The 72,089-nt window shown below is 43.3% G+C and overlaps 1 protein-coding gene across 2 annotated transcripts; it reads right to left on the reverse strand.

The window, feature by feature from the left end:
• Positions 1-331: 331 nt before the first annotated feature.
• On the reverse strand, positions 332-33,924 carry cpeb4b (cytoplasmic polyadenylation element binding protein 4b). Of its 2 annotated transcripts, XM_030437406.1 has the most exons (11): positions 33,445-33,924; positions 31,395-32,629; positions 20,582-20,672; positions 14,565-14,615; positions 10,718-10,741; positions 9,124-9,294; positions 8,885-8,974; positions 8,443-8,561; positions 8,158-8,272; positions 6,581-6,762; positions 332-5,019 (listed from the first exon to the last, which is right to left on the reverse strand). In XM_030437406.1, the coding sequence occupies exons 2-11, from the start codon at positions 32,580-32,582 to the stop codon at positions 4,792-4,794; spliced, it is 2,259 nt and encodes a 752-aa protein (XP_030293266.1). In that variant the 5' UTR covers positions 32,583-32,629; positions 33,445-33,924; the 3' UTR covers positions 332-4,791. The 2 variants fall into 2 exon arrangements, with proteins under 2 accessions (XP_030293266.1, XP_030293267.1); XM_030437407.1 differs by lacking the exon at positions 10,718-10,741.
• Between the last annotated feature and the right edge of the window lie 38,165 nt (positions 33,925-72,089).

Genomic DNA, 72,089 nt, shown 5'->3' on the forward strand with positions numbered 1-72,089 from the left:
GTTCACAGGTCTTGGGGAGTGCTACTGCACACGTGGCTAAGTTGTATTGTTGTCTACATTACACACAATGCAGTGTATCACTCAGTGGCATACCGATCACAAATATCAGGATTTATACCACTTTTTCCACATATGCAGTCAAACACTCCTGTAAACAAACGTTAATGTGTAGAATTGGCGGAGTTGCCCTTTAAGACCGAATACGCACATTCGTCCTCTCGACTTCAGAGAATGACAACAATGAACATGTGATGTTTAACCGATTGTCGCTGTGGTGACATCACGTGACCTCATCAAAGCTTCAGACATGAAGAAACACGCCGACCACACATTTTCATCACAGTTAAGATTTATTTCATTCAACATTTCACATTACAAATATTTAAAAATTATGCATACTGTTATAAATAGTTGGCTGCAAACAATTAAATAACATTAGATTTTTCTTTTTCGTTTCACCAGAACTTCTACAGACCAACTCCTAGAAATATGGACATATCCGTATTACATAACTTAATTAGAAAGGAAAATACAAAAATAGGAACTTATAAAGTGAAATGACAATAAAAATTAAGGTGATATCTTAAGTAAAAAAATGCTATTACTAAATACAACAACCTTCCCATACACAGTTAAAAACTATTGAAATCTTGCCATTAAGTAACATCATAAACAGACAACAATTTAAATATTTATTTTCCTTCAGAAAATGTGAACCATATATTGTGGAGCACAATATAGCAATTAGTAAAAACTAGACACTTTAACATATTAAAAGCTTCACCTCAAAAATATAACAAAAATCTGATCAAAATTATAAAAATCAATTATACATTCCAATTAAAAATATACCAATAAACAGCTAAATACATTGTTGACCTAATAATTACAATGCAATCAATCACAGTAGCTTAAAATAAATAAAATAAGCAAATGAGCACAAAACCTTTAATGTTTTAAAAATAACTTCAATTATTTATATTAGTACAAATAGTTTGATTTCTTTTCTTTTTTACAAACACCAGCATGAAAAGGATTACAATAACAGTAGAAAATGACTGTGAAAAACATATTAACATCTTCTTTAATTAAATGTCTGCAATTAAAAATGGCATTAAAGAATTACATTGCAAAGAGTCTTTATCTGGAAAAAGGTTCAAAAGAAGTATTGCACATAACAACTTGAAGTTAACTTGCAACATTTACCACATTCAAGTCTTTAAGCTCCCCTTCCTCCAGATAGGTCTATATAAGATCACCTCGACAGACAGCGGGGATGAGTTCTCAAGTCTTTTAAACAGTGTTCTAGAAGGATGCTCAAAGTCCTGCACTGCCCGAAAAAAATCGATTTTAAAGTTCGTTTCTGTCTTGTTTCTCGTCTTTTTATCTCTCCGTCGTGTGCATCCTGCAGAGGTCTGCGAATGGGGAAGCGAAGGAGATCGACACGTTGGGGAGGGGAGGAGCAGGGGGGAGGGGGGGTGAGGCGAGGTGAGGTGAGAGCGGGTTTGGGGTGTCCTTAACAACTGAATAGTTGAGAAACATTTGGTGCACACCACAACAATTAATTTTAATAGCTAATTCATGTACTTGTCATTTTCTCTTTTTTTTGTCATGCATGCTAAGGATTACAATAGGTGCTAGTTGGCAAGTTCAAGAATATATATATACTTTTTTTTTTTTCAAATATTAAAATATCTAAACACCAAACATCCATTCTTGTGATACAAGATTCAGCGTTAAGCGTGAACCAAATTTTGCATTCTCCTTATAATATGTTATACTCCATCTATGGAGAGGAAACCAAGACAGAAGTTACCATTTTCCAACTAGTATAGCCATGTTTAGAGACATTAACATCAATTTTAATTTACAGTCTTTTTTTCTTTTCTTTTTTTTTTAATTCTCGCCATGCTGTTATTGACCAGATTGACTGGAAACATCTAGTGTACGAAAAGCTAAGACCAAGAGAGCGTTTACACTTTGGTCTCTCCTCTGCAGATCTGAAGTCGCATCAACACAAGTGCGCACTTAGTTGTAAAGTTTCCTCAGCACTGAAATGTATAAAAAGCATAACTGAAAATAATATATATTGAAATCACTCAACTTTTTTTTTCGTAAAATGAACATTTCCATATATGCAGATCTCTCAGTAACAAAAGTACAAAAGCTACCTTTCACAATGTGAAAAATTGAGGTATTGCAAAAAGGAGTTTCCCCATTTGTGAAAAATGTGCCTAAAATGACTGTTGGAAAAAGAAAAAATATTTAGAAAAGTAGTGCATAATAAATGTTTATATGTGCATGACAAAATAATTTAGCTAGAAAACACTGTACCAAAAATCAGCAGGCCATGTATAAAATAATCTTTTTTTTTTCATCTCATTTAACAGCAAATTCTTCACAAAGTGTTTTAACTTCTAAAATGCTCACCCACCGCACCAAAACTAATGTCCAGGGTGCAAAACTGGTGCAACGACACCACGCCGATATGAGGATACGTGTCTCACTAGTGTGTATAATCAAGTTTCTGTACTAACTCCCTGACATATTTAAATGCTCGGCTAGTAGGTCGCCACTGAGTGACTTAAAAACGTCAAACAAATGTGAGGATTAGTTTTACTTTCGCTGTGTGAATGTGCACGTTATGTTAAATTGTCCCCAAACACGCAGACCTATTTGAGATTAAAAAGAAGTAGTGCCTTCCAGCGTGCACCTCCATTTTGAGCTATGGAGAGTGTGAGGCCTTGTGTGTATGTGTATGTGTGTGTTTGTGTGTCTGTCTGCAAGCCCTGTTGTTTTTTTTCCACTGGTGTTCTAATGGGTTTTGACTGCTCTGTCAGATATATATATATAAATATATTATGTTCAAGGCCAATCTTTGGTTCGCTGGGCTTGACAGTTAAGCAAAACTGGGTAGAAGAAGTGACCGATTAAAAAAAAACAACTTATATGAAAAAACGTCCTTGAAGAAATGAGAAAGAAACGAAGAATAAAAACCTAAAAACAAGAAATGAGCTGCAGTGTGACCCACTACTGCTCAGCCATCTTTGGTTCCCATAAGCCACTGCGTAGAACCGACTGTTATCAAGAGCAAACTGCATGTGGGTAACAAGTGTGCAGCAGTGGAGCACACTGCAGAGACTATCTTCATTTATGCTTCAAAAACACTGGATGCTGAGTTGGACTAGCTTGGCGGGAGAAAGGATCGAGGGTTCGCCGAAAGGGCAGATTCCCTCCACGACTCAAATGTGTGCCGACGATTTTTTCGGAAATCAGACTTTAATTGCTTCTTTCATTAGGCGTAGCTGACTCTCGGATGCAAAGTAGAACCTTTTCATTAAAGACTTGGGAGAATTGCACAAATGCGTTTTAAAATAGGAAACGAAAAAAAAAAAACTACCAAAGACAGGCGTTCCCCCGTAAGAACTGCAATATAAAAAGGTGGTTGCTCGACCATCCTTCTCTCGAGGGGCTACCTTAACCTCAGTCCTGAAAGATGTGGATCCAAGCGCCGCGGGTTTAGATCCCTTAACCTCTGTTAGCTGCTAGCTTAGCAGCAGAGGCTGCAGGCAGACATGAGGAGGGGGAGTGGGGCTGGACTTATCTCTTGACCAGTAAGCCTGTCTGTCTCTCCTGTAGCCTCCCGACGCCATACATTCCCCTAATACGCTGCATACTGTACCATGCTCTGCTCTGTCCCTAGCACAACCCTGGGTTTGATTACAAAAATAAGGAGGTGATGAAGCAAGTGAGTACAAAACTGTGCCAGTCACGTCACACTCTGCCTGTTGCATCACTTCCCTTTGATTAGACTTCTAAGGAAAGGAGAACACCAGCGGGTGACAATGTTTTCGTTCTTGCTTTCTTGCTTTTTTTTTCTTTTTCTTTAAACTGTATTCGGCACATTAGCAGCTGAGTTTGAGGTATTAGTTTTTGCATGTCAAAATGGAGATCAAAACCCAAATATGTGTGTTGCTATAATTTCGTTGTGGTTTTCAAGTAACGTCAATATTCGTATGATCTTGGAAAATCATAAAAAAGAAAAAAGGTTCAAACATTTTGATCTGGGAGGGAAAAGTATCCATGTGGTTCTGCAGTGGGCCCTCTCTGTTCTGTATAGTTAATCAAGATTCAGCTTTGGTTCACTACTAAGGGTCTCATATACTGGATCTGCACTCTTTAAATTGGAAATAAGTGCACTCTTCTTTAGCAACACCTTTTTCAATTCACATTTGCTCTGGAGCCTCTTGCGTCAATAGAAAACTTGAATCGCAGCTCTCAAAAAAAAAACAAACAGCCAATCGTAACTTGTTTGCTCTGGAGACTCGGTACAACACAAAAAGCAAAGAGCTCTGCTACAAAAGAAGTCCATCAAATGTCAAATGAAGTGTATTTGTTTTGGGGCGTCTCATATCAAAATTAAAATTAAATACATTGTTTGGAAAAAATACGCCAATTGAATAGCAGAGTACCATATCACACCTCAAACGTTCTAATATATGTATTTTTTGAGAACTCATAAAAATATTTCAAAAATCAAACGCATAAATAAAATTATGTTACACATCTTTTTCCTTGCTGGACATATTTGGATATAATTCCAGTTTTCTTTTCTATCTTCAAAATATAGATATATATTAACTTAGAAAAAAAAAATGAGAAAAAGGTTCAGTGAAATTAGAGCGAAAAGGAACCAGCAACAGAAAAGTGCATTTATTTGTACAATGATTTGCGACTCCTGCACTACCTGCCCTCCTGCTCCCCTGTTGCCTCTCCCTCTTCGTCCTCCGCTCAGTTCCAGCGGAAGGAGATGTGACGAGGTCGGTCGCCTCCCTCCTTCACCAGGGGTTTGTGAAACTCTCTTCCGGCACGCGAGTGGATGGCCGCCCAGCAGTACTCGCAGTAGTACTGCAGACAGGTGACGTTGGCGCAGAAGAACGGCGCGAACTTCCCGCCGCAGCGAGTTCCCTGGCACTCATCGCACAGCTGGTCATCCAGCACGTATGGCTTCACTTCCACCTGCAATCAGAGATGAGAGGCGTTCAGATGGTTCCTGTAAACTAAAGATTCTGAGTAAATCAGTCTTCTAGATGTTTTCCAGAGGCTCTCTGAAGTTAATCTGAAAACGTGGTATACAGCTTTAAAGTTAGGATCCTTAAAATTATCAGTCAAACCTTTTTTTTGATACAGTTCATGGTCTGCTAATCTGCCATCGCCAGTTTATACGATCTATAATCTCTTTTCTAATGGTAGTGGTATGGTAGATTTTCATAATGAAAAGAAATAACAGTTTTGACGTTATGTCAAAGACACGCATGTGTTGTGTAGCAGAGATATGGACTTCAGTTAGCAGGCTAACCAGCTCGCCCTGGCACATCCTTTCTCATTACACCACTTTGTACCTAAAGAGGCGATGGTCCAGTAGTGCAGCTCGGACCTTCAGGAGCCTCACCTGACTTTCACACCTGAACTCGCCTTGTTTTAGTTGTTCCCGAGCCAAAGTCCTGGTTGGGACTGCTAGCCGAGCTAACTTGTGAATTGCATTTACAGTTAACGGTTACTCTGGCGATATGAATTTGACAGGTGGCTAATTCTTACATATTGCACCTTTTAAAGATTTCATTTAGTGAAGACCGGATGACTCTTATCATGAAGCCGTCACAGGAAATGCTTCAACAGAACAAAACGTGGCATTTTTGCCGGCAGACTGGTTTGAAATATTGTAGAGTCGAGGAACGATAAACAGCCACTGCATCTGTCCGGCTCCAAATGTTGAAATCTGTGGATTTCAAGCTCCCTCTCCTGACCAAACTATACACCGTTCGCTTCCTTTTCCGACTGCTCAGTGATGAGGAACTGTGCTATTAGCGAGTGAATGTCACTGAGGCGCTCTCTCGAAAAGCTACACACCAATTATGCAAATGAGAAGGCAGCGTACTATTATTTCAGCATTTCATTTCATGATGTTAACTCGATATTTCTGCTCCCTCTCGTTCACTCACCTCTGCTGTGCAAATGTGAATAACATTCAGGTCAATTCAATTACAAGTCGCCTTAAGCTGTGATACTTTCATTCCTCTGCAGCTGGAAACAGTCAATGATAGCAAATCTAAACACTTAAACCTCTCTTGCTTCAACACTGTAATCAATAATCGGCCTCCACCTGCCTGTAACTGATAACTGATAGACGGTTTCTGTTCTTTTGCTTCCAACTGTTACTGTCTTTTTGATGCTCTCACTCGATGGTGGACACTTTAAGTCCGGTTTGAATTTGAGTAAAAGGTTCTTTGGTTTTGTTTTGTATCGTTTTTCTCCCATGTAGCTCACAGGAGCTTAAACTATTTTTCGCAACCAGGATTGAAGAAATTAATTTAGTAAAGAGTAGTAAACAAATTCTGTATAAAGTACGAAATGTTTTACTCAAGAGCTTCTGTCTTTTGGCACAACTCAGAAATGGGGCAAAGGTGAGGAAAGTTCGAGAGAAACAAGACAGGAAGTGAGACGTGGGGGTGACAAATCAAGAAAGAAGGGGGCCGAGAGGGGAGGACGAAAAACACAGCTCTCTTTTCTTTCCACTCACCCGTTTATCGATTTCTCCATGCTGCAGCTGTACAAAGCGAGCACTGATAGCAGCAATGTAGCTCTGCTGATTAGAGAAGGCGACCCGCCCCGCTCCCTTGGGGTACTTCAGCTCAGGGTCTGTGTCGATGCCAGCGTAGCAAACGCCGCCGTACAGGCGGTCCATGATCATGGCCAGCTCCACTGCAAGACAACCAGAACCATCTCAACAAGACATTCACCAAGACCAGTCTGATGCACAGAAGCAAAAGACATTAACACATACGCACTGTTTGTCACACAGGATTAAAGGTGCACTCTGTAGTTTTAGGGAAGAAATTCTAATCAGGACAGAAGGTTCTTTATTGACCATTTTTTTGCCCTGACCAAGCTAAATAAACAAACTCCCTTTGGTTTCATGACTGAATAAACAAACTGACCTTACAGGACGACACAATGTCATACCGTTTTACTTTGTTTACATGTGGCGGACCCTGCCACCATGCTACTTTCAAACTGTGTTCTCTGACCTTATTTTGCTCTGAGAACATTTTGTTTATTCAGTTACGGAAAACATAAATCATTCTCAGTTTGTATTGTTACCTAATTAATACTGAAAATGTTAAAATTCTGAGTTTTAATTTCGCCCCTAAACTACGTAGTGCCCCTTTAATAGATAAAGCCAGTGAACACAATCAGTGAGAGTTCATCATCATCTGACAGCTTACAGCCGGCGGCACAGGATGGATTTAAGTCCAGCAGTGTTTGGTGGGTCACATGTGAGAGAAGTGTCAGCTTCTAAAACGGCTGCAATAAATAGATTAAAGTTATTTAAAACCTGCATTGAGTTTTTCTTAATAGCAGTTAACAAATATGCTAATTTGAGGGAGATAGCCCTGCAGATTTGCAATGCAGCTCTACTAGTTAAAACATGAAAAAAGTCAAGTGGCAGTTTTTTTTCAATAGATTTTGCACATGTAAATTTAGACACAGTCTCATAAAACATTTAATACACTGCAGGGTCCTGTGACCTTGGTCATCACCACAACAACGGTGCGGTGCAGACAACATGAACACACAGCACACATAACATCGCTATCAGGATAAAAGGGAATTTAATATTCTGCACAGCACAGCGTGCCACAGAGACGACTTCCTGATGGGACCAGTGTAGGTCAAAGCCGATTTTCACTGGCACAGAGCTTCTTTTAGCTCTGCCCTCTAGCAAGTCTAATGTTTATTATGAACACAGGCTGATCACGTTGCAGTGTCTTACAGAAAGGAGAATTTTGTTAAAAGCTGGCACTTCAAAAATTGGGATGAAGCACGAGGAGCATGGTAAGTGAAGGGCGAGTAGTTAGAGTTGCTTTTTGTGATCAACAGTTAAAACATGCAAAAGAGTTACAGGCCGATTTACTGAAAAGATAAGAAAAACTAAAACATCTACACTGAGAAGTTGTTTAACAAATGAATTAATACTTAATAAATAAAATAACTGATTCAACCCAAATGCCTCGTATACTCTCTAAATATTAGTTCTGTCGTCGCAAACTCTCATCAAGTCTTCTATAAAAAGATTGACAAAAAAATGAGGGCTACCTGCACGGAGCGGACGAGGGACGCCTCCCACAAAGATGGTTTTCCTCGGGTCCAGAGGCTGAGATCCATCCATCACAAAATCACTGTCGTTCAGGTTCCACGGGCGGATCTGGACCTGTCACACACGAGAGCAACAGGTTTCAGCTCGAGAAATAAACTGCACTGGGCACAGTTTCAAACAAACTTTACTCATAAAGTCAAGTAAAAGTCATAACAAATAGTTTCACTGAGCTCAGAGGACACAGCCGGAGCAGATGGGTGCGTTTGTGTGTGTTTTCCACTGACCGGCTTGTCTTTGATGGTGGGGCTGGACACACAGAGGTACAGCTTGCCGTCCTCTTCAATGCAGGCATCGATCAAAGCCTGCACTGAGCTCTCATCCTGGAACAGCAGGAAGGCGTAGCCTATACAGAATACAGCAGGGTTATTCATGCTGCAGGGGGAGCAATGTATAGACAAAGAGTCACACTGGAATTTAGAGCAGTGATTACTGCGACTGTCAGTGTTATCACAACACACTTCCTGTTGATACCCTCCTGTGGTGAACGCAAACGGTCCAACACACAAAATGCTTCACATAACAGGCAAAAGACTGCACAGATGCACACGTAGTAACAGTGGAAGTATACTGATACAAAGCTAACACACAGTGCTGTAACAAAGACTCAGACTTCAGTCTTTTGTAGTCATATATTAAGATGAAGAAGATGCAGCCATCTTAACATACCTTTGGGGGGAAAATAAGATTTGCTCTCTGCTTTGTGAGGCCAGTCCACAAACAGATGTCCAAAACGCCGGAAACTGGCTGTAATCTCATCTGAAATAAAGCAGACGCAACACACTCACTGTCAGTCCACAGGTGTAATATCGGATGGCATCTTATGGTATACATTTCCCTCAAGTTACATCCATTTTCAGTCCCCAGAGACGAAATAATCATTTTAGATCTTAATGTGACTGCTTTACCTTCATCTATGTCCGGGGGCAGTCCTCCCACAAACACCTTGCGTGAGTAGCGCTCGACGCGCTCTCCGTTCTGGTGCGGGAAGCAGTGTGGCGAGCCGAGGCCGGCGAGACCCTGATCGCCACGCTCGTCGTCAGGGAAACCATCCTCCATAGGGAAGAGAGAGGAGTGGCCTGAGAGGGAGAAGAGCAGGAAAGGTTTAATTCCTGGAGAGAGAACTACAGGAAAGGTTGTCATGGTGACAACACTGAGGTAGTGATAACAACTAAACATTAGCAGCTTTATCTCATTCACCACTGACCACAATGAGTCATCCACCTGTCTTTGATTTTTCTTCACCTGACGTCACTTGCCACATCATCATGACATGTAATGCACCTTATTAGGAATGCATTCAAGCATATTCCTATCTGCTTTGACAATGTGTGGCTTTAATACCCTCTGGTTAGCTGAATGCTTTTGCAGACCCTTTAACATCACTGTGTAGTTTGGGAGAACTCAGAATTTTAATACTGAATAAACAAACTGTTCTCAGAGGGGAAAAAAAGCCCTCAGAAAACTGTTCAAAGCTAGACAGGTGGCAGGGTCCGCCAAAAATAAACAATTAAGACAGTATGAAAAGGTGTTGTCCTCCAAGGTCAGTTTGGTTATTCAGTTAATTCAGTGACAACAAATGTCTTTCTCCAAAACTACACAGAATAATCACATTATAATACTGCCGTCTGACAGAAAAAACAGCAGCAGGAGTGAAGCGTAACATGCAGAATACAAATGTTAAAAGGCGACTGTTGTCCAAAAATTACAATAATACTGTCTTTTTAAAATTAGGAGAAAAAATAAAGACACAATCACGAAGGTCAGGTGGTTTTTCATGAGCATGGAGAAATTGCACAAAAAAAAAACCCGGACTGGACGATAAACAAGAAATAAGAAATGGACAGGATGTCATGCGCGCACACAGCCAGCAACTGTGATGTCAATGGAGGCCTGAACATGCATGCAGGATGTCTCAAATAAGCACAGTAGTCCTCTCAGTAAGCAAGTCTAAATAGTGGATGTGCATGTTTGTGCAAGTGTGTGTGGTAGAGGTTAAGCCCTCCCTAACCTATCCCTGCTCCTATACAGCATGCCCTGAGCTGCTTTATACAGATTTATGCAAGGGAGTTAGCCTGAGCTTACAGTATGTGCTGTGTGCGAGGTAGTATGTGTGTTGTAGTGTGTCCGGCCAAGTGCCTGACCCCGCACTGAGGGTTTTGTAGCTGTGTGTGTTTGTGTGTGTGTTTTTGCAGCTATTGTTAGATGTGAGAATCTTGCATCTCGTGTGTGTAGGGAAAAAAAAAAAAAGGGAGCCGAGCATAACAAGAAAAACACACAATAAACGGATGAAAGGTGCAGAAGATCACGTCACAAGCTCACAGCGAGGCTCGACACTGAAGACAATCATGCAGACTGTAAACACAGGCAACAACCAAACGCCCCGTAACCAGTGAAGTCATCACAGAACGGCTTAACATCGCAAATAAGGCAAAAATATTGAGACCTGCGGGTGAACTTCAACTGGAAAAGGGACATAATATATCCACGATTATATTTTACCTCGTCTCCTGCTATAATTCCTGGCTGCATGTGGAATAAGGACAAATCAAAGAGAGGGTGATTATAAATGATGCATAATACACTGTACCGATTAATGTGCCCGGTGGTTCATGAAAATAGAGCGGTGATTCATAGTCTTCCTGCCTCTGTTTTATAAACCATCTCTGAATTATAATCAGCCGGTAAAAACTTCATCATAATACTTTATCAGTACAAGTTTACACTCAGGTCTGTGGATCCTGGCTTCTCCAGTTCAGCTTTAAAGAAGAGAGAGGAGATATTCTGCCCTTTAATTATGACCCAGAATCATATAAAAGCCTAAACAAAAACGGGAAAGATAAAATTGTCCAAGACGTGGACCCTGAGGCACGCCACGGTTAATCAGGAATAGTCTGAGATAGTAAGATAGTTGAGTACACACACCGCTTCAGTCAGTACACCAAGACACAAATCCACTCAGCATCAAAGACTTCATTACACTCAAGCAGCACTAACATATTCACAAGTGTTGAAAAGATTGATAAGTCACAGCGTTCATTCTGATATCAAGAGTAAGAAGTCATCACTGTCATGCACTCTCAATGTACCCAGACCAAACATGTTCAGACTCATGAGGCTTTTATCATCACCACTAAACTGTCAGAGTAAATGCAAAAGTTTACATAATTCTGTTATAACCACAGCAAATAATGTGTAATGTAATTAGTTTATTTTACCAGGTATTGATATCACTGTGATGTCTGTATGTTTGGATCAGGAAGATTGAATGCTAAACAATTTGGATAACGGACGACAAACTTATGACGACAGAATCGTTATATCTTAAAAACTACAAGATTTTACATAAGTGATTGTGAAGCACAGTTATGCTGAACATGAATCATTTTTCTCTGAGTATATATGAATTTAAGCACATTTAACCTTGAAAACGTAATAGTTAAATGAAGCATTCTGAAGACTTTGTACGAACCCTGAAGCCAGCAGACTGAGTGCAGTCTCACTGACTGAAGCGAGACTCAAATTCAACACTGTGATGTAAGCTTCTCTGTTTGCTCCTGTTGCTGATACCAGAGCAGAGTAGGCACCGCTGTGGCTAACTGCAGGGGGGTGAACTGTCTCACACAAAAAAGAAATGAAACTAGCAGAAGTGTTTCACGCTCTCCTACGGTCACGCTTTAGACCTTTCAAACAAAGCGCTTCTATGACAGCAAGTGGTTACCGTTGCAACCTCTACGGTTTCCACTATAAACACGATAGCAGCGCTGCGGTCAAGGAAGGCAGCCGCGGCACCAAGGAGAGAGGAAGGACGCCTTCCACTCTTACGAACATACGTAGGTAGACACGAGGCCATCTGCCTCTGCTGAACTCTTCCAGGTAGCCACTGTGTGCTCGCTATGTAAACGTGGCAACGGCAGGAGGCACACTGAGGTAAACAAAGCCTCTTTTCACTATTTGAAAGCAACGTAGTATCCTCTAAAATCAGATAGAGTTCAATCCAAGGGCGATTGAAAGAGTGATGTTTCACCGCTTTAACAATTCTGTCGAGAAGGTATGAAGCTGGTCTTACAAAGCTCTACATCACCTTCCAATTTTTGTGAATGTAAAATTACCCCGATGGACAGCGCACTCGTTTCTTTTTGTTTAATTCATTCCGCGGAAATCTAATTTCCTGCTCCGCCATAAAACATGTCTGTAACCCATCAAACAGGTTCATCAGCCCACAATGCAGTTCACGGTCACATGTGTACACAAGACGATGCTCTTTTCGCTCATTCCACTTAATACGCTCACTGGGAAATAATGTTTCTTTGCGCGGAGCCGTAGTGAAACAAATTAAAATGTGGACACTGGGGAGATTGAAGCAACGACCCCGTCTAAAACTGCAGGAACACGGAGAGGATGAAGAAGAGGCCAGAACACACAAGCAATAATCCTCAGCTCCCTCAGTGGACTTTCCAACCCAGATGGACATTAACTCTGGAGGGAGGGGGGGGGGGGGGGGTCAGAGAGAACTAGAAAGGGAGAGGGAGAGGGAGAGAGAGAGAGAGAACAGGAAAGCAGATTGAAAGAGAGCGGAGAGTGCTATAAAAAGAAATGTGTGTGAGAGAGAAAAATAGATTGGAAGAGATGGAGAAACAAGCTGATAAAAAAGCTGTGTGGGGGTGAGAGAAAATGAGAGTGAGCGATCAAGAGAATGAGGAATGCAAGAAACAGATAGAGAGAGAGAGAGAGAGAGAGGGAGGGGGGGAGAGAGAGAGAGAGATGGTGTGCAACCTCTGAATCCTGCCTATCCGCTGGCACCATCTGTCTCAGGGCTTGATGACAGCTCCTGACCATGTGATCTCACCATGTGACCTAGCGATCTTGTGAAGGAACTGCTGGCCCTCTCCTGTTTTACATGCTGGCCCCGGGATCAGAAGGCAAAGGCCACAACTACGCGATTATACGGGAATGAGGCAAAGTCGAGGTAGCACAATATTAAACCGCTGCTGTGGAAACTGCTGCATGTTTGAGAGATTAACCAGATTTTTATTTGGTCGTCTGACAGAGGAACTGTCATTTCTACCCAGGCTGTGTACCAGGAATATATGAGGAAACTCAAGTGGCTAGGAATTAAATTAACTATACATACATTCATAGTAGTTAGAATCACAAGCAACACGGGAAGAATATTATAGAGTCAAAAAAAAAATATACAAAAGTGGCTCATTTTTTGCATCAAAAAAACCCTTGAAACAGGGGATCATGGCCGCCTGACTAAGAACAATACCACATCATGGCAACTTCCCTGGTGTGAATTATTTGTTGCATGTCACCAACCGACTATTAACTGTCTGTATCTATCACATAAAAGGCAACATGCCTAAAAACAATCCAAGACAACCCTTACAGTCATATCAGGCTCATTTTTAGGTTCAATTTGGATTTTCATTTTGAGTTACTACTTAAATAGGTTTACAAGCGTTAGTGCTCCAAAAACAAATCAGCTTTGTTATATTGTCCAGTTCTGCATCACTGTATTCCCTCTGTGTTTGAAGCACAGTTTCAGCTCCTGTCTCTTTAATATATATATATATATATATAAATATAAAACACTGAAGGAAATGAAATAAAGGAAAAAGCATTAGAGTAATCCACCAAACATAAAGCCTTATACTCAGAGAGAACAATGACACTCATGATTCTAGTTGAGCTAAGTCACATGTAGCTATTTCCTCATTCTCATTCATCCATATCTGATTCTGTCTCTCTGCGTGTCCATTAATTTTCACTGGTGTCAGAAACCTCTCCATCCACTCATCCCCTCCTCATCCATCTATCCATTTACGGGACCGTTGTGAAAGGTCGTCAACAGAAATGCTTGTTTGGTTAAAACTGCTTTTAAGAGAACAAACGTGAAAATGTCAACGTTGGTTTCATGGTGACATTTACGAAGCAGAGGGGTGCTGTGGGGGACGCACAACGTTCGGGTTGGATTCAATCCCAGCCAGGCAAAGTCACCCGACACAAACAATCAAGGTGAACTCCCATCCAGCTTTCTGTGAACTGTACTAAATATATGTCCACTTAACTGGGGAAAAACTGACACAACACACCTGAGGGAGCATGTTTTTAGTACAGGGTGTTTTTTTGCTGGTTAACTTTTTAGTGAATTCAATTTAGATTCAAGGAAAACACAATTTTAAAAGGGAGTGTCCTCTTAAATAAAGATTGACATTTAATTCATCTATGTTTATAAGGATATCCAATCATTTTTAATTCAGTTTGCCAACATAATCATCAATCAGACTTGCACTGCACACAAGTTCCTTATGATTTGAAAACCTGAGCAGATTGCTGTACGTACCATTAAGAGGCAGAGGGTTGTCCCCTCCTGGATGAGGGAAGCCCAGACGACCTGCATAGGGAGACACAGAACACAAATATTTAACACAGTGTCACACGGAGGGAGAGTTTTAACAATATCTTATAATCCAGATGATGTGACTTTCTGTCCGGATATATCAAACCAATGTTTTATGCCAGGATTCATTATTCTAAACCGAAGCCTGTATGTTTCAGGAGGAATGAGAAGATGGAAATATAATGGGGCCTTCCGGACCATATCCCTCTCTCCACATGGCTTTGTGCATGAATGTGATGATTGTAAGAACATTTTCATTTTGAGGTTTCAGAACTATTTTTAGATTTAACAAAAATGGCAATCACAGAAATTACAGATTGAAAATGTGCAGAACGACAGAACTATCATCAGTTACGCTTTTCGTAGTTTGTCAAGAGGCTTCGACCGTGATGGTGTTCTTGAGCTCACATCAAGGTTTTGGTTTGAATAGTCTGATTTGTACAGAAGACTGTAATATTATTTTTTGTGGCTCCAGAGGAAGCTGCATGTGTTTTTCAAATACTGGTGCCCACGTTACCTACAATGCATCTTATCAATGAGTGGCATGAGTGGAAGCAATTTATCAGATCATATGCAGATTGAGCCACAAAATACTTTATACTACTTTTTTCCACACATGCAGTAGCACTCCCTGTGAACATGTGTAATATTGGTGGAGCTGCCCTTTACGTGCATTATCAGTGTTGCTTCCACGTCAGTCACATCAGAGGCTACATCTCTGGGACACTAACCATCTCTCTTCCTCCCATCGACCTCCATTTCCCAATGTGTGCCTCTTTCTCTGAGCCTCATATCGTACATTTTACACCGAGCCACTTGCGAGGCCTCATCTCGCCCGCACGCGTGCACACGCATACGCACACACCCACACAAATACATGTTATGATGCCAAACAAGCTTCAAAGTTATTCAAGGCCCGCTCGCTGCAGAGGGGATAATGAGATGAAAGAGCTGAAATAGTACAACCATTGTTGTACGGGTACGGACCGCCCTGTGATTGGTGCATTCCGATGCCTCGGTCACATGGAAATCTGGTGGCCCCTCCCCCACACCCTGCCTATTGAGCCCCACTGTGCTCAGTAGATGTGGTGCATAAAACAGAACTAGACCACAGAAACCAGGACGGACCACCCGTGGCTTCCTGAACTACTACACCACACTGTAATGAACGTTTCCGTACAATCAAGCCCGTTTATCGCAGGGCGGACATTATTGGCATCAAATTTCACTCCGATACTAAAACAATCTTAATTAATTAAAATAAAATCAGAGGTGCCAACAAAAAACAGGTCACACAGACGAGCTCATTTCCTCGAGGCTGCACTGCAGAATCAACAGTTTAACTCCCTCTGTAATTTAGCTTTGTAATACATGAGCCAGTAGGCGCACCACCCAAAATCAAAGTCCATCCGAGCACAACCCATCATATTGGATTTTAAAAGCCTTTAATAGTCTCTGAGGAGCAAGTGTGCAATCACGTAAGCACGCCACATCCCTGTGTGTCTGCGGGCTCATGGGTGCCCGCTCTGTGAACCTTACTGGCGAGCTGCTGGCTGCCTACATGTACATCACAGTAGCAGTTAAAGCACATGCATGCACAAGCACACACAGGGCAGTGCTGTGTGCGCGAGTGTGACTGTGTGTGTTGTGGCTGAACAGAGAGATCCTTTCTGTCAGTCAGGACAATGCTGGAAGCGATTCAAAGCCACTTCTACAGTAGACATTTTGCCTCGCCTGTTCTCTGGCTTCGTGGCTCGCACTTTGTTCAATATGTTCTGCCGCAATGAGGAATTTGCGCTCCGATTACGTGGCTCTAAATGTGCTTGTGCACGCAAGCTGTCCGTGTTTATTATATTTGTGTGTAGATGTGCATGTATGTGGGTGACAGGGAGCAGGAGGGAGCAGGAGACAGTTGGCCTGGAGAGGAGTCAGCGCTCGAGGAAAATCTGCTGTAATTAGGATCTTTCTTTTTAGTTTGCTGTGAGGGGAAAGGAAGGGACTCACTTTAGTCACTGCTACACTTGGCACGATGCTGTACAAGCCTAAAATATAATTATGAAAACAAGGAATAAATAGAATAATATTCAGCTGTAGGCCAAGGGATACAAGACAAAAAAAGATAAGGGACATGGTGTGATGCATCATGTGAAAACAGTAAAGAATGGGGTAGTGTAATGCGAAGGGAATGGCTGAGAAAAGAATGAGAAAAATGAGGTCAAATTAAAGACGTGAGAGGAAAGACAAACATGCTGTGAAATGGAACTGGACAAAGAGTAGAATGATTTGTGAATATGGGACATTAATTTGCTGTATCACATATAAACAGAGCCAGACATGTCAAGATAAACAGCTTTAACAGGAAGTTGGCCCCACCATACTTCTGCTAAACTTGTTCGATTTGAACATAATTTCAAAACCCTACATGGTTTGATTTCTAATGAAGCAGAAGCTCGTGGACTTCAGTTTAGAAGAAGAACTTGTTTTTGTTGCTGGTGCCAAGCTCCTGGATCTAACAGACGCAGGAATGTGTGCCAGCATGGCTGCTTCTAAGACACCAAAACGTGGCTAATGAGCTAACCTTTTAGACTTATTCTCTTAATATTGAGGGAAGATTTACTTTGGCTTGACAGCAGAACATTAGATCACAGCTGGATGTGGCTGAGCGCTGTGGGTGTGAGGCAGAAATAAATACGAGGTGATGGTGAAGTGTCTGCAGCGCAGAGTTTTTACTCACCTCGTTATTCTGGAAGTGAAAATGTGTGTTTCGTGTTGAACATGAAGGGATGTACTGTATGTATCCAATATGATTAAATCAAGAGAAAAGAGAAATGCAACGACTTTATTTGATTTTCATTGTTTGCATTGTGATGTGATAAATTACTAAGAAATGTGACTAAAGCTCGAGTCAATCAGGGTTAGTTTCAAACAGTGATCACTACCAGCACCACTCCTACAAGCTACTCCCCTCGTGGCCAATAGCCAATATTGGCAACAGTCCATTTTGTTAACTAAGCTCTCCCTATCTGTAATTACTGTCAGTTACAACCCCAAAACAGTTAAAAACACTGGCTACCTGCTGCATTCAATAACTGTCTGGGTTACCATTGGTCAGTGTTACCTAACCACGTTGAGCCAATAACGGACATTGGCTAGTCTCTATTAATCAATAACTAAAGTCAGTTAGAGTCCAGTTTCTAATGCATGATTCTGTTTTTTAGCCGATACAATGCTGCCATGCTGTCATATGTGCATTTTCAGGGACGATACACTGTGAACATATTTTAAGCATGTGTTAACCACAGATCTTAAATTCAAGCATCTAGCTGAGAACCCAATCAAAAATAAATTCTACTTCAGGAAGAGGGAACCGGAAAGGCTGAATTGCTGCCTTATTTACAGGCTTTCAGGCTGGAGACTAGACTGGAGACTATAGACGGCCTCATCTGAGCCAAAGGAGCCCGATTATAAATACATTTATTTCATCAGCAATCGGATGGAAAAAACGCAGCGTCTGATAGATGGTGAAATGAAGAAACTCCGATCTGACAGTCAGCCAGGCCAACAGTTGATCGATCTCTGGAGGACAGGTTAAATTCATCGATCAGTAGAACACGATATGTACCAAACAACATCAACATTATAACCTTCATGAAGGAAGGAATATTTGAAGGGCTGTTGTATTAGACTGCATTTGTTTTAGCGAGGTGAACCTGATAAATGGGCAACTGAGCTCATACACGTGAGCAAAAATGCACAACAGCATTTATCAAATCAGCTGAGAGGTTTAAAGAGCAGGAACACTGCTGTAATACTGTCAGTATCTCCCGAAATATATTCATTCTGATTGGACGTGTGATGTGAACAGATACACAACCGAAACCTCACAATAGTGACAACAGAAATTTGTATTTGTGTTGACACAAACAACCATGCATCATTGTACTGTAAAAAACACTGTCATCATCCTCTAGAATGGGAGGCTCCACAGCCGTGATTATTAGAGACGAACAATGGCCAACAACCTGACTTCAGATCAGTGGGAGTCCTTCCCTCTCTCTCAAATCCCCTCTTAAACACAGAGCCTAAGCTTCTATCAGACGCGTCTCCTGCTCAAAATGCAGAAGAAAGAGGTCATACTCACAGCACCGCACTGAGGCACATAAAAAAAAAAATAACTCTTTTGTTTCTAATTCAAAGTGGGAAGAAGAGAGAAGGAGGAGGAAGAGAGGTGTGAGCTGACTGCTACGCAGGCTAACCTTTCTTATTATTGTTCATCATAATACTGAAAGAAGACACAGAGTCTCGTTGTCTGACCTGAGGAGGAAGTGAAACTTCTCTGCTAACAATCGAGGCGTTAAATTGTGAATAAGTGTGAGTGTGAGTGTGTATCAGCTCTACCTTCAAGTGTAACGCTGCCTTTGGCTGTTTGGCCGACGAGATCCAGTCATGCTACACATTTATCTTTATCACGTGTGTTTGAGGTGAATTTATTCAAGCGTAGGGTCCATTTACATTTAGTTCTATTATGGTTCATATGTTGTCATAACACAGAGGGCTTTCGGAGGCTTGATTGTTATTTTGCAGATTTCAACATACATTTGCTGCGTCATATGGCCTAATTCTCACATCCTGATAAAGGTCTTTAATATCAAAATAGCCCCAATATACAGCACATTTTATATCAATTCGGTGGCTAAGTAGTTTATATAAAAAGGACCACAGGAAAAGGACTATTACATTTCGACTTGTACACAATAAAATAAAAGGTATTTCATTATTTCAAATTCTCAATTAGGAATGTGACAGAATGTAAAAATATCAATGCATAAACTATAAAAAGGTGCCACTGGAATAAACCTCCTGCAACATCTGGTTTGTTTCGAGCACTCGACTCTTGCGGCTCTCATCCGTACACTCTGTCAGTACTGTTTGACAGAATTCTTCCTCATACCATCTTCTGTCCCTCCTGCTTCAGTGTGTGTGTGACGATTATTGTTTTTATTCACTGCTGGCTCCTGGGAGATAACAAAGTTTATCTTATCTTATTTGAAAGAGGTTAGTGGGTTTGAGTCTTTTGTGGGGACCAGTCTGCGGAGTAATCTGCAAAGTTCTATTTTCTAAGTCCACCCTGGAGTAGTTCCCTCTTTAGGTTCCCTCTGCATTGTCTTGGCTTCAGTCCTTCTTTGTTTTGCGTCATGTTCACTCTCCTCCATATCTACTTGTCTTGCCTTCGTGCTAGTGTCAGGCAGAAGAACGTAAAGCTTTGTCCCAATGACAAAAGATATTGCTGTAAATAGTACACAATTAAATAAACGATGGAGTATTGTTGACAAAAATATAGAAATATATATATACATATATATATAAACAGTTTTAATACTTGATTTCTGCAGCATCGATACAATCTCTTCTCTCTGGCAACGCTTTGACTCACTCACATTGTTTTTATAAAGAAAAAAATGCTTCTTTTAAAAAAAAACTGTTCTATTAAATGTTCACTTCAGTCATTCTGCTGTTCTCCTCGATGCGCCAAGAAGATAATAGTCATAATGTCATTTTTGAGACTCGTTATAATTATCTTTTGATTAAGATATTCATTTGTATGCCCTCAATATTGTGTCAACTTTCTTTGTAGTATCAAAAAATGGTATTTAATTATTTTTTTTCAAGGGAATGTATCATAGTTAAAAATTACAGTTTCAATGCCAGAGCACACTTTGAAACAATATATATGGTCATATTGCACAGCCCTATTTTGAACTCACCTTAAATGAGCTGACACATGCTATGGAGAAGAAGTACTAAACAATAAGTGTTATTTTCCCCCCTTAGTGTGAATAATCATGTGTGTGAATATGTCATGTCTTTAAGCATGCGAGTGGTGACAAATACTTCCACCTGTGCATCACACCTGCGCTAAAAATACCCTGTGACAGAGTGTAAAATGATAACGGCATCACCTTTCAGGGTGTCCTGCTCAGCCCTCATGATGTCGATCAGGGAGCTCTCCAGCGTGTTCATGTTGAAGCTGTCGAATGACCTGGTGCGTTCCTAAAGAGAGGAGAAAGAAACGAGAGAAACACTCGTTAGTTCTCTTAGTTCACGGGAGCAACAGGAGCATTTAGATTTATTTACATCTTTCAATGTAGCATTGCCTCAATTAACCCAAGATGGCCAAAGAGCACACATACACACACACACACACACACACACACACAAGAGGAGGAGACAGCATTCAAGTTAATTTACACAAGAAAATATACTGCTTTGCAATTCTGGCTGCTACACACACTAAAGATAGCCTGAGCATTCGGGAGATGAATACAGCGGGAGCAGACAGATACTTTCTCTGTTATATATGAAGGATTTCCATTCATTCTTTTCTTTTCAGAGAAAAATACAAAAGACATGACAGGTCACTTCATTTGTATCAATAGGTGAAATACTTCTTTCTTCCATGCTTCGATAAAAAGGGATATGAATGCATTCTGGCCTCCTTCTTTAAGATTCTGACACTTCTGGCATTGGCCTAAATAGCAGCAGTGGCAAACAAAACAAATTAGAAGCGGGCCCTAGTTTCCCATAAGCATCACTGGAATCTCAAGTGATTCACTAATATATTCTCCAAGTAAATACTGAGATAAAAAGGAAGTTGGATCAACCTTATTAAAAAGATTTTATTTCGGGGCTGCTGTTTGTTTTTCAGTCTCCTGTTTTGGTTTTCCAGCCACCAAACAGCAGCTCACACAACCCTCTCAATGACACAGGTGTGAAATGTCAGAGTAACACAAGGATTTTTTTTATAAAGACAAACTCTTAATTAAATCTCATTTCTGTTGTCAGCACACATTTCTTTTCTCTTAGAACCTCGACTCCAAAAGAATTGGAATTCTGTGTAAAACATAAAAAACAAAATCAAGTAATGCAGTTCATGAGGTTAAGCATTAAAAACACTGTACTGATCATCTGACACAAAGATCATAACCTTCTGTTTTATTTATGTTTAAAACAACATCCCTACTTTTTCAGGGTCAGGGTGGAATCAGGGTGGTAACTTGAAGGGGCACTATCTATATCTATATATATATATATATATATATATATATATATATATATATATATATATATATATATATATATATATATATATATATATATATATATATATATATATATATATATATATATATATATATATATATATATATATATATATATATATATATATATATATATATATAACAGAAGACAGTCTGAAGTAAGACAGCGGCAGGGTCCACCAAACATAAACAAAGTAAAACAGTGTGAAACTGTTTCCTTTAAGGACAGTTTGTTCATTCAGTCATGACAAAGAAGAGTTTGTTTAGTTTGTTTAGGCATTTAAAAAAAAAGAAATCAGTCTATGAAAACTACATAGTGCTCCTTTAAACGACTAACTAACTAAGCTGTAAAATCTCAGCATAACAGAAGACAACAATAGGGCCGAGCCTTTTCTGGACAGACAGCTTTGTCGCCTAAAACAAGAGCATCCTTGGCATTCCAGCCATACTGGAAATATTTCTATGTACGTAAACACCCATAAATTGTGTACACAAAAAATAGGCGCACACCAAGAACACGTGCCCACGCGGACGCACAGACACACACACACACACACACACACACACACACACACACACACACGTATCATGCTGATAAGGCTTCCGTCTCGACTCCACCTCAACCAAACAAAATATGCAGCCGCTGACAACAACTTGTTGACAAACTGATCGACTCCTCTGGTTCCCCTCCATCCACAATAACAACAGGACGACGCTGCTGAAGACCACAATATGAAATCCATCTTGTTTACTTTTTAGAGTTGGCACTGAAGGTCTCATGTGCCCCAACATCACGGGATTGATCGTCTCATTCGTTCCTCTGTCTCTTCCCCATTTTTCCCAGTCAGGACTCCACATGCGTGCCACCTTAAAAGCAGAAATACCTTAAAAAAAGATTTCTATTCCTCTTTTATGCGTCAGAGATCTCGCACCACACAGAGCCGGTGACTCTTCTGGCTACAAGTTGTTGTCCAGTACGGTGAGCATCATGACTAAAACGCTCAGTCACGATTCCTTCTTTTTTTCCTTAACTGTCTGGTCACGACTGAAATAAAGTTTAGTTTTTTTTCCTGTGTGCATCATTTTTATTGTATCAACCGCTAGAGCCGTAACGAAAAAGACAAACAAAAATAAATATCAACTGCAGAAACCAATGCTTAATTATTTGCAGAGAAACTGTCAAAACAGAACTCTAAGCAGTCATTTTTAAAACACAAACAAGCAATTTAACACTAGTAAAAAAAAAAAAAAACACCTATCGAGAACGAGAGCTCGCTGAAGTATCAGAACATCTCTTCGGGCTCAGTTTCTACGATGAGTCTGAAAATCATGCACTTAAGAGTTGACCGAGCGTGGCTTGATGCTGACAGACCAATCAGAGAGGCTTTAGTTTGTGACATGGACCACAACCTCTTGAAGCTTACTAATCTTGTGAACAAGGGGGTGTTAAAAAGCTGCAACAGCTTCTAAACTTTATTTAGCAACTTAATTGGGTGCATGTGAAGAGCTGCCATGCTTACACAAGTTTAAAAACCAGAAGCAAGAACCGACGCCAGCAAAGCCAGCGGTGCGTTCATCCAGTCACGTGTGGCACGTCTGATTGATAAAGACTTGTTATTTGTCTATTGTGCAGACTTGAAGTCACATCCTTCTCAATCCTGTGACAATTGTGGGCTGATGTTGCCGGGTTAAAAATGTCACGTTAACATTAAACAATTGGAATAAAGTGCTGATGATGAATGTGTAGTTTTTATGTTGAATTCACCTCTCCTGAAAAGCCTGAAAAACCTCCTGACACAACAGCGTGTGAGCAGCTCTGGCCTCAACTTGACTGATAATGAGCCAGCCTTGCACAACAAGAATGAGCCAATGTGTCTGTCAACCTGTAAGTAACCTATTTGTACAGCCATTCAACACTTTGTCCTCCAAACAAATGTAGCCATGCCTTACCTTTCCAGTATTTATCCACTAACCAGGTCAAACTGCGGGCTAATGTCTGTGGAGAGCAGTCTGAAAGCAAAACCTCCTGAGGGGAGGAGAAGCTTATAGTATACTACATTACACCATGAACTCCACAGGGGTCAGATGCTAAAGGGTTCAGAAAAACAGACATGCCGCGTCAGTGAGGCACATGACCAAGGGTCGGTCGGACGGGAAACTGGCTTTTTTTATCTACTGTCTGGTGTCTGCAGTGGCTCCCAAAAATCCAATAGCTACTTTTACTATCTGATCAGCCAAAGAGCCTGGTTGGACGTCAGCCACACTGGCTGGTGGTAAAAGCCAAACTTCCCAGCTGTAGCCAAAATCTTACCAGCAATCCTGGCTGGTGCAGATTTCCCACACTGACTGAAGGAACATGCTAAAACAGACATGACATGTTAAGAAGAACACACCCAGTGCAGATCTCTCCCTCAAAACAAATATCAACACAGGGATGGAGGCCAGACTGTGTCGGCTATTTCTCATATCCGCCTCAGTATCTTATGTGGACTTAGGGTATTGCTTTAGGTCAATTAAACCAAACATTCAAAAACAGGAAAGCAGCACAAAGTGAAGGACTGGTTACTGTGGGACGTATACACCACTGGTGAGTATATCCTAGCATAGGCCAGCACACAAACAAATATAGGTAGCAGAAAAGCGCAGTATTTTTACTGTACGGTCGTCTTTTATTTTAGCAGCTGTGGTATTGCATGGTAATCCTATTACATTGTTTCAAGAGAACAGGAGTTCATTTCGTGGCTGAGATGGACAAGAGGCCTGGACGGGGCTCTGCAGTTGCTAAGCATTAGCCGGGAGCGGTGCAGGCGGTGATTAATCATCAGATTCGTGCGTCCTTCTCTCTCAACAACTGGCCAGCTGACCAGCAAAGAACTCATCCCTGACAGATTGTGGGGCGTGCACAGATAAACGCTGACACGCACACACACTGACACACACACAAAGCGTCGTGGTCGCTTGTCACCTCCAGAGACGGACGGATGGACGGATGGACACACAAATACACACACACACACAAGCTGCAGGCGAGGAACACACACTTGACAGTGCAGTCCACATCATGTGTATCTATGAAAGCTTGCCCACGCTAACCCAAGGCCAGAGGTATAAACATAGAAGACGCAGCACGACACTATTATTTGCAGGCAGGACTGAAGTGTAGCTCAGTGTAGAAACAGTAAAAATATAATCAGCACGATGCAGTCTGGTTAAAACTGAAAGGATTTAAAAGGTGTGACACACCCGTCTTCTATCACGACTGTCGATACCAGCATGATGGACTGATCTGTTCTACCGAGGCTTGAACTTCTGACTTCTGAATAAATAAATGTGTGCTGAACTGACTTACATGTACCAGGATGTTGCTGGTAGTGTGAAAGCATCATCAAATCTGAAATCATCAAAAAGGACTCAGTGGATCAGAGGCTGTGCACTCATCAAGTAAATCAGACGACAGAATCATCCCTGTTGCTGTTGTTGAAGGCACGGAACTCAATTTGGGCATATTAGATTAGATAAGCATGGCCTGTAGTTTCATTTAGTGTCGTTTCTTAGAAATGTTTCCCCTTTTGAGGGGAATGACCTTTAGCATAGTTTATCATGAGTTTATATAATTGTGAATATATCCTGGATTTTTTACTCCATGACAGGGAACTCATTTGACATTTGAAAATTGTCATCTTGGGCGTTTTATAGACCACCAACTAATCTATTAATCTACAAAATATATTACAGCGGAATCAATGATAAAATAATCCAATAAACCTGGCTTGTTTATTTCACACCAGCATTCCCAAAATTAAACCTTTGAGGGCTGCAACTGATTAACTGTTCAGTGAAAAGGCTGAAATAACAAAATGGACGAGATCGTTTGCAGCAGCGGGTTGAATCTAAAGCATCACACACCAGACCAGGCAAGAAAACCGCCTTCATATTTTGATGGCATGTGAGGATGTAAAGAATGATTAAATACAGCATGCTGTGGGTGATTAATTCAAACATTAATCTTCCATGTCACCTGCCCGTTAATGAAAATTGGAAGTTGAGGGAGGGCGAAAGAGAGGAGAACGTGACAGGGTGGTGAGAATGGTAAAGATATACACAGCAGGGGCGGGGTTTCTTTTTACAGGTTGTACATTATTTCGACATCAACCTCCGACTCATTGGTAGGATTGTTGCCGTTCTTTCCTGATTTTGTGTGCCTCTAATCACATCTCTGAGACATGAGGCAGAGAGAGGAAGCCCAGAGCAAAGAAGGGAAGGGGAAAATGGCAGATGAAAGAAGGGGGGGTGATGGAGAGTGGGAAGGCGAACTCGCCGTGAGGTAAGGCGAAATACAAAAAGAAGAAAGGAGGACAGGAAAGGGAAGCAGGTTGAGCTTTTGATGCTTGCGATTATGTTTCATCCTGGTCAAAGTATTTCAAAGACCAGCAATGACATTAAATACCCCCTACTGTCAAAAACAACCTATTACCCAGTGTTGGCTGAATGTTGTGCGTACGTGTGCATCTGGGGCGTAGCAGGAGCGACAGAGGCAGGGGTTCCGGACAGTATTTGCACTGCTTAGGGGATTAGACTGCACCAACTTCTTTATTGCATGCAATGAGCTAGACTAAATAGAATATGACACTTTCACATAGACTCTGCTTTGTCTTCTTCCTTTGTTAAGACACATGTGCAGAAGACACAGTCCAGGGACTAATTAGGGCTCGTGCACACATGGGTACGTGCACATACACACATGCAGGCGAGCTCTTTTTCTTCCTGTTTCAGAGCGTCTGTCAAGGGTGTGAGAAGGGCACAATGAGGCTGTATGAGCAACAGAGTTATGTGCTTGCCAGCACAGCTCAGGCCACTCATTAGTCTAAAAAAACCTTTCTCTCATTTAACACCAGTGTCACAAGGACCAGGGGTAATGGCTGAAACGTCAGGCTTTATGGGCTTAAGGGCTCAGAATGTTTGTTTGTAGACATTCATGCACATATCATGAATATAAGGCAGGAAAGCTACCTGAAAAGAGCAAGGCTTGCTCACTATGGAAGTCTCCTGCCGAACCAGGCACCATAACTCTATGAATCGTTGAGTTTTCCAGAGGTGAAATACGAGTATGACCACGGGTGCTCAACATTTGTTTCCATTGCAGGTGGTTTAATAACCTACCTTCATATAACAGCACTGTTACAGGCTCCAGCGTATCTAAGCTACACAAACAGTAAGGAGGGAGCTGCGACCAACGGTTACTCAAGTAGCTTACTGAGACAATATCCTGTCCAGGCTTACCAGCCTTCAGGTCCTGCAGGTTCACTGGCCAAATTTACCAATCCCAAGCTGCCCGGCACACCTGACACAGCAGCAGGCCTCTGACCTTGGATTTCACAGTCATGGAATTAAAGAACAAGGCAAAGATTTCCTCCCACAATCAAGAGAAGTACAGGTTAGGTTAACTGGCAATTCTAAATTAGCCAACAGTTGGTGTGACTGTAAGCATGAAATGGTGTCGGCCTCTCTGATTGACTGTCAACATGTTTATGGTGTTTGCCTCTCAGCTGGGATAGAGAGGCAAAGTCCCTCCCCTTCCAATGGGACCATCATAATTTCTTGATTCTATTTGAAGTGTTCCATGAGTTACACTTGATGTTAGTCAATTTAAAAGAAAATTTTAAATGTCAGGAAAGTTGCAGTTTGTCATAAAATTAGTTGAAGAATACGACTCTAGAAATACGTAGTAAGAAAGACTATACATCCAGCAGTCATGTATATGACTCGGTACATACAGTAAATACATCGTAGAGCCAGTCCTGTATACTAACAAGCTGACCAAACTGACTCCCCTTTCAGGTAACTGCAGCGGTGGACAGATTTGTTGGGATTTTCACCTTTTTTCATACATTTTCTGCAGCAGTGTGACGGCCATGTTGGTGTCGGTGACGATGTGTTTACTGAGCGGTGTCGCACAAAACTAAATACTTGCTATCTTTAAACCTACCTGGCTTTGTTGACTTTCATTTTTGACATCATATATGGAATTGTGTAATGCGTAATAAGTGCAATGGGCTCAAAAAATCATGTATCTCTCATCCTTAACCACCATTCATATCTTTGCTGAAATAAGGTCCCATGAAGGACACCGGAAGGGCAGCGACTGCATCCCTCTGCTGGGACCACCAACATCCCCCCCCCCCCCCCCACAATCCTCCATTTCAAGTTTGTGTAGCTAATCTGCAGAAGGATAGAAAGAAAGAAAAGGAGATGTATGGAAGGCTTTTCTGGCACCTAAGTACACATTTTTGCTTGCTAGCTTGCCGGTGTACTACGTAGCAGTTAGCAGCAGTGCGCCTGGCCTTAAGCCCATCCCCAATACTAAAGCTGCTTTAATACAGCAGTGGCCCTGCCTGCTGCAGCAACAGCCACAGTACTGGAACATTTCCTCCCTCTGTGTGCCATGGTGCTGTATACCACTTTGGATAGAATATCCATCAAATAGCACGCAACCTTGTTCTTAAATTGTATCTCAACATTTGCTCATGTACACATAAATGAACACAGTGGCCTCAGGTGCTCACAAGACCACGACATACATGAAAAAGAGCAGAAAAGTGTATTCCTATAAACACGTGCTACTTTATGGGAGTCAGCAACTCATCTATGTAGAATCACGTGTTACAATCGCATCTAATCCAAAAGGATACAAAGAAAGCAACAGTGTGACAAACTAACTCTGATTGTACACAGGCAGAACAATGGGAGGGCAAAAGCAAAAGCCACTGATCCTTCATCTGTTGTGTCAGTGTCAAAATGTAGACTATGTGAGGCAGCTGGAGTAAGCTCAGAGTGAAACACTGTGACAACAGTTCCTCATGGGGTATGTTTAGTTCAGAGTTACAGGAGCTACAGTATTGCACTTACCAAACCTGGAGGCGCCTTGTGTAAGTCAGCATGTGTCATCAGTCATCTGAACAGTGCACGATCTCAACAAGCACCTTTTTGAGTTTTTCTTTAAGCTATTGTGTTATATTGGTTTTGGCTACAGCAATTCTTCAGCAAAGTCAATAAAATGGGACTGAATGAAAAGACAATGGCAGATCTTAAAGACTGAACTACACCGAGTCGACCTCTGATGAGTAAACTTGACACTCGGTTGCCTGTGTAATAATTCAACAGCGGTTTCTACAGTGACAGCTCCGACGCTGCAACATGATCTATATGCTCGCACTAAAATGACACATTTTCCAATTCAATTACAGAGGGTGGAACAATACTGTCAGCTTGCGGTATAGAAAAACAAAGATATATGGTTCATAAGCAGGAAACTAACACCTAAGTTAGGCCAAAGCCTAGTTTCCAAGGCTTACAGACTAAATGCTTCCTGGAAGTTGCTTTATACGTGAAGCAATATTTAAAAAGCCACATTAATTCAGATGTCATTGGAACATGTGAAAATGGGCAAAACGATGCAGATCCATATTTAGCAGCTCGAAGTGAGGCAAAAAAAGGAATCTGCTTAAGCAAACATTTGCATTTATGCCAAGCCTCACTTCTCCCTACATGCAAAGATACAGAAGCAGAGAGGAGATGTGCAGGAGGAAAAGCAGACGTCTTAACAGAGATATTTGCTGTGACAACAAGCACTGCATGGTTAAAAAACCTACTGACAGTCGGGGAGCTCATCCAGCAGTTCAAAAAATATCAATTACAAGTCCAAAAAATATCAATTACACGTCAATAGATTAAGGGTCAACTGTCAACGTAGGCCACATCTTAATATTCTTTCCAAACTAGGCCTTTATAATCAAGTTATTGTTCTTTGTAAATGGTTTATACTTAGATAATAAGACACACACACACACACACACACACACAGTAAGGCCATTCTGCACCCATCCTCCATCTGCCCTTGCAGAATCAAGAGGGCAGGAGGACAATGCTACTTTGGCTGATCTGGCAGAGCAACATACTGCAGCTACAGTAATGCTAGCTTTAGCTTAAGTCTGCAACAGAAGGGCCTCTCTACTGCTCAAAATGGACGCAGACTCACAATTCAGATAAGAGAGTATATGCTAACAGAGCTAAGTGCTAGTTTGAATGATATATGCCGCTCGTAGGGGCTGATTTGACCACAATGCGACTCCATAATATATTAAGCTTGAGGCCCTAATCATTTAGAACAGGTCTGATATGAACCTGACCCCATGACTACCAACAGCAATTAGGCTCTTAGCTAATGATAAATAGCTGCTCAGAGCTAAGCTTTGCTACTTATTCAGCAAAAAATTCTCAAGACATGTCAGGACATGTCAGAACAACGTCCTTACTGTTTGGTACTGCCTGGCCTGTGGTGCAATGTGAGTCATTAATTGCACGTGGAGATATGGAAATACCTGAAAAGGTCAGGGCAAGCTTCACTTTCTAACTTTTAAATTGGGGTAATTAGCTCTTTTTGAGGAAGCGAATGCGTTAAGGAAAATGGAGATGATGACTTTGACTCGCCTCGTGGATGGCCATGAAGTAGCCCCCTCACTGGTGGTCTGTAAGGCCGATTAGTAATGCTGTTAGGCTATTGACAGACTGCTAAAACTACAAAGGGGAGCAATCACTCAGACAATTTAATACCATCTGCTGCTCCATTGAAGATGACATTGGGAACTGATGGTAACCAAGTACTTACTATATGACTGGCCAGGAGTTAATTTGACAGAGCAGAAGGTACACTGTCCTGTAAGATGGCTGAGGATATGCACAGCACTTAAAGAAACCTTTCATCAGTTCATCAGGACTAGCTGGGCCTCGAGCAACCTTTCCCTCTTCAACCGAACGACACTATCAATCAACAGCCAGATCAATAAAATGAATTTATCTCCATGCTCCCTTTAGCTCTCTCCATCAATCCTATCGGCTGTTTCCTACATGTGATAATGCAATTATCTGAGCTATCTTCATTGTGTGTGGACTCAAAATTAGACTACAAATAGGTTGGCATTTTGAAAACGAGTTGCTAGGCTATGGCAGCCGTGACCTGGGTGATTAATAAAGCCATAATCCTGAAAAATCATTAGGCATTAGGCTCAGGCCATCAATCTACAGTATTACCTCTGTTGGTCCTTTTGGTTTGTTTCTGGCTGGAATAAAAATAAATCACATGGCGATGTCTTCGTGATCACCAGTGAATCTAGATTTTGCTTTACGTCGCAGACTGTCAGTCTCAGTCGCTCCTTCCCGCAATCGCTTTCCCCATTTATAGCCTCCGTCTCCGATTACCATATCCTTCTCCCCATCTTTTCCTCTCCATCCATGATGCCTCCCCCACTCCTCCCTCCAGCACCCCCCAGCCCGTATGTGTAGCACACACCACTGCAGTGACAGAGCTACATTAGTCATCATCAGGAACATACAGCTGTGGAAGTACAGCACCCAACGACTGACTTCCAAGTTAATACGGTAATAAATGCATCATGTAAATCCATGCCCTGCCCCCCTGTCTAAAAATAGCGGGTATAAAACATACTGTAATAAAATTAACAGCTAACATAAAAGAACCACAGATGTTTAATCATTCAGGCAGCATATGTCCACACTAATGTGCATATTGAATAAACAGCACAATGTGTTAATAAAAGGAATAGTATTCCAGCATAAATGCTAAATCATACAGTGAGACTGTAACAGGCAAACTGACCTGAAAGGGGAAGATGTTATCGCTGCGGCCGACTCCATCATCCATCCAGGATTTGGGGTTGAAGCCTGCAGGACTGTTTCGGGGGTACTTCTGGGATGCCACGTGGTTGTTGGGGAAGGTTTTCTTCAGTGGAGAAATAGAGTTGATGGGGGTCATCCCGCCGTTCAGCCCTCGACGATAATCTCTGCCCTGAGACCCTCCCCAGCCACCGCCACCACTACCATAGCCTCCTCCGGGACTCCAGGAGGTAGAGGAGCCGGGGGAGGGAGAGGGGCTCTGGTAGCTGGCTGGACCCCAGGGGGACGGGGGCTTGTTCAGGCTATTAGACAAATGCGGCAACTGGCTGAAAGCCGGATTCCTGTGCGGAAAGGGCGGCGGAGGGTGTGGAGAGGCCGGTGAGCGTCGATGCTGCTGGTGTTGGTTGTGGGGGTGTTGGAAGTGGGGGTGTGGCGGGGGAGCGGGGTGGTGCTGGGACAAGGCCGCCGCTGGTCCAATCTGGGGAGAGAAGTTCCCACCAAAACCTGGACTGACGTGGTGTGAGAAGTTCTGGAACAGCAGGGGGCCATTGTTGGCAGACGCCGGGTTGAAGAAGCTGACGTCCTCATTGATGATGGTTGATGGCGCCGGCGGGATGGCAGCTGACCAGTTGTTGAAGCCAGTAAGCGATGACGAGGTTGTACTGGACTGGACCGGGCCAGTCCCACCAAGACCAGATGTCTCCTGGTAATCAAAGCCTGTCAGGACAGGAGACTCAAGACGAAGCTGCTTCTCTTTTCCGTTACTTCCTTCTGACACGCTGCTGTCTGTCTTGGCTTCCTCTGACCGGGCTTTTTCCAGTTCTGAAATGATCCCACCACTTCCACCCTCCTGGTGACTCCCAGGGGACAACTGCTGCTGCTTTTCTTGCGTTTCTTGCATTTCCTGTTGCTGCTGTGCTTTGGGCTTCTCTGGGCCCCCCAGGATTTCGTCTTGCACGCTGTTGTGGGTGGCAGAGGCAGGGAAGAGCCAGGGAGAGCCTCCCGTGGTGCCATTCCCTGCGGCTGTGGTGCTGTTTATGAAAGCAGCAGGGCTCTGCGACACATTTTGGTGGTGGTGTGGGGGCTGCAGATGCGGGTGGATTCGGACCGGGAATGCAGACTTGTTGCCAGTGTTGTTTTGAACTAGGACTCCAAACCCGTAATCCCCCATTTGTTTTCTCCCCCCACACACAAATGCTATCCCGTGATCGTTTGGTCCTATTGAGAGAAGAGCACACAGGATGGCATGCACTGAGTTAGCAGTCAGCCTCTCTCAGTCCACTATAGATCAGGGGATTTAGAAACAACTAGGTGATGGCCGGTGACATTTTTCTAATGACAGAATAGATCTTTCTTTTCTGCAGGGTCTGTTTGACTCTTACACATGTAATAATCACATGAAATTGTCCTGAATGAGCTCATTCTTCCACTGAGAAATATACCCTTATAAGTCTGGACAGTTGAGGAAAGCCAACCAGTTAACGTTACATCTTTAGCTAATTATAACCCCGTGACGTTGCCAGCTTGTAAGTCTACAGCTGAGCTGCTGGCAGCCACCAATATAGCTGGAAACACTGCTGTGTCGAGCCGACACATTCTCCATTGGGAGACAGTTTCCTAACGCAGACCAACTGACAGACAATAAATCACCCGTAGTGTAACCTTACAGAGAACACAGCAGTACGAAATACTAATGAATGTTGAATATATTAACAATAAACCAACATAACGTTCAGAAGAAAAACCCTCGACCTTCTTTGACAGCTGTCAGGAGCCTATAGAGAGTCCAACCTCCACATTTATCAGATATAAATCAAACACATATTCACTTTGATCGACCAGCATCACACATTATTGTTCATTATTACACTTGAGGAAACATTCGACAGACAAGCGGCTTCAACCAGCTAGAGATGTTAGCTGGCCGTTGCTCAACCATTGCTAACGTTAGCTAGCTAGCTAGCTATTAACCGTTGGCAGAAATGCTAGCTAGCTAGACAGCTTGAACACAGGCGAGTAAAAATTCTTTTCACCTTCTGATCACCACCTTCGACCTCGGCGATGTCTTTGTCGAGATACTTCCCTCGGGTTGAGAACAAGGTGGTGTCCTTGAAGAAAAACAGAGTACGTCAGGCAAAGCTTTTCAGCGGCGATGTGATAGCTGACTCGTACAGTGCAGTCGGTCAGCTTTTTTTTTTTCTCTCTCCCTTCTCCTGACGTGTCCTGCCTGCTCAATGACACAGCTCTCTATCCGCTGCCTCTAATCTGGACCGTGTAATCAAAGAGCTTTGTTAACGTGGCAGTGTGTGAAACAGACTCGGCCGCGGTTCTCTCAACAAGCCTTATTCGCTCGGTTTCATTGTTCGTTTGATTTCAGTATATTTTCCTCGCTCACTGTCTTTTCCTACAGAGCCAGCCGATTCCTGTGTGCTTCTTGGCTGCCCCTCTCTCCTGTAACCGACCGTGGCCGAATGACAGCGAGAGATCAGCCGAGACACACTTCCGCTTCTAGCACCGCCCCTCTGCGCCGTGGCCACGCCCCCTCGGAGCCACACCTCGGTTTGCGATTGGCCGTCTGACCGGCAGGCTTGCCGTATTTCTACAACAGTGAGCGGCCGTGCACCAATAATAGAGCCACGCTGCTGTGAAGCACGGCCCACTGAGGTCGGGAGAGAGATCCTCCCAGCACGGTCCTGTCCTTTCACGATGCAGCCGGTACCAGGTCGTGAGAAAACTGAGATACCCAACCCCCCTCCTCCACCTCCCCCTCCTCCTCCTCCTCCTCCTCCCTAGATAGGATGGGAATGCATCAGAAAAAGAGCATCCTCGGCCTGAGCTCTTTGATCACATGCTCCTCCATTGCAAAAGTGGAAGTGGAACAGGAAGAGATGGTATCGGTTCAATATCTTGTTCTTGGTATTCCTTTATTTGAGGTCAGCCCTATTTCTATATATAGGCTGCAGTCAGCTGTATGGATTCCCCGTGCTGTGAATTCTATTTTTATGCCTATAATGCTATTTATTGTTGAGGGGTGTTATTAATATTACATATATAAGCATTGAGGAAATAGTGACTGTGTTGTACTGGACAGCATCAGTCAGATATGTAATATAATATAGTCCAGTGTCCTTTAATGTTACTGATACCAATAATACACATATACATTAACACATTTCCACCACTGTCAACAACAAAACTATAGCCTACATATACATTAAGTATGTATTAGTGCTGGGCAGTAAGGCACAATATGTACTTCCATAGTTTTAAAAGTCCTCAAAAGCACCTTGTAAATTCTAGGATGAAGTGTCAAGTCACGATATTTATGACCAAATACCTCAAAGTCTCAGTGTCCCATCTGTACTTCGGCACAATCTTTACAATTTGCGTAAATATAAATATATAAAATATAAAACTGGCAGGCTGTAAAGGTGCTGGGAGGTGGACTCGATGCTATGCTAAGCTAACTGCCTGCTGGTTGTAGCTTCATATTCAACTGAGAGATACAAGAAAGCAATAGACACAGTTCCCGAAATGTGGAACTGTCCCTTTAAATAATCCTCCTCTTTTATTTAAAACCTATAAGCAATGCCACAGTTCTCTCCACGCACAGCGTTCTGTCTGACATAATAGTTCTAATCTTAATCTCCTCCAGTATATCACACTATGTTCAGCTTTTATATTTAACATCCTGCAGCTCTGTGCTATCAAATGTCTCGGACCGTCCACTCATCTTTCCTTTACCTGCCCACAACATCCCCCACGTCTCTTTATCTCCCCTCTGTCCTCCTCCGTGTCCTTCTCTCTGGTACGGCCATTATCACCTCGAGGTCATCAAGCAGCTTTGACTCTGTCAGTCTCACCGACCCTCGACTGGCAGCATTACACGCAGCCCGCAAATGGCTATCTAATAAATCTGTCACTTCAAGTCCAGCTGGGGGAGAGTGATAAATTAGTGACTGCGTGGTGTTCTGAATTATTAAGTGTGTACAGACAGGACGAACAGGCGATGGGGAGGTGGATGGCAGGTATTGGCAGGGTTAGGAAGTGACCGGCTTAAAGTAATCCGATTTAAAAAAAATAAAAAATAGATTACTGATGTCTGATTGGAAGACTGTTCACATTTAGCTTGCAAAATGGTGCAAATACCCTCAGAATCTGGAGGCCTCAGCTGAGGATTTGAGACATTTATTTTGTCAGTTACAATTCGATGCTTAAAATAAATGCAAGCTCTCCGTACCGTATTTTTTTCTGGTCCCCAGGACCGATCCCTTAAAGCTCAGATGAGTCAGACTGTAGAAACCTGCAAGAGAAAACAACATTTCCAAAGCATCCAACTGAAAAAAATCAGATCACCTTCAATCAAATTACGTGAGCTGACCACGGACAGCTGTGAGATATATGGCCTGTGTCCCTCCAGATTTTCACCATCTTTTCTGTTGCTCGTGAATCAGGAAGTGGTAAAAATGCTAACAATTTGTCTGATTCTCGATACAAAATGGTTGTAATGGCAAGCTAGAAAACAGCAGCTAACGCTATCCAGGCATTCACATTTCCCACCCTGTCAGAGCAATACGTGCTCCTGTTGTTAGTTCTCATCATGGCCAAGCTAGTATGTTCGTTGTGGGAAATACTGGCTGCATTTTCTCGTCCATTCTCCTGCAGCTAGCTCGCTAATAGCTTGTTTAACACTCCGGTCATGCACAGAGAGTATAACTCACTAGCTTAAACCCACAGTGCTGCTGACTGTATGAAATTCCAATCTCTGTACATCTTTCCAGCACAATAGGGAACCAAACGGATTTTGTTTTATTGGAGAATAATTCCATTTGTAGAATGTAGACCTTCCAGATAAAACAAAAGACTTCCAGATTGCCGTGATTCGTCAGTTCCCTTTAAATGTAATATGAGGCACTTAAAGCACGACTCTGTCTGAATTCAGAGTGGAATAATATGATCAGTCTTTTAATTGTCTAATGATAACGACGCAGCCTAATAATGCAAGTCATTTGATCTGCATTGCTTTTTAATCACTGTAATAGGCACCACAGCAGCTCCAGCTAACACTTTCTGTACTGCAACTTCTGTTTGTGACCTGCGTTTCCTTTCCCCCCCGTTTACCGATATATTTAGTTCCGCTAAGAAAAGTGTTCGAGTGAAATCTTAATCATACACCTGAGGGCGAGAATCAGGAGGAGCGAATGAGTCGTGTGTGATATGTGCTCCAGCTGTACAGTACAGAGCATTCCTCTCAGGGAGGATGATTAGGCAGAGTGCTCCGTACTGTAAATGGATTTCTAGGACAGAATAACCGGTCTTACTGGCCTCACTCAGGAGACAACACCCTCTCGTCCCTTTCACTGTCTGTCACACTAACACACATGTCTCATCAAATCCCTCATGTCCACAGAGCACAGAGCACAGAGCACAGAGCAGAGGGGAAATGGCACACATATTTATTAAATAATTAACAGAATCTGTACGTGTACAGTTTCCGCGCTCAGAGCTACAGAGATGTGTTATTCGTCTACTGTATGAAACAGCTTATAGACACTTTTACCGTGTGTTCGCTCTCTGGCGATGGTTTTGTGTGTGTGTACTCTGCCGTATCCAAGACTCGATAGGTGCTATGAATAAAACATTGAATCCATTAAAAAATTAATCGCCTTTTTTACCTTAGGCATAATTATGGTGCAATTCCTCCCAGAGTGAATGTGTGTGTGTGTGTGTGTCTGTGTGTGTGTGTGTGTGTGTGTGTGTGTGTGTGTGTGTGTGTGTGTGTGTGTGTGTGTGGTGAGGGTGCCTAAGTGCATATGTGCACATGCTAAGCTCAGAACTCCAATATTGATGATTTGTATCTTAAAATCTCGCCGTTTTGAACACATGCTGCTCTGATGGACGAGGGAGCAGGGTACAGCTTTTTTTCCTGCTCGGCTCATTTGCCTGATTGGACGAGCACAAAAGAGCATCGTGAGCCATCAGAGAATGTGGCTGTATTCCAAGTTGACGCTCAGCAAAATACGAGATTTTGACCTGATAGCGATCGTATTTGTGTAAATTATGTAGACGCTTGCGTGAGCGGTGTCTGAGAGGAAGATGGACGGGGTTTGAGCGATGTAACAAAGCCTCACGTTGTGCCGTTGTGGGGTCGTGTTTGTGTCCCATGAAATATTCAGAGAGTGTACATGTTGCTAACAAAACGGTGTGGATGCACTGCTGGGTGATGCAAAAAGCCAACATGAGAGAGGAAGATAAAAGAACGGCGTTAAATATGGATCAGGGATAGAAACAAATAACTGTGTACGTGTGTGTAGACGCTCCAACCTGAAAGATCTGATTGAGAAACACTTAGAAGTGTGTAGATTATTATTATTATTCATTTTATTTATGTAGCGCTTTTCAATGACCCAAAGTCGCTGGCATTCATTCTTTCACACACAGTCATACTGGTGGTGGTAAACTACGATGGGGCAGAGTGACGGAAGCGTGGCTGCCATTCAGCGCCTCCGACCACCACCTCAAACATACAGCAGTCATACACATTTACACGAGGCAAGGTGGGCGAAGTGTCTTGCACAAAGACACAATGACCATGATGCAGTTGGCCGAGCGGGGATCGAACCGCCGACCCTCCAAACATAGGCCGACCCGCTGTACCAACCCACGGTTGATGTTCAGAGTCCACTGTTTCCTTCCTGATGAACTGTGCGAATCCACCGATACCAGTCACGTCACTATCGCGGGTTGTTTAGCGATAAAGACAACTCTCGTCCTCTGGAGCTCCTTCACCTCATCACATGCCAACATTTGTTTCACTGCTTTGACTGAGAGAAACTACACCGTGCATTTAAACGCCTCATTCCAGGATTTTAATTGTGTTACATTCATTTCCTGCACAATAATTTATGATCTTCACACACAAAGAAGACTTGATTGATCTGGCAGAGCCTCAGTCAGTTCTCCAATACTTCTCCCATAGTGTTATTGATCTGTCTTAATCAATCATTTATTACTATTGAGAACGTCATTTGAAATATAAATAAAAACCATCACCATCCTTCACTTTTTATATCAGAAAGCAGCTCCTCTCCTCGGTGTGTTTCTTCTTCTTCTTCTTCTTCTTCTTCTTCTTCTTCTTCCTCTGACAGTGTGACACGTTTCACATCCTTCCATCCGTCCGCTGGATGTTGCCCTCATGTTCTCTCCCCGGGGACTCCATACTAATTAAGCCTAAGAGGTCTCTGCCGGGTAGCGAGCCGGGGTGACTGTTTGAAAAAGGACTCATGGACTGTGTGTGTGTGTGTGTGTGTGTGTGTGTGTGTGTGTGTGTGTCAGGAAGGCCAGGCTGATTTCACGACTCCACTGGGTGCAGAAGGGATAATAAATTACAACAGAGCAGCAGCTGGGGGTCTGTGAAGTCAGGGTCAGTGTGTGTGTGTGTGTGTGTGTGTGTGTGTGTGTGTGTGTGTGTGTGTGTGTGTTTGTGTGTGTGTGTTTGTGTGTGTGTGTGTGTGTGTCCTTGCACACACTAGATTGAGCAAATATGTAGTTAAGTGAGTTAACACATATTTCAAAATTCAATATTTTGCACCGTGGCAAAAGTGTAAAATCTGATGTTTGACTCAGTTCTCATTTTCTCGTTTTGTCACCCTAATATGACAGATTATAAAAAAAAAACAGTCTTTTAAAATCGTATTTGAAGAGACACCAACTTCAGGGATAATTAGGGAGGAATTTGCATAATTACTATTACTGCCGTAGAAAATGAGTCCAGGTGGATTACCCATTATTGCTCACGGTGGCAGTCACGATAGTCAGATGTGAACTGAACATTAACGCCAAAAAGTTTCACAGAGAACTTTGCGAGAGGAGATTTAACCTTCTGCTCAAACCTGATCCTTTGTCTCGACTGATTCTTGTAGCGCGAGCGGCCGTCTGCAGTGTGTGAATTTGTTGTTGCCATGGCAATGTCAAATATGGGCTACTTGTTCATTCATTCACCGTCGGTGACATATAAAAGAGACTCTGATCGTGCGTATTTTCATCTATTTGCATTTATTATTTGACTTATGAATCAACCCAAGAAAAACATTTGGAAACAGCTATTGATTTGCAAAAGGGTCGCATGTGTGTGTGTGTGTGTGTGTAATTCAACAACGTGCACAGATGTGTGAGTGAAATCAGTTGAGAGGCCGTTCCTCTGAAGCAGCAGTGGTTTCATTTAGCTCCTGGGCACTTCTCCACGGCTGATGAGTCTGGCTGGGCGACAGACTGAAGCGAGCCGGGACAACAGCGGCCTGGACGTCGTGGCCGGCTTCAAATGAAAATCCACCATTTTGATCTTTTTCATGTGTAACAATACGACGTTCAGGTCACAGATCAAGTGAGGTTCCTTATTTTTTTCAAGCGGTGTTGTAATATGGAGAATGTCGTGTAAATGTCACGGAGCATCAGATGTCTTCATGCGTCTCATCCGGCTCTGTGTCATTTAGTCATTTCCTTTGTCTCTTTGACTTTTAGCCTCCCTTAAAGGGATATTCCTGTGTAAATTTAATCCATGGTCTAAATCACTGTAAAACTGTGTTAGACTCCCTCTGGAGAGATCAAGTTAGCAGACCGCTAATTTATGGAGTTTTATCAACCTCAGAAACGACCGCACGACAACAATACACTGCAGTAAATGGATCCAAATATAAACCGCCACCAAAAAGCCACAAATAATGCTCAGAACAGCACCAAACTTCAGCAACAGTACAAATAGGGTCTCAGCACATAGTCCGGGGCATCTAACCTCCGCTAGCTTAGCTGGATTTCTACTGTGAAGCTAAAAACAGATTTCAACTCTCCTCCATCAGCTTCCGGGTCGGGGAAGTCCCGACGCGACGATTACCGAGTGCGGTTAGAAATGCTCAATTCCGTTCTTTTCCCTGTCCGCTCTCGATAATAACTGTTATAAACTGGCAGGTAAGACACATATGAACTTTGATTGCTTTTCCATGGAGTCATAATCATACATTTTCATCCATGAGCCGCGGAACTCTACTGCACTCGGTAATCGACTCGTCGGGACTTCCCGTCAACAGGAAGCTGCTGCAGAAGAGTGGTAAATTTAGTCAGCTGTTCAGTAGAAATCCAGCTAAGCTAGCGGAGGTTAGATGCCCCGGACTATGTGCTGAGACCCTATTTGTACTGTTGCTGAAGTTTGGTGTTGTTCTGAGCATTATTTGTGGCTTTTTGGTGGCGGTTTATATTTGGATCCATTTACTGCAGTGTATTGTTGTCGTGCGGCCGTTTCTGAGGTTGATAAAACTCCGTAAATTAGCAGTCTGCTAGCTTGATCTCTCGAGAGGGAGTCTAACACAGTTTCACGGTGATTTAGACCATGGATTAAACTTACACCTGAATATCCCTTTAAGTTCACTGCTAACTGCTGCTAACTGTATTCTCATCATACATCCATACTTTTAGCTTGTTAGCTTATTTAGCGGTGCAGCTAGCCAGACAACGAGGGGAGTGATGTCGTCCCCACAGGAGCTTTGAAACGCTGGGAGAAAGGCGTCTACTCTAACTGCCTGTGGTTGTTATTTGCAGCCATTTTGTTTTTCGACGGCAAGCAGGAGATGTTGTAGCTCTCAGAAATCCCCCAAATCTTTAACCCAAAACACCAACGAGGAGTCTGACAGTCCCGCTATGGTTTTAAGAACACTTTACGAGGCAGAATCCAGAAGTCTGTTTTGTTGCCTGCTGACCTGCTGGTTGAACATCGACTCTCGGGCTGTGTCTCCTGTAAGATTTGTCTGCGTGGAGTTCATCGTCTGTGTTTGTCTTTCTCTTGTTTTCTCTTTCCAGTGTGTCTGTACACACACACACACACACACACACACACAGTGCTGACTGAGGCTAAAAGAAAGAGCCATGGACAGAGGAATGCTGAGTCAAGCAGAACTGAGCCACCCCCTGCCCCAATAAAGGTACAGAGCATGTGGCCTCATCAATAATGGAAAGTCCTCCTTAGAGCAGCCACAGTCACTGATATATGTGCGTGTGTGTGTTTGTGTGAAGAAGAATAATGTGTGCGTGGAGTCAGTTTGGTTATGAAGACGTCAGGCTGAGCGCAGGGCGTGTGTGGAGCTCGTGGGGCATCCAGATCACTCTAACTGCGAGGTGGAGCTCCAAATGTTTCTTATCAGTCGACACAGCTGTACCTCCGAGGACACTGTGATGTTCTGTGATCTGCGTGTCAGCCGGCGGACGCGGTGAAAGCCCGTCTGAATGATGTGCAAACTGTGACGACCAAGCCGGAGGTTGCCAGACGTGACTACACATTACCCCCTCCAGCAGCTCTGTAATCCCCCCAAATCTTAGTTTCGTCAACTGTGAGCTGAGAATTAGGGAATTTCTGGTAAGAGCTCCTACAGGCTGAACTTCACACCACATGCATGCAAAGTGAAACCGGCTTTGATCCCTCAGTCGTCACCTGTGGACATTAATGAGTGCTCACAGAATATCTGGGACAGTTCATGAGCTTACAGAGCGTCGAGTGTTTCAGGGAAACATGTTTTTATTGTCATATTTTCATTATTCTAACAGCGCCAGGCTTTGAAGACAGTTTTCATAGTGGCCAAACCGTGTAATTACATCGTCATGTAGCCCAAAACACTTTTAATTGAGTTATTTTGAATGTCATAATTTGAGCCAATAGGTCCAATAAAATATGGAAAGTCGAGATAACACGTGATACCAACTGCGTTATGAACCGGACAAACATTTTAAAATGATAGATTATTTTATTCAGCACCTTTCTCCAATCTCTGCAGACGTATTTTTTAAAAATATATATATATATTTGTCTACATTACAGTGTTTTCAATATGACCTTTAAGGAATAGTTTGACATTTTGGAAAATACACTGAGAATTTGATGAAAAGATTGAGACCATTCTCAGATCTTTACAGTAAATGGAGCGAACCCGAGCAGCCGGTTAGCTTAGCTTCATGAAAAGAGTGAAAGCAGGAGCACACAGCAGCCTGGCAGCGCCTCCACAGCTCACTGTATATCTCTCTTGTTTTAATACACTATGGAAACTAAACTGTAAATAGATTTGATGTCGACTGTTATCAGTATTTTGTCAGACCAGCGTGTTTCAGCTCGTAGCCTTGCTGGGTCATCATGACAAACATTACAAAAACATTTCAATCAGATTAAAACATGTTAATAGAAATGAATCCTATATGTACATATATATATATATATATATATATACACTCTATATCAGCTAATGGGGCACACACACATTCACAGATGGGTTTATGATCACATTGCTACGGCTAATAACAAACTGGCAGAGACACAAAGGTGTGAACAGTAACCCTTCAGAGATTTACAGAGAACACAAAATCACCACTATACAAACTCATTACTTCTTCTTCTTCTTTCTTTTATCTGAGAAAATTGGCTTTTCCACCTCTCCGGCTGGGTTTTATCACCTCTGTGATTGCAGCAGGACTGGAGAGATCATTTCCGTCCGCTGACTTTGAGGGAACAGCTCGTCTCAGCTGTGCATATTTTAGCACGTGGAAATCTTCGCATGTAAACAACATTTTCCTGTTTAGTCGGTATTAAAGTCCTCGATGCTGATGGTCTTCGTATTGGCAGCGACTTCTGAATGTTGACACGCTCGCACTTCTGCTTCTGCCTCACCATAATGTAGGTAAATCTGTAAAGGCGTCGTTAAGTGATTGGCTGTTTTGGAGATCATTATGTCATTGATGTTTTAAGTCTTACGGGTGAAAGTAGTAAATAAGAGCAGCTCATATTTGGCATCTCTTCTTAACTTTTCGTATTCCTCTGGATCACCTCATTATCTCTTCAGTCTGGTGATTTGACTCACAGGTGATCTTCTCTTTAGAGGGTTTGGATGAAAGAAAGCTCCGAGCGTGAAGGATCGATTCTGATCTGTATGTCAGGTGTGAAGAGAGGACGACATTTTTTGTTGTGACATTTATTAGAAGTAAATTCAGTTTTGTGTGACTCATGTCGGCAAAGTTGCCATTTAAAAGCTCGTATAGTGACGGGACTGTTCTTCTTTTTTCAAGCACGAGGAGAGAACAGTTGTTTTGTGGTGGATGAAGCACTTTTGTCTTCAAGGTGACCAACAATAGACACGGAACACTGAGTGCTATTTTGGTGTTCATTGCAGCGCTGGAGGAACTTTACGTAACGTGAAGAGAAATATTTTCTCTTAAGATTGAAGGAGGCGAAATTAACAAAGAGCGTGGTCGACGGTGTTCAGGATCTGGTCCAGTGTGTTATGACGGTTTTGATATATTCAGACAAATAAATATCAACCAAAAACAAAACTACGTGTTGTTTCATGGACGAGACGATGAGCACGAGCAGAGACTTCAGAGGGGGACCGGTGGCGTCATATTCACTGTAGAGACATAGAGAAATATCAATCTTCTTTTTTATCTTTAAGATGATGTCCATTTTCATATGTACACCAAATTATGGAATATATGTGGAAGGCAATCAACTCCTTTCCGATTGCCAGAGGACGATTTTGTCTTTCTGGTTTCTTTTTCTGTCGGTCATGGTCAGCGCCATGAACGCACCAGGAAACAGGGAACAATGACGATGTTACAGTGATCACGCTTTTATACCTTTTACCTCAGGCTCCCTTTAAAACTCAAGTCCGGCGGAATGATGTTATGGTGCGTTCTGAATCCGCGGTGCCAACCTGAGGCCAACAGGTGAAATTAGCACTCTATCGTCTTTCTATCGCTGGCAATCTGAGCTGCAGCTGACAAATATTGTGTCCGCTGCAGAGTCAGATGAACCTGGAGGGAATGTCGATTGTACTCTCTCCCAGCTAGATGCAAGTGGGTGTTAGCAGGTTTGTTGTCCATCTGAGCTTCATGGGGGGTCTCTAAAATAACTTACATTACGGCTGGAGATGAATCAATAAATGATAGCCTGACACACGCTTTGTATGAGAGGAAGAGAGTGATTGCACTGTAGAAGCTTCCTGCACATCCGGCTCCTCCTCTGAACTGTCCGAGTGTGTGTTGGTCCCAGATTCTGCAGAATCGGGTCTGAAAACATGTTGTTTGTGATCAACATCTATAAGTCAAACCCTGGTGAAAAGGGTCCGACTGTCTATCAATTTAAATTTTAAAGGGATATTCCGGTGTAAGTTTAATCCATGGTCTAACACACCGTGAAACTGTGTTAGACTCCCTCTCTAGAGATCAAGTTAGCAGACCGCTAATTTACGGAGTTTTATCAACCTCAGAAACGACCGCACGACAACAATACACTGCAGTAAATGGATCCAAATATAAACCGCCACCAAAAAGCCACAAATAATGCTCAGAACAGCACCAAACTTCAGCAACAGTACAAATAGGGTCTCAGCACATAGTCCGGGGCATCTAACCTCCGCTAGCTTAGCTGGATTTCTACTGAAAAGCTGACTAAATTTACCACTCTTCTGCAGCAGCTTCCTGTTGACGGGAAGTCCCGACGAGTCGATTACCGAGTGCAGTAGAGTTCCGCGGCTCATGGATGAAAATGTATGATTATGACTCCATGGAAAAGCAATCAAAGTTCATATGTGTCTTACCTGCCAGTTTATAACAGTTATTATCGAGAGCGGACAGGGAAAAGAACGGAATTGAGCATTTCTAACCGCACTCGGTAATCGTCGCGTCGGGACTTCCCCGACCCGGAAGCTGATGGAGGAGAGTTGAAATCTGTTTTTAGCTTCCCAATAGAAATCCAGCTAAGCTAGCGGAGGTTAGATGCCCCGGACTATGTGCTGAGACCCTATTTGTACTGTTGCTGAAGTTTGGTGCTGTTCTGAGCATTATCTGTGGCTTTTTGGTGGCGGTTTATATTTGGATCCATTTACTGCAGTGTATTGTTGTCGTGCGGTCGTTTCTGAGGTTGATAAAACTCCGTAAATTAGCGGTTTGCTAACTTGATCTCTCGAGAGGGAGTCTAACACAGTTTCACGGTGATTTAAACCATGGATTAAATTTACACCGGAATATCCCTTTAATGAACCATACGCCTGAACAACGCACCATCCATCACACCAATGCTGAAAATTCACAAACACATATTGTCGTTGTTGCGAGCCTGCTGAGAGATTTTAATGCGATGGGTTTTATCAGGTTCATTTGGCAGGTCTTCTATATCAGGAATCAGTGGGAGTTGGGAGCCTTGGAAGGAATAAGTGATTCCTCCCTGTCAACGGTTTATATGCCGAGAGCCAGATTGTTGTAGCGTAATTACTCCTCCAGATGTTTCTGTCTTCGCCGTGGTCCCGTCAGACCGCAAAGGTCCGCCAGCCAAGCGCTAACTGGGGCTAACGCTCTGTGTCGTATCTTCTCTTTACCTCAATTTCCCCTCAAAATCAAACTATTTAAAGCACAATTCAGGCTTGTTTGTCCAACACTTCAGTACTGTGACTACAGTATTACTGAAAAGGGCAGAACGTGCTCAGACTTTGTTGGTTGCATAACACAATACGCCACGTGATTTCTCAATCTGCAATCAAAATGCTGATCTCAGACAATATCTCAAGACTTTACCAGAGGGGAGTGGGCTACTGTAAAGGGAAGCCAGGAGGTCACAGGAGTTTACAGGATTTCATTAATCCTGTTTGATGTCCGGGAGGGTGATGATTGCTGTACGAGCTGCGTTAGCATTATTATCAAGCAGAAAGACTTTGTGACCTTTCCAGTGAGCGGCAGTGCGAGGCGGAGGCCTTTAGTAAAGAGATTGATCCCCCTCCACCCCCACCCCTCAGGGCCCCCCCAGGATCTGTTGTGTTTATTGACCTCAGTTTGCAGAGTTCACAATCTGGCCCATTGGTAGTTAGAGCCATTGATTGGAGTATAACACATAGATGATCAATCTGTTAAAATCGCAGTGGCTGGGAGCTCGGCCAGTCACCAGCCTCTGGGGTCACAGAAGCTGCACACGGCAACGTGACTGTGGAGGGCTCGGCGAGGGCGGCGATCCCGGACGCATGCATGCAAAAACAAAAAGAGCATTTTGTGCACATTCACGTATCTGTTCATCACACGTTCATCACACACAGAGCAGCGGATACACTCTGCAAACATTGCTTAATCATGAACGAGCCACATACACTCTCTATGCACACACACGTCACGGCACCCAACAATCAATACCTCACAAAATCCATAATGAACTGTTTAGCATATTCTTTGATCATCTGCAGCGTTGCCCCCAGAAAAACCTTTCAGAGCGGATAAATGAGCAGAAAATGTCATCAGTGTTCTCTCCTCTCTTTCAATATTTAAATCTTTAGCCACTCTGGCAGCAAGGCTCGGAGAAGGACGTCGTACCGTCTCACATATTGTAACAGCGACTGGATGGATCGAGGAACAGGAAGCGTGCGTCAGATAGAAGAAGGACGTTCACGACGGGCTGCTGCAGATAAAACAGTTTGGTGAATCTGACTCGGGAGTTACATCTTTTAGATAACACATGTATTTTCCCTGTTTGTCACTTTTCTTTTCTTAGTTTCAGTCTTTGTTCTTTAAGTGTTGGTCTCAGTCATTGTTACAGTCACTGACAGCAGTGGCTGCTTGTCCGTGTTGTTTTATTGTTAGATTTACTTCGATTTTATTACGTTCTATCAGGTGTTTCATTCCTGGAAAGTCAAACCAGCCACGGCTTGAAGTGCTTAGAAGGAAGCTATAGCCGGATCATTCAGCGGAAGTAAAGCATAAATTAGCAGCTGCACATATACAACACATCTTTGTTCAACATAAGCAGAGAGAAGCCTTTCAGATATATATATATATATATATACATCGGACTGTATAGAAAATCATCTGAGTGACGATTTTTCTCCTGATAACTGAAGTGCCGTCTGCTCACTTCCTGCTGGGTCTCATCATTCAAGGTTCAAAATTCAAACTTTATTGTCAATCTTCAGTACTGGGTTGCACAATGAAATGCAGCTGTAGCCGCCTCCACATGACACACACAGGACGTTCACAGGAAGAAAATATTTAAATTAGAATAGAATTAAAGACAGAACGAGCCAGAAAAAATGTAAACAAACTACATAAAAGCAGCACTAAAGGGAGGGATGTAAAGGAGAACTACAAGATGTTTATAAGGAAGACACGCAGTTACATTTATACAGCATATGTATATGTTACAGGCAATGACGCGACTGAGCCACCGACTGCAACATCGGATATAATGTTATCACTTAACGTTTCAGTAAAACACAGATACGTCGCTCACATTATCTGCTTATCGGCTGACTCTCACATCAGGAGCTGCAGAGGACGTGGTGGCGTTATCACGGCCAAACGGCGGACGCAGTTGGAGTCACACCGCTGGATATTTTCAAGGACAGCTGGAGACATTTCCATCTGTGTTTGCTGCAGTAAAAGCTCTGTGGACATATCCGGTGGTTTTTGTGGCGAACAAAACCGGCTCGTTTTCAGTCAGACCATCTCCATCCATGACTGTGGTGAACAAAACAGGGAATTTAAGCCGAGCCAAGATGTTTTCTGAACACTAACCAAGTGTTTTTTGTGCCTGAACCTAAAAAGACGTAAAGTTGCAACGTCAAGAAACAGAAACGAACGTAACCACCAGAGTTACGTGGTGAACAGAGCTGAGTTAGTGCGAATGATTGGAAGAGGACATGATATTGATATTCTACGTGTATAGTACGTGTGATTAAACTATTTCTGTAGCACTTTACTTTGTAAATTTAATCCATGGTCTAAATCACCGTGAAACTGTGTTAGACTCCCTCTCGAGAGATCAAGTTAGCAGACCGCTAATTTACGGAGTTTTATCAACCTCAGAAACGACCGCACGACAACAATACACTGCAGTAAATGGATCCAAATATAAACCGCCACCAAAAAGCCACAAATAATGCTCAGAACAGCACCAAACTTCAGCAACAGTACAAATAGGGTCTCAGCACATAGTCCGGGGCATCTAACCTCCGCTAGCTTAGCTGGATTTCTATTGTGAAGCTAAAAACAGATTTCAACTCTCCTCCATCAGCTTCCGGGTCGGGGAAGTCCCGACGCGACGATTACCGAGTGCGGTTATAAAATTCTCAATTCCGTTCTTTTCCCTGTCCGCTCTCGATAATAACTGTTATAAACTGGCAGGTAAGACACATATGAACTTAGATTGCTTTTCCATGGAGTCATAATCATACATTTTCATCCATGAGCCGCGGAACTCTACTGCACTCGGTAATCGACTCGTCGGGACTTCCCGTCAACAGGAAGCTGCTGCAGAAGAGTGGTAAATTTAGTCAGCTTTTCAGTAGAAATCCAGCTAAGCTAGCGGAGGTTAGATGCCCCGGACTATGTGCTGAGACCCTATTTGTACTGTTGCTGAAGTTTGGTGCTGTTCTGAGCATTATTTGTGGCTTTTTGGTGGCGGTTTATATTTGGATCCCTTTAAGGCTGCGATATGTGTAAATCTAGATTATATATTTCTCATATGTCATGCAAACAGTCCACGCAAAGGCCTTCCATCCTAAATCTGAATGTAATCGCACATTTGAGGATGAGTCCTTGGTAACGCTGCACACACGATACCATCCAGATATTTTCCTCTCCCTGTTTTATCGCTGTGAGTGTTGGCGCTGTCTGTTTTAACCCTCTCCCTCTCCCTCTCTCTCTCCCTCTCTCTCCCTCTCTCGGCTGCTCTGCTTCTCTTAGCCAGCAGTAGTGGACAGATGGTCGGATCAAACCCCATCAAACATTTACAACCTCACTGACACGGCCTCATCACACTCGCTCCCTGACATCAGAGAGGTCCGTCCACACCACCCCCACACCTACGTACACACTCGTGCACACACCTGCACGAACTGCAAGCTCTGACATTTTTCAAATTAAAGAGTTTGACGGCAGAAGTCTGGATGATACAGAGGCTCTTCTTCTCCACGCTAATTAATCGTTTTTTAAGCAAAACGGATCCTAAATGCTCGACTGTACGTGATTGTACTTAATGGTATTTCTATCATATTGTTGAAATTCTGGTCAAGGACTTTTTAATCAGGACGTATTGAATAAATCAGACTTGTTTTACTGCAGCCTTGAGTCCCCAGGGTCCTGTATCTCAAACAAAAGGAGAAGGACGATACGGAGGGAGGGAGGACAAGGATGATGAGTCAAGGGAGAGAGAGAAAAAGAGTGAGTGGCGGAGGAGGAGGAGGAGGAGGAGGAAGAGGATGACGACGGTGTTGAGGAGGATGGTAAGACAGAAACACAGATGATTAGCAGGCGGGGGAGAGAGAGGAGGAGGTGGAGGAGGAGGAGGAGGAGGCGCAGGAACTAAAATGGATAGCTGCATTGCTGTCATGCTACAGTGTCCTTCAGGCTTTCACTGAAACAACAAGCACCCACTGAAAGATGACGATAACGTGCAGAAAACTCTCCTCAGTCTGAGAAACCCACAAGGTCCTGTACGTAAATCTGATGCAGCAGGTACAGAAACACAGAGCACCGAGACGTGAGTTTCAAAAATAAAAAAATCTTAATAATGATCAGTCTGTTTCTATCCCAACAACCCCACAGAGATTTGGTTGCCAAGTCAACCACGGCCACCTCGATGACAACCGTGCAGCAGCCAGCTCGTCCTCACCTCCATTCTATATTCAAATGAATCACGCTCGCTGCATTTCTCATCATTTACTGAACTCTGAGTGCCTTCTCGGCTGGGTCAGCATCTTTAAGGTACTGGGATTTGTTTAAGGAACTGGTATTGATCATAAGAATGTGACAGGGAGAGTAAAATAAGCAACTCTGGTCTGAATATGCAGGACAGAACAGCTAAATGGATCACGTAAGTGAATCTAACATGTGAAAAAGGTTGCAAGTAGTGATTGATAAATACATGATAATGCATTTAACATCTTACAACTGTGTCTCGCTTTGTCTCGACGCAATTTAAGCAATAAGTTAAATCTCAAAGCCATCGAGAACGAGGAGATTCTACCTTCACTCCCAACTAGTCGAGGACGGCAGCATCAATCATTGATGTGATGTCAGAAAATGGCCGACAGCCTGCTCATGTTTCACCTCCTGGCTGATATTTCACCTCTGACGTTTGATTTGTTTCATTACTTTCAGTGAAGGAGTGAATGGAACCAAGACTTTACTCTACATTTTGGTGAGTAAGGTCCCTTGAGGAGTCTCCAGAGTTTCACTACTACGAGTCGTAAAACTGGTATTCGCTGGTGATACCGGCTGACATGACCTGCATCCCAAACAGAGACGTGACTGTTGCTGAACATTATCCTGTGTGAGCAGGCTGTGAGTGTTTGAGGAGCTTTAGAGGAGCACGGTGATGTCACGTACACCCAAAACGTATGCCTGCTCACATGCATGGATTTACTCACTCGCCCTCCCACTGACGCTTTCGCTCTCCATGCTGCTTATTGTCACAGCGTGGCCTATAATAAGCCTCGTGAGTCATCAAGCCTTCTTTTTTTTTTTTTTTCAGACAGGCAATTACACGAAAATGACACCGTGTGTGCAGATCACCTGGTCGACACAGGTGGAGATGAACGCAGAGGTCACAGACACACACACTATCTTCTGTTGTACGCCCGTCAGTGAGTCTGTTAGCAAAACACAGAGAGTTTAATGTACAGACACACTGCACAGCAACAGTCCAGCTTTTATCTGATATATTGATATAGACTCTCACTCTACCACACACACACACACACACACACACACACACACACACACCTGAGCGTTCAGACACTCGATCTCAGAGCCGGTGATGAGTCTGAATGCTCTCCCAGTGTTGATGGTGCTTGACTCATTCTGCAGTGTGCCTGCTGTCATTGAGATGCATAGCGAGGTCTAAACAGAGTTCTGCCAAGTTGTAGGCAGCCATTTAAACCCCACCGACACACACACACACACACACACACATATATGCATGCAGACTCTGATGCAAAGAAAGGCAGAGACACAGAGACCAGGATGCCGTGGTGTCGGTTCAGAAAATAGTGTAGTTTGTAGTGTTGATAGTTTGTCGAGCGTACAAAGAGCTGAGTGATGCAGAGGTGGTGCGTTGTACCTGTTCAATTCTCTCTCTGCAAGGCTGTAAATGTAGGAGCAGGAGAGCTAAATGCTAATGTCAGAATGCTAAGGTAATATTGGTGGAGTTGCCCTTTAGTGGCATCATCCTCTGTTGGAGCGCAGAGTACAGTCGAGCGTCACCTGTTGGCGTGTGTTTGTTTCTCCTTCCTCCTCCACAGTAAAGAAAACAAAATAAATAAATAATAAACTAATATTAGCACTATAAAGCACGTTTGGAACTGTTTCCTCTGCTGCTCCTTTGAAAAGATAAGCGGTGCAGCTGCTCATGCAAGAAGAGCGTCGCTCAGTATTCCTGCTCGGGATGACGAAACAATGCAGAAACACTTGAACACCCTCTCAGAGGTGCGAGTCACAGAAACATGAGCTGATGTACGAGTCGGGCATCCAGTAAATTGTTTCTGTCTTTGGCTATAAATGCTTCCCAACATTACCTCACCTTCACGTCTAAACTGACACTGTGGTGTCTCAGGCTGGTGATGTTCAACAGTCCGTCCACCAGACTGAAAGATTTCAGCTATTGGCCAGGAGATTTTGGTTTAAACATTCATAGTTCTGGCGCCGTTTAGCTCAGTTGGTAGAGCAGGCGTCCCATGTACAGAGGCTTTGTCCTCGCTGCAGCGGACCCGGGTTCGACTCCCGGCCTGGTTCCCTTTGCTACGTGTCACTCCGCCTCTCTCTCACCATGTTTCCTGTCACCTTGTCAGCTTAAACTATCAATAAAAGCCATAAAAGACCAAAAATACATAGTTCTGAAAAGATGTGTCCTTATACTTCACACCACCGTTGGTGATGCACTGACTTTTCCCTGAGTGCAAACAGCAGGTTGACATTTTACGCAGGAACATTAAAGGTCCAATTTGTAAGGAAGTTGATTTTGAGTCTTGTTTCCAACTCTGCAAATATTGATGCTTGTAAGTCGGGTTGGATGGCGTCCGACTCGACCTACAATCCCAAAGCATCAGTATTTGATGAGAAATGAGACTCACACTGAAAAATTCCAGTTTCCCGATTGGTTGGTTTGTGACCAAATACTCAAAATATCAAAATATAAAACATGACTGTATCTTTTTCAAGTATATTTTGTGATTAGTGCTTGCGATAGCATTTGTTAGGCTAACATGCTAAACTAAAATGGCAAACCAGGTCATGACTACCAGCTGAACATCAGCATGTTAGCGTCGTCACTGTGTAGCGAACATGTTAGCATACTGATGTTCCTGTTCAGCTCACGTCCTCAGAGCTGCAGGCGTGTGGTCAAGTCTTTGCTGTGGAGCCGTAAACGTCTTCAAACAACTCTTAAAATGAATACCTTAATAAAATATATGATTCATGTGTTCATTAATATTCCTTATGATCAGCAGGAGCCAGTTAGCTGATATCACTCATCTGGACAGCTGCTGTTTGAACTCAGAGACTCGTCACTGTGTCACATACATGGACTCAAACACATGTTTAGCTTGTAAGCAGGTGAATTCCACATAAAAGCACGAAGCAACAAGCTGATCTGTGATCTGTGAGGAGCGTCCTGTGGAACAAAGGTCACGAGGCAGCAGGTTCATCTGTGTATCTGTCGGGGGAAGGGTTATCACGATGGAGAGGAGATCATTCTGCCAGCGCAGCGCTAGAAACTGATAATTTAGCATTCTTTCCTGCCCATCTGAACTCCGACAGCAGCGAATGTTCATCATGTTTGAGCTTCCTTCTCTCTGGGATTATAAACTGTCAGTGTGAATGTACGTTGTAGTAACATCACATCACTGTTTGCTTTAGTGCCTGCAGAAGCTACCGGTCAGACCACCATGAGACGTGCTGTGGTTGTTCATGGTCCCCAGAGGATGGTTTTCATTATTTTGGTGGATTTCTGGCATTTTTCTAATTTCTAATCGTCAGGTCACATTTTACCTTCACTTAAAGCACAACAACTAAAGGCCAGATTATCATTAAATCTCCTGCAGATGTTCATGGTCCTTGATGATGATTGTTTTAGGTGACCCCGCCCCACCAATCTCTGTTTTTTGTTCTGTGTTAGGAAACGAAAGGTGACGACCCCGATGCAGACATGAGGCTTTAAAGGAGCTTTATATAAGAGTCTTAGTTTAAAACAATTAGATGTGAGTTTGAAATAAATAAGTGTTGTGTTGCAGAGATTTCTCCTGAAGTTAGCATGCTAACAAGCTAGCCTCGGCCTGTCCTGTCCGACAAGAGAAGCATCAGTGAATTACTGTAGCAGCTAGTTTGTCCTCAGCCCAACAGGAGAGGATGAAGAAGTCGCGCCTCGAAGGCGAGACAAAACCCCATTCATCAGCAAAGAAAGAAGCGGCAGAAATATAGCAAAACAACAGCTAGTTAGCTGAAGTCCAAAGAAAGTCCAACAAAAATGAAAAATGTTTCGGGTGCTGGTGCAAAGGATGAAAACAGAAGAAGTGGAAGAGAACGCAGGAAAAAGACTTAAAGACAGGACGGCTGATGAAACTCAGAAGTACACATGAGGAAATAATCTGATGGGGAAGCTCTTCTTATCTACAAGCCTTTAGCTTAGCATCAGTCTTTGGACCGACTGTTGATGACTGGTTTCATCTATATTACACACATAAACACTCTAAAAACACTTAACCGTCTACAAAGGGATCATTTAGTAGAAAAAATCTCCTTCTGTCTCTCCGTCCAATTATTTCTTGTAAAGCTTATTTTTAAAGTTTATTTTGGGCGCTCACTTGAAATGAGCTGCCGGTAAAAAAATAACATTCGGTGTCAAGTGTCACACACGAGGACGGTTCAGACGCTGCAGTGTGAGAGAATCAGCCACTTTGTTTTCATTACTATTCAGTCGGCTAATATTCCTCTCTGCCCTCACAGCAGAGCGGACTTCTAACTCTTTCTTTCTGTTTTTCTTTTTTTTTGGTGAGAAAAATGATAATCACCTGATCCTGCTGTTATAATTGGGGTCAAGGAGAACTCATCATTTATGAAGAAATATCCCCCTTCTCATCCCCTCGCTCTACGTTTCATCATCTTCGGGGGAGGGTGTCACAGCACCCGGAGAAAAAAACTGTGACCTTGCTGTTCCACTCCAATTCATATCTCTGTGTGTGTGTGTGTGTGTGTGTGTGTGTGTGAGTGTGTGTGTGTGTGTGAGTGTGTGTGTGAGTGTGTGGTCATCTAAAAAAGGGCCCATTGGTGTTTTTTTGTCCCACATAGGCACCTGACAGAAATGTCTCAAAGGCCCATAACAACCAGACTGCCAGACTCTAGTGTGCACACACTCTCTCTCTCACACACACACACACACACACACACACACACACACACACACACACACACACATGTTTGAAAATGAATATACACACACACCTGGAGGCAGAAACAAAGGAGGGAGGAGCAGGACAGAACAAAGCAGAGAGGACCCGGCTGTCAGTTTGCATCCAGCATCATCTTCAAGGGAGCTCCTCAGGAGTGAACGGAGAAACTGCATCGTCACTCCTACACCGGACGCCATTTTGTTTCAGAGGCAGGGAACAACTGGACAGAGTTATCACACGTATACTGATGGTGTAAGGCAGTCAAGCGGTGCCTGCTGTCTGTGTGTTACTGTTGCCGCGGGAAACAACATCCTCTGAGCTTTTAACCTACAGACTGAACAAAACGAGTTCACCCCAATATGAAAATTCAACCTCTATCTACTCATCTGTGCTGATGGAGAGTCGGGTGAAGTTTTGCAGTCCACAAAACAATTCTGGAACAACTGGAGCACATTTTAAAATGGGAAGGAAAACATCTTGAACAAACATAAATACAGGTCGTCACGGGTAATCAAAGTCTCCTGAAGCTCCACGACCACAAAATGACTTGAGGAGACGTTTATTAACACGATTTGAAAATCACCGTAGCTGCTAAGCTAAAAGCGTTAGCACATTTCCCATGTGAGGTGGGTGCACAAGCTGCATGGATATGTATTTATATATATTTTGGACATATAGTTTGAAAACTTCAGGTGTTTAGCAGAATGCTGCGACGCTGTTTCACTGTGAAGCTCCGGACGTGTTTTGTGCTGAAACGCAGCTGTGGCTGTGCGACACAGGTGCTCCGCTGGATAATCAAGGTGAGGACTGAGTTCCCGGTGAGGTCACGACTCTGCATCTCATTCATGATTCCACTGAATCTCTCTCAGACACTTTGACACTCGATGACACGGCGCGTCCTGAAGTGTGTCAGTTGATTCATTCTCTTTATGTCTTTGAGTCGAGCATGAATCTTTCAGTCACACCCGCTCTTATCTTCCCCGCGCTCTCTTCTTCTTCTTCTTCATCTTCTTCTCTTCTTTTTTTTTTTTTTGGTTTTTGTGATGTCCCGATGCCTCTCATTGCCTTCGGGTAGCAAAAATAAGATGATGAGATTACCATGACAACATGAGGGAGTGACGTGGGGGTTATTTCTGAGGCCGCACAGTCGGCGGAGCAAACTCAGCGACACTGACGATGAATCATCTGGAGAGAAAAGGGCCGGTCTGTCTTCGCTCCTCCTCCTCTTCCTCCTCCTCCTCCTCTTCCTCCTCCTCCTGTTAACATGCTCACATTTACAGTGCGTATATGTTTGTACTGTAGCGTCGACTGGGAGAGTTAAGCTAGCACAGAATCATGATTCATTAAATCATCAGATGATGGTTGGTTGAGTTTTCATGGTGTTTGTCAGCGTTGCCGTCATTCACATTAACGCTGACACACCATCACGGTTGCTGGGGTTGGCGCTTTGCTCAAGGGCACCTTGTCGGCAGCGGTCAGGGGAGGAGAGAGCGCTACTCATTGAGTTTCCTCTCACAGGCTGAATTTTCATCTCTAAGCTTCACAATCGCAGACGTGTTTCACACACCTTCCTCTTTCTTTGCACCTCATACCGACTTGTTTTTCTTTCCCTTCCTCGTTGTTTTTCTCACCTCCTGCCGTCTCAGGCTTGTCCCATTTTGCTTTTGCCGTCCCCTTCCTGTTCATCCTCATCATCGTCACTGTTATCGGAGCCCTCGCCTGTCTGTCTTCTGCAGACGCTGTCCTCCATTTTTTTTCGCACCCACAGCCTCGCCTTAGCAACAGAAGTGACTGCGCGACAGCCTGCACGTCGAGGAGGGAAAGAGGAGAGGAGAGGCAAAAAGAGAGGGATGCGAAGGCAGGGAAGAGGGAGAACAGAGAGCGGAGGGATGGAGGGAGGGAGGCAGAAACAGTCGTCTGCTTGAGGAAAGATAGTGAGGGGGAAACGCCAAGCTTTGGTATCCGAAAAGATAAGTAGGTCAGTCCTAATCTGGGGTTGACTTTAGCACATAAATAAATAATGAAGTCTGCTTCACAGTAAAAACACCATCTAGGTGGAACAGCCTCTAAAGATGGAAGCCCAGTATTCTGCGCTATGACACATACACAGGTAAGGTCCTCTAATCTCCATGTATGAGGCTCAATATCGCCGGGAAGCATCGCGGTGATGTATGGCCCGAATGTACGACAGCCGAGATACAGCAGATAGCGAGGAAGCTAATCAGGAGCAAATTCTGTCACTGTGTGTGTGAGAGAGGAAAGAAAAGAATGGATTCTGTTAGAGAGATATGAGGTGCATTAGACAGATGGGGCATGTGATGGGTCACATCTGGTAAAGATGGGTGGGGAGAGGAGGAGAGGAGAGGAGAGGAGAGGAGGAGAGGAGAGGAGAGGAGAGGAGAGGAGAGGAGGGCAGAGGAAGAGGAGAGAGGAGAGGAGGAGGAGAGGAGAGGAGAGGAGAGGAGGAGGAGAGGAGAGGAGGAGAGGAGAGGAGGAGAGAGGAGAGGAGAGGAAGGGAAGAAAGAAGGAAGGAGAGGAGAGGAGAGGAGAGGAGGAGAGGAAGAGAGGAGAGGAGAGGAGGAGAGGAGAGGAGAGAGGAGAGGAAACAAAGGACAATTCCATTTTTTTTGCATCCTGATTTTTATGACCTATTTCTTTACCTTTCATGGAAACTACACTGAAATATAAAATGATCTTCAGGATCCAGGATCTGATGGTTGCAGTTAACATTTCTGCAAACCACAGACGATGTGATGTAACACGTTCACATTACATCCTCTGACATCAGGAGGAGGAGAGGACGGTGCTGCCGTTATTACAAACTACAAAATTCAACCGTAACAAACGTAAACATGTGCAACATAAAGAAACCTCCAGCTGTGACTTCTCTGCATAACATAGCTGAGAATTTCAAACAGCAATCAATCATGTTGGACCAAACGGATGTGACGTCACGACTCATGGCGACGGTTTGGTGAGTGTTTGTGTTTGTCGTCATCCTGTATTTTATGACAAAATTATAAAGACAATATGACAAAAGTGATGTTGGGAAGTTGTTTTATCTTCGATCCACCAGACCTCTTTGATAAAAACAGTGATTTTACCCGGCAGGATGTTGGAGCTGCTGGTCCACTACAGCCTCCATCGGTTAGTTTGTCTGTAAATTTGTTGTTTTAACACATTAGCACATCGAAGCAGAGCCCTTTAATTATTCCTTTACATCATAATATACAGTTTTCTGTCTCTTGCAGTTGGACCTTGTTGAAGAGGACGGTTCAATCCTCGCTATTCTCCTCCTCAGTCCATCTCCCGTCCCTGCATGATGCCGACACTTTCCTCCCTTTTTTTGTCAGTTTCTAATCAAAAACCTTTCTTCTCATCCTGTTGTGCACAAACCACCTGCAGCGGTTCCAACAGGACACGTTTCTCCTTCACATGTGACTGCGAAACTAGATAAATGTGGTCAGGGTGAAATGTACAGGTCAGGATAAGTGCAGATGAAAAGAATTACCTTGAAAATGAGGTTTTTCTTTCCCGGTCACGTGTCCTGACCCGGGTGTCAATGCACAGCTCTCTTTAATAACCCGGCTCCATAACATACATCTTAACACCTGTACTTAACCCCGCGCTGATATCTGGGACACGCCGCGCTGCCTGACACACTTCTTTGTCACCATCAGCCTCTTCTGATTGGATCTATTTTTCCTTTGCCCTAATAGGGTAATACAAAGCAACCTTTCATTTCCCTTTGAGCTGAACGAGATGTGAAGTGAACAAAGGCTGCAGTGGACCCGGCCAACACCTTCCCCACTGGCATCAGGCTTCAGTTTCCTAATCTCACCTCGCAGTGGCTCCGTCATTTTGTTAACCCCATTCACAGCAGCGCTGAAGTCTCAAGGGACTTACAGCTCACCATGCAAATGGAGGTGACATAACGGAGTATATAGGTTGTCTCCTGGAGTATTACGATGTCTGCTGTGGTCTCGTAAGAGACATTATGGAAGGAAGCTGCTATCGTCCTCAATACTGAAGGGAAACTCTCGCAAAAATGCAACCTAGGCTTTTATTGTGATTGTGAATGTGTACGAGTCAAACCTTCGTGTAAAAGCATAATTATGACGAAAGAGGCACTTTTAAGATTTACTCACGTTAGCAGGAGCTTGTTCACTCAGAATGTGACGTAACCTGGAGGACAGTTAAGGTGGAACTACTGTCTTCCAGCAACAACTATCCACGCGAGATCTCATGTGACTTTTCCGGCTTTTGATTTCAGTATTGTTTCTTACATGAGGCTCCTTTTTCAACTTCAAGGTCAATATTGTTTTTCGCTCACGACAAAACAACGAATTATCCTGCATTTATATGGAACTAAGCTTTAGGAGCGTTCCACCTTAACTGTCCTCCAGGTTACGTCACATTCTGAGATCGACACTTCTCCACTGGCAGGACGGCGGCGAGCGGAACAAGCTACTGCTAACGTGAGTTGTTCAAAAACCTTCTTTTTAGTAAACTCTGTGTACACAAACAATGTTCTCAATGCTCGTGTTCATGTGTAGAGACCCTGGTGATACTACCAGCAAAGTTTCATGTTGTGTCGAGACTTCTTACTGTTTTAAACAGAGAGATTTTGATGCTAGCGTAAAAGTGCTCATAGCACTCCCATTGAAAATGAGTTTGACCCGAAAACGAAAATATGTTATAATCTTAAAAGTGCCTCTTTTGTCGTAATTATGCTTTTACACGAAGGTTTGACTCATATACATTCACAAATAAAGCCTCGGTTGAGAGTTTCACTTTAAAGGTGCTTTTACAACTAAATATCTGTTCTTCACCTGACATATTAATGCACATCAGTGCTCGGTGCTGTTATTTGACTCCTGCTGCTCGCGGTCACGTCACAGCTGGAGGAGAATGAGGGACTGATTTACATCGAGCCGGTCATCATCTGACCATTTTTCTGTTCGGCATCAAGGTGAATGTGTATGTGATTTTGTTTTTGTTATGCATCTATAACAATATAATAATCAGCATTTCTACAATACGCTCAAATTACATGTGTATGGGCTAATTTTCTAATCAGGATGGGGAGGAGACAGAAGCCACAGAACGGCTGATTGAGACCTTTTCACGACCAGCGCTGGCTTTTACATTTCAGTCGACAGAACCGGGTGATTTTAACCACCATCAGAACATTTTGCAGCCGTCTTTGTTTCCTAAAACTGAACCTGTTGTTACAACATGAAGCTGAAACGTAAAGAAATGTAAAGTTTCAGCATGTCAGTGGTTTGCAGTGGAGCACAACGCCAACGTTTATTCTGGCAACTGTGTTGAACCATGAAATGAATCTATTATTGAGCAACAAGCTAATGATTCAAATGTTCTCCGTGTCTTTGTAATAAAACAGAACTGCAACTTCAGCCTGACAGGTTTGACGAAATGTGTTTTTGGCAGCCATTACTACCCATGTGGTTCACACCATGACACCACATGGTATGCATTCTAAAGAGGTTAAAATGCTTGTTTATATGTATATTTTAATTAAAAATGTTGACCTTTTTAATACATGATATTATGGCAACGCGGGTTGACACACTATGATCGTCCCCTTCAGTCAAACTAAACACAACTCAGGGAAAATGTATTAAAAGAGAGGAGCACTGACTCTGTTTGGCACCTTCCTGATAAACGGCAGATGATGTCACTTCCTGAAAATGATTCACTTCTGGGATGCTCATTGTCCCTGAGCGGCGTGTTTATCCAAAGTAACGCATTTGACGTAAAACGTAGGGACAGTACTAAAATGTTTTTTTTTTTCAATATTCCGAAAAGGTCAAGAATAAAATACATGCGTCATAGGTTAACTAACAATTGAGGCTTTTCATAAATTAAATTTTTGTTTCACATAATTTGGTTTTATCCTCTTTAAAAGCCTGTTGTAATAGAAAAATGTTACAGAGGGACAAGCCATTTTTACCATGTTTAAAACATGTACAATACAAAAACCTTTAAAAATAAAAAAAATATATCAATGTATGAATTTTTAAAATGAAGATGGTTTGTTTACCATATCATATCACAACATGTTTAATATTTTGATGTTAATGCAGCTTAATGGGGTAGATTTTGTGTCAGGGACACAAAATGGCACGTTTTCGTAGAATGACCCAGCTGCTGCAACACACGAAGCTAGTGAAGCTAACTGATGCTAAATGTAGTGCTAAAGACCATTTTTCAGACCATCTGTGTTGATCTGATATCTGTTGTGGATGTGTTGATGCTAGTATAGATAAGGAACAGCGGTTTGAACCAATCAGTATTAATTCAGTATTAGCTGGAGCCACTAGAAAGGGGAAGTTGAGTCTTTAGATGTGGGGGTTGTTTGAGGAACTACGATATGTCTCGCTGCTGGTTTGGTTTACAGCCGCACGATGTTCTGCTTCCTGTCGGTGCGACTCGCTGACGGACATCTACTGCAGCTAACACACTGACTCTGAACGTGTTCCTCAATCACGTCGAGAGAGATGAAACAAACACAAGAAGGTGAATTAATTCAGCGATTTGGCAACTTTTAAAAACCCCTCAAAATAAAACAACATGCGTGTTTTTCCAGCTTTCACTTTCCTCAGATTTACCAAAGAACACATTTGCAGGTCTGGTTTACATTATAATAGCACTGAGATACTGTAAACCAGTTTGGTGTATAAATGCACCAGTTAGCAGAGCGCTGGCTGTAATGGGTGATCTGATTCCCCGGGACACTGAGTGACCTCACCGTGTGTTGACCGCGACAGCCGGGTTTGGACAGTTAATCCCACCCTATCAGCAGAATCTTTCCTTTTTCCTTTTTTTTCTGCTTTCCATTAACTCTCCCAGCCGCCTCACCCTCCTCTCTTCATCCATTTATAACCCTTTAGTACCGTTTCTTTTCTGTCACGCTCTTTGTAAAAGAGCAAATACTCCTCAGTAATATTGCCTCTTTCAGCCAGGCTTATTAAAATATGCTCAAAGATTAAACAAAACAAATACTGAACACATTTTTGAGTGCCAGCATTTTTACTGCCAGTAGCAGCGGGGTGATGAGGCGAGTTTTATCATCTCTTCTGATTTCTCCCATGGGCTGAAATTAAGAAAAACACAATCTTGCATTGAGCAGAACTGCAATACAGTAATTCACACATGCCTAAAGAGGGAGGTTTCATCTCAACACTGGGACAAATGTTAAATAGCAGCTCCCGGGGCCCTAAAATACTTAATTACCTGCATTCTGATGATTTGTATTCACTGATTTGTTGCGTTTCTGCATCAATCTATGCTGGAAATGTTTGTTTGTGTGAAGATAAACAGCTACGTGCCAATTCTAACTGATGAAATTCAGATTCACGTTTTAAGCCAGATAATAAATCAACCGAGCTCAAATATTGAACCGTCGTGTTCCAGACAGAAAGTCCTATAAATCAGGAAAATCTGACTAATCATTGCCATTTTACTGCATCCTGATTGAACTGGAAAGACAATGGAGGGTAAAAATCTGGAAGGACATCGGCCATTTTGCACGTTTACCTTGTTAAGTACTTGTAAGCCTGTTAGCATGTTAGCATGTGCACCTTAAACTACTGTAAAATTGCTGTATTTGCTGTTCCCTGATTACAGCGATGTACCCTTTTTACTTTCTTACATGTGCAACAGAACGCAGCTGAAGTTCAAATGAGGTAAGATTATTTTTTATTAGTATCACAATCGGGGAAATTTGCAATATTACAGCAGCAAAGTGGAAAAACAGCGAACATCAATTAAAACAGACGTAATAAATAAGTTAAAAATAAATAAATAAACATCTGCACATTGAGATGTTTCAGTTGCCCTTCAGGATATTCAGAATATTCCACATAGTTACACATCAGAGTGGTTTAATTGTGAGAATTTACTGTGAAAACCTCGTGTTTGTTAACAGAGTACCGTTTGATGAAAATACAGTAAATCTATTGTGTCGTAACAAAGCGGCTCACAGCTCCGTCCAGCTGCACTTTGAGCTGAATGATAATGTTCTCGTGTACAGTCGGCGTGTCACATCGGTTATTACAATTCATCCTGAGGGGAGACGAACGTTTCATTAAAAAATTCATCCAGCGGTTGTTGATCCTGTGACAAACTGTCAATCTGCTGCTGGTGGCAGTTGATGAAAAACGGGATTCGTCACCTGGTCGTCATGAATTTTCTCAAACAAATCCGAAGCCTGGAAGATATTAAGATGTTCCGCAGGGTTCGGTGGAAACTAACCTGCTGGTGGTGGTGGTAGAAAAGTGCAGGGGTCACCAGAATCATCAGGGTTCATCCTCTGAGGACACTGATATCTAATGTTCAGTCCACTCCATGTTTGAAGAGAGATTTCAGTCTGGACGGAGAGACGTTGCCTCCTCTACACATCACTGCTTGTATGCGCGTATATAAAACACACTCCGGTTGCTTTCATCACTTTGTGGCTCTTCCCCGGCTGCACTCTGTCACCTGAGAGAGGGTTTTTATAAGATCAGTGTGCTGGTAGGCTGCTCTGTGTGGTCTGACCGGGCACAGCTGCTGTTTATGATCTCCTGTTGTTATTCCAGCCCCATTAGGACGCCACGGAGCAGCTGAGGGACTCAACAAAGGCACACTCACAGACACAAGCAGAAGTATGCATGCACACAGCCAGGGCACTGATTGGCTCTGAACCTGGCAACCAACACAGCGCACAGTCACCTGTCTGGGGGAGCAGAAGTGATCAGGTACACCGGGCTAATACTAATGGAGTCTAATAAATCCTGCCGTCATGGAAAGTTATACTGTTCAGTTGACAAAGGCTCAATCTGGTTGTGCTCCACTTCTAACCAAGTATAAGATAGATAGTTAGCGATACTTACCGTGAGAGGCAGCTTGATTCTTCAGGGTCACGAGATCACCTGAGAATCCTTCTTGCATCGGTCGTTCAGACCACACAGCGTCTTACGAGGAACAACCAGCGGCTACGAGCGAGAGATGAAGTTTATGATCCTTCCAGGTTTTGTTCAGCAACGTTACGCCACTTTGTGATTAAATCGGCAGATGCAAAACTAAATAGCAGTCGCGTCACTTTAACATGAACACTTTGTTTCCTACCAGCTGGACAATGTTGAACACATTTTACGAGACTGTAGTTAGAATAGTTTGCAGCTGAAGTCGACCTGTGAAGACGGACGAGTGAGTAGACGAGTCTCTGTGTTCAGCACGATGACGTTTAACTTCTGTAGTCTCATTTAGCCACAACCGCCAATTTCATGTATTTACTGATGCATTTTATGCCGTAGAGCAAAACTGTGTTGACCACAGACCTTATTTCAGGCATTTAAAGCTAGGTTCTACAATCCTGGAGAGCTAGCAAGAGAGCTAGCAAGATTTGAAAGTGGCACCTCTTCTAAGTCAGAAATTGGGCCGACTCATTAGCCATTCTCATGGCTAAAAACAACACACAAAGAAGCTAACGTTAGCATTGGGCTAACACGAGCTACAAACGTATTTCATGAAAATAACAAATCCCCCTGAAACAAAACAAATAATTACCTGTCCAACAGAAAGAGAGCAACCTCTGCATCACTGTTCAGGCCCTTCACATGCCCCAGTTGTCTCCACCGCTCAAACGCCACACCGATGTTGACTCGGTCCGACTTCTTTCTTTATCCAGAGCCTTTTTCGTCGCAGCCTTTCCTGCCTCGGGCTTTCTTTTCTTTGCCTTTTTAGTGGGGTGAGCTGTTACAAGTAACGCTGGCTGCATTTTCTCTGCCATTGTAACCAAACGAACGTCTTCTCCTGCAACTCGTATTTCTGCAGAGGAGTGTGCTGAATATTTCCGGCATCAGTGAAACGTAACGTGTGCACGCGCGGAGGAGGAAGGGACAGAACGAGACATGAAGGCATCTGACCAATCCGTGCTGTCCGGGCCGGACAGCACGGATTGGTCAGATTTTTCTCAGTCCTGCAGCTGCAACAGAGGTCCGATTATTATCGTTCCTTTTTTTGAATACATAATGTGTTGACTACTCTCAGGATAGCAGGATCATTTCACCCTGAACAACATTACAGACCCTAGCTTTAACCGAAAACTCACTTTAAAAAAAACATTTTCTTTGATTTGTGGGAACCAAAAACACAAAGTTACTAATTTATTTCTGTTTTAAGGACATTAAAATGTATACAGGGAAAATTACAGTAAATTCTCCTTTAAAGCTGCTTTTATTAATATTTAGTACAGGGTTCTCCCCAGAAATTTTGAGTGTAGCGGCGCACTGTCTGTCCGGGGGGGGGAGACACGGACAGACGGTCATCAACTCCATCAGCCGGGGGACGGGGGACAGACGGACGCTCATTGCCGTCAGCCGGGAGCTCCTAGCCGTCAACCGGGGGACGGACGGACGGACGGACGGACGCTCGTCACTGTCACGCGCGGAGTATAGCGGCGCTGACCTAGCGGTATAGCGGCGCAGCGCCGCTGTTCCACCGTCTGGGGAGAACCCTGTAGTATTAAGATAAATTACTACTTTTATAGGAACAGCGCTGTCGTGACTAACCTGCAGATCTACAGCACTTTCAGCCCATTGTTTTGGTTTTACAACCTGCAACTTAAAGGTTTTGTTTTGTCAGATGCAGCAGCCGTCACTTTTTAGCAAAGTGTGTTAACTGCTCAACTTCGAACAGTAGGCGAACAAACTCAGGGATTATCTGGTGAACACAGTGGAGCATTTATCAGCTAAAGAGACAAATATTCCCCTCAGGAGTTGGTGAAAACCTCAAACGAGAGCTTAATATTGAGTGAATATTCGATTTACATTCTTCAGGCAGACACGAAAACGCCAAATGAATGTTAATGTCGCTCGGCTGAATGTGTGTCACTCAACTTTAAAAGGTGACGATATGCCAGAGTTGTGTTTGCAGCTTGTTGTTCTGCCCCCGAGTGACAAAAAAATCAATGAGCACAGGTTTGAGAAGTTGAACTTAGTGAGTATCCGCACACATTTACATACAAATATTCATACATAATGTATTCCTTCAATCCTTCTTGATGAGAAAAGAGCAACGTCTGCTGAAACAACAACAATCTCGTGGATTACAATACGGCCTTTACAAGCGCAGCCCTCGTGTTGTCCCATCGATCGACCTCGTTCTGTCTCGGCTGCTGTAAAGTGTGACTCAGAGATGTTGTTGTTCACAGCAGCATCCTTTGGAGACACCTGTGACCTTCCCTCCTCTCCTTTCACCTCCCTCCTCCTCCCTCCACTTCTTCTTCTTCTTCTTCTTCTTCTTCTTCTTCTACTCTGTCCCTCTTGGCCTCTGCCCACCTCCCTAATCGCTCTGCAGTCATTTCATCCCCCGTCTCTCTTCTCTGGACGTTGCAGCTGGAGTCAGATAAGAGCGAGGACGAGGAGATGTAGCGGCAGATAAAGGAGACGGAGAAAAAATACCCAGAAGGACCGGCGGCTCCTGAGACGTATGAAGAGGTCTGAAGAGTTCAAGATGCATTTTGTCCAAAAGAAAATCTCTCATGTGGCGACAGACAGACACAAAGACTCGCAGGTGTTGAGTGTTAAAGGGACAAACCTGCTTTTTTACTAATGATACAGAAGAACAAAATGATGAACAGAAGAGTTGCGCTCCACACTGACATTTTATTATTTCACAGTTATTATTTCACCCTTTTTACAAATATGCCAAGATCAGACTGCCCAACATTCACAATCTGAGACATTTTACACATTGACCTCCAACTAACTTGCAGGAAATCGACCCTTCTTAAGCCCCGCCCATTTTTGCCATGTGGTCCAATAACTGTTGAGCAAGCTTAGTACCTGGATGTACCTCACTCAGGTTAACAAAGTCAGCTTCATGAAGCTATAATGCCTAAAATAACTCAGCCTAAACAGGACTGCCATCGCCATGTTTCCTGTTTTCAGGCTTGTACGACTCAGCGAGTTACTAAAGGGGGCGGAGCTTAGGAAGTGTCATTTTAGAAGCATTTTTTATTAGATTTGTTGGAGTCTTAACGGCCATCCATGGATAAAATGCTATGACAAAAATATCTGGTACCTGTGGCTGTTATTGCTAAAACTATCAGCAAGCTAGTGACACAAGAATGGCAGAGAAAGTGCATTTTGACAGCTGTGAGTATTAACGATAGCTAAGTTCATGTAGGTCGTTTACTAAATACATATCAACATCTTCAGATTTGACTAAAGGTTTGGCACAAAACGACTCAGATAAGACAAAGATGTGGATTGCAATAACTACTAGATTAAAGGAGAACTTCAGCCGTTTTTAACTCATATCCCTGTTGATCGAGGTTACCGAGTGCTGTCAGTAGGAAAAATAACGAGAACATTTGGCACAATATTTACCGAGTATCAGAACGGCAGCTAAAGCGAACCTATGCGGGCAGACATAAAGTGAAACTGAAGGATGTCTGCCCCCATAGGTTCGCTTTAGCTGCCGTCCTGATATCTGGTCAATATTGTGCAAAAATTCACGTTATTTTTCCTACTGACAGCATTTTGTAACCTCGATCAACAGAGATATGAGTTAAAAATGGCCGATGTTCTCCTTTAAGGTGTTGGGAAGATCACGGTCATAGTTAGAAGAAAGCCACGTTGTCTTTGAGGATGAACGGTCAGTTCTGACCCATCCAACCGCCTCAAGCTCCACCCAAAATACGCCACACTACGTCCTCCTTTGCTCCAGACATACAAGTTTCTCTCCTCTTATTGTCGTCGACAATGACACTAAATTGCTCCCGCATCTTGAATTGTTGTGCCAAACGCTCCTCATCCTTCCAGACGCTCCACTTCTGTCAGACTGGGCCATTTTGGGGCTGACGTTGGGTTTGAAATGAGACAAAATGACACATAATGCCTCACAGTTAATCCTCACTGTCAGACGAACAGCAAAGAGACCAGTCACACACACACACACACACACACACACACACACAGTTCTGTTTTTATCAGCACAATCACACACTGACACACACAGTGAGAGGATTGTTGTGTGAAACCAGTTCACCAGGCCTCAAGCAGCGGCACATGGTGAGCCCATGTGACCCTCGCTCTCCCTCCATGCCTGTCTGTCTGTCTGTCTGTCTGCCTGTCTGTCTGCCTGTCTGCCTGCCTGTCTGTCTGCCTGTCTGTCTGTCTTGGGCACATCTGCAGAGCTACAGGCTTCGGGATAAAGAACATCTGATACACACATATGACATACTGTGCAGAGCTGTGAACGTAGCACGTATACGCTACTTTTAAAAGGCACGTGTTTCAAAAACTTGCATAAAAAAACTCTCATAAGAAGACTCAGATTAAACTTCACAGTGATCTGCACACACACACACACACACACACACACACACACACACACACACACACACATCTGTTCTTCGTCAGTCGGAGATTCATATGACACTAATCACAAGACCGACTTTCACTTCACTGCGAGGCTCTCGAGCCCGAGTCATCTCGATGCGTGGCGAACTGAGTTAACCTCGGCAATGACAGGCGATAATAAGCGCAGCGTCGTCTTGGAAACAAGCCAAATGACCGTGTGTAAACACTATTTGACAAGGTAATTATTATCCTCCGAAACAAGCTGATTGTCATAATGTTTAATCTCCGCTCTAACAGCCAGGTGTGATGAGGAACGTCGCAGCTGTGTTAAAAACATAAAGGGTCGAAGGCTCCGCAGCGTATTGCAGAAATAAATCACGAAAACAGTCAAATGCACACATTAGGTAACAGTTATCACCTGATGTTCAGTCGTGGTGCCGACGGTAGAGTGAAGAGAGATGAAGGATCGACTCTCTGCACAGTTTGAATCAACGTGTCTAAATGCCACAAATGAAAAGAAACAAAAAGTCCCAGTTTATTTTTATCTTACAAAAAATGAAGGTCACCAAATACCTGAGGTGTCTCAGACCCAGTGAGATGTTCTGTGTCGGGGAGAATGTGACGAACGCGCTGTTTGTGATGCAGGTTCTGATCTGTTCCTTGTGTCTGGTGTACCTGCAGAAGTTTCCTCTCAGCACTTCTTTCCTTTCAGCCTCACTGAAGAAGTTAAATGTGTTTGCTGATGATATTAGGCTCACTGCCATTTCACTAAATTCAGCTTTTGGATCCTATTTTGTCTTCTTCTTAACGAGGGAGTTTGAAATGCTTCGTTGCACGCTGGTTCAGGCACATAACTCACATACAGTCACTCGTTTGTCCAACACACCTCCTTCTTTGTCATTTTTTGGTGCTCGCCTGCTCCACACATCGCACACCGGGAAACTGTGCCGTCACTTGTTGCTGCTTTTCTTATAGCACTTCATAAATCGCACCTCAGCATCCACCTCCAGGCTCTGACTCTGTGTCCTCCCCCGGGAGGAAGTTATTTTTGTCCCTCCCGACTCCCTGCTGTGCTGAACTTGATGCCTCCTTCTGTGGGGTTGAATAGGCAGACTTGCCAACTTTGCAACCTTAAAAACAGGGAGGATGTGAAAACCAAAGCAGGGTTCCCAGAAAGATTTGTTTCCTGCATTCAGGTGACTTTTAAAGTCTTTCAAAAAAAAGAAATAAGAAACACAACGCGCACCATTTTTAAGTTAATGCTTCTGTTCTTACTGTTAATTCTCAGGAGAGTGCAGAAGATTTCGAGAATCATAAACTAAGACCTTGTCCACATGTGCGACGGTATTTTTGGAAACAGTTTTTGGAAAATGATTCCGACATTTAGACACGTGTTACCGCACCGCTTCAGAGAAAATCTCCAGGTGGAAATAATCTCCCACTCCTTCTGTGTTGTCCTTGAAGCCGTCGTCACTTTGTGTTCCCAGACTCCATTTCTGAACTTGCTACCGTTGCTCTCTGTTAGCAAAGCATGGAGAGAACCTGCATAAAGTCACAAAATAAATTCATAAATTCATTCGTGGCTTTAAACAACGTAAAGAAATCGTCCACAGGCTCGTACAGGCAACAGAGAGAGACTGGGATCGTCACAATCTGCTCACATGTGGCAGATAATACAAAAGCAACTGCTTCATGTAACACGCTACAAATACGAGACAAAGCCCCTTTAAAAGTTAGGAAGACACATGTCAAACACCTTCTCTGCTATTATCTTGTCAGTTTGGTTGAGTCACAGTGTAAAAAGTGCAGTTTTTACAATGTATGTGAAAACCCTGACATCATCAGGCAGCTCGCAGTCGGTCTATAGGACCACGCGGACCACATGACAGGGTGTAGCTGCAGGAGTGTGTTTGCGTGATGGTGCAGCTGACACTGCCCTTGTGAGGATCCTCTGAACTTACAGAGGATGTGAAGAACGAAAGAAAGAAATCGCTGCTTATCTCAGGACCTCAGGGTCTCCTCCTCTCCCTCCTCCTCACGATGTGTTATATAGGAAATATTCCTTGGGCTTGTCCTCGGAAACAACCGTCTTACAGTGCAGCAGGAGCCAGTAAAGGCTGACGTGCGCTGTCTTTATGGGTAATGTAATTTGCTGCATATGTATGTGGATTGGCAGTATACCGGAGGGGAGTGGATGTATAGGGTGTAGGAAAGGAAAGGAAGAAGTGCTCGGAGGAAGGAGAGAGGAGGCTAAATGAAGGACAACAAAATGGCAGGATAGAAGAGGAGATGTGAGGCAGCTGCAGCTCGAGCCATGTGTCGTGGCCGGCGGGGCCTAATTGATTGAGACAGCTAACTTCCAGTAATTCAGCTGATGAAGCTTTTCACTCTCAGGACTGCTGGCTGGACACAAACAAACTCAGTCGCAGGGCAGCGGGGCAGTGGAGACGAAGATAGAGGAGTGGAGAGAGGGGGATGCAGGGTGTTTTGTTAGCATGTCGACCCACAATCAACCCCCTGCACACACACACACACACACACACACACACATACGCACAGCCACGACAACTGAGCGCAGACAAAGTGCTGATATTGCTGTTCCCATTTCAGGGTTGGTGAAGGCACATGCATGGCTGGCTGGAGCTGTGAAGATAATGTGCCATGCTAGGCAGTAGACAGTCCTACTGGTGGTGCAGAGGAATGTTGTCTGACCCTGTTTGGACTCTTTTTTTTTTAAGACTAGCCGCAGCCTGAGAGCCCTCTCGCCCCGATTCAAATGATCTAATCTAGTGTGCAGCCGCCGCAAATCCAGCGCAACATGTCCGACAATCAGCTCAGTCCGGCGCAGCCTCGACCCGACCAGTTTTCAAGCTTCGGCCGCAGATTATACGCCGGTGCTTTCCACTGAAGGCATCCCTCCACTCCTCCCCCTCCTCCCCTCCTCCCCTCAAGGCTCTCCCAATCCCTGCCTCACCCTCAGACATGCTGCATGTGCCTGTGGCCATAAATAGCATCAGCGAGGCTGCAGAGGGAGATCTGCAGATGAGAGACACACGACACTAAGATTACACCTACTACTGCAGCCACAATCTGCTCTGATGCCCTGGATTATGCAGTATGGAGGAAAGGAAAGGAAAGGAAAGGAAAGGAAAGGAAAGAGGGTGTAAAAGAAGAGGAGGGTGATAGTGAAGATAAAACAGGATTAGAAATGCTCCATCATTCCTGGGATTGGCTTTCTATTGAGGTTTCCTGAGCTTCTCGGTAGATATTACACTGATATTTCATCATTGCACACTGCAGTAGATTAGATTTCTGCCCTTAAATCCCTTTTCATACTTGAGCATGAAATGTCAGTGGTATTAGTTGGAAAGCAATAATCTGCCTCCGTGTGAAAGCCTCAGCCGACAGATTCGTGAAACACAAGTGAAACACAAGTGAGAAACAGAGAAGAAGAAGGGAGCGAGGTGTGATACAGAGATGGACTGTTACATCTGGTTTGTATCATGTTGGACTGTGGTGTGTTCGACTGTATACACACCGACTGTCTTCACCCACGCAACTGTAGACTTCTATCGTGCAGTTTTACCCATCCTTTATTCTTTAATTTAAATAAATTGGTTCAGTTTCCGTTGTCCTCATTTCTAAACGTACAATTGTGTTTGTGTCGTACACTGCGGGTGTGTTAACACTGACTATAGCCCTTTTTAAACGGGGCAGCAAGCCTCCAATTTGCCCGTCCTTTGGCGGCTCGGTCTGCAGTTTTAGACAGAGGCCGGCAAATTGGGGGTCTGGGAGGGTACACTTATTTCCGCCTCGCCTTCTATCTAAAAACGAGGCAGTCGGCCTCTGCGTGAGGTG

The sequence above is a fragment of the Sparus aurata genome, chromosome 13 (genome assembly GCF_900880675.1).
Source record: "Sparus aurata chromosome 13, fSpaAur1.1, whole genome shotgun sequence".
NCBI lineage: Eukaryota > Metazoa > Chordata > Actinopteri > Spariformes > Sparidae > Sparus > Sparus aurata.

What these genes read in the sequence shown, in the direction of transcription:
- cpeb4b (XM_030437406.1), bottom strand. Translation starts at nt 32,582, where the DNA reads ATGGGGGATTACGGGTTTGGAGTCCTAGTTCAAAACAACACTGGCAAC. An exon ending in ATCTTATTTTCCCCCCAAAG is followed by an intron (nt 8,562 to 8,884) that starts GTATGTTAAGAT and finishes TATTCTGTATAG; the next exon opens with GCTACGCCTTCCTGCTGTTC. An exon ending in ATGGAGAAATCGATAAACGG is followed by an intron (nt 5,020 to 6,580) that starts GTGAGTGGAAAG and finishes CTCTGATTGCAG; the next exon opens with GTGGAAGTGAAGCCATACGT.